Source organism: Phacochoerus africanus, chromosome 5 (genome assembly GCF_016906955.1).
Source record: "Phacochoerus africanus isolate WHEZ1 chromosome 5, ROS_Pafr_v1, whole genome shotgun sequence".
Lineage (NCBI taxonomy): Eukaryota > Metazoa > Chordata > Mammalia > Artiodactyla > Suidae > Phacochoerus > Phacochoerus africanus.
The window spans coordinates 6,210,834-6,277,017 of record NC_062548.1 but is presented as its reverse complement, the minus strand read 5'-3'; the positions used below and the strand labels follow the sequence as shown (position 1 = coordinate 6,277,017).

Sequence of the window (66,184 nt, the reverse complement as noted above, 5' to 3'; positions counted from 1 at the left end):
ATTATGTACTAGCCAACATTGCATCTATTTTATGTTTTTATAAGGCTGGTATAGTCACATGTTACTTATCTAATTAAAAGTCAATTTTTTTTTTAATCTTTTCTGACGCTGCACCCGCGGTATATGGAGGTTCCCAGACTAGGGGTCTAATTAGAGCTGTAGCCGCCGGCCTACACCACAGCCACAGCAACTCGGGATCCAAGCTGCGTCTTCGATCTACACCACAGCTCACGGCAACGCTGGATCCTTAACCCACTGAACGAGGCCAGGGATTGAACCCACAACCTCATGGTTCCTAGTCGGATTTGTTAACCACTGAGCCACAACAGGAACTCCAAAAGTCAATTTTTTTAAGTGGATTTTAGAGCTTCTGTTGCTCGTAGTGATCAGCCAGGCTTTTCAGACCAGCCCTCTGCCTTAATTTAAAATGCTGGACAAAATACAGAAATATGCTGATGAGCCGGCAGGTTGTAAAGAAGGGCCAGGGCAGGTGCTGAGGGAGAGCAGCTCAGGTGCACTGAGGCATTTCTGCCCTGAGCACCTCCGGGATTAAGGGTTCAAAGTTGGGGGGTCTGCTAGGAGACCCTCTTTGCATTGTGCTGGGACCCCCAGGGCTGCACCTTCAGTAAGAACAGAAGATGGCAGGGAAGGTTGCCCTGGCACTGGGCAGAGCCTGGAAAAAAAAAAACAAAAAACAAAGGAAAGTCTGGTTCCTGAGCCATGAGGACCAGGGGGCAGACACACACTCCTGTCCTGCTTAACAGCACTGGGTACCCCTGGTTACTGGTTACCCCCGGGTGTCTCCCGCTGTGACGTCGGCAGGAGCAAACACTCCCAGGCTCAGCCCGCAAATGATTGTCCGAGACACCGCCTGGTAGTGACACAGTGAGCAATGAGCCAGGTGCCAAGAGTGGGAACCTGCAGGTGCAAGTGACAGAAACGGGCTCAGAAAGTCTCGCAGTGTCACGGTTGTCAAGGTCGGACTGAAACCATCATGCTCACTTTGTTTAAAGGAATAAAAGACAAGTGTGAGACTATCTACAGGGAAGAAGGAATTGTAAATTACGTAGCAGATCGCAAAAAGAAAGCTAGTGGACTTCCCGTCATGCCTCAGTGGTTAATGAACCCGACCAGCATTCATGAGAAATTTTCCATTTGCTTTAAAATACAGTATTTGAATGATATACCTATGCTGTCTTCCGCTTATGAAATACTGTTGGACATCACCATGATTTTTTAAAAATGCAGATGAGTTCCTGTCGTGGCTCAGTGGTTAGTGAACCCGACTAGTATCCATGAGGAGTGGGTTCGATCCCTGGCTGGGTTAAGGATCCAGCGTTGCCATGAGCTGTGGTGTAGGTCGCAGACCTGGCTTGGATCCCATGTGGCTGTGGCTGTGGCTGTGGCCGGCAGCTGTAGCTCCAATTCAACCCCTAGCCTGGGACCCTCCATGTGCCACAGGGGCGGCCCTAAAAAGACAAAAGAGAGAGAGAGAGAGAAAAAAAAAAAAAGAAAATTAAAGCAATGAGGTCATTTTGGCCCATCACCTAGCCAGTTGTTAAAAAACAAGTGTAGTATGCACCCGCATGTTCATTGCAGCACTATTCACAAGAGCCAGGACATGGAAACAACCCAAATGTCCATCGACAGAGGATTGGATTCGGAAGAGGTGGTATATACACACAATGGAATACTACTCGGCCATAAAAAAGAATGACATGATGCCATTTGCAGCAACATGGATGGAACTAGAGAATCTCATACTGAGTGAAATGAGCCAGAAAGACAAAGACAAATACCATATGATATCACTTATATAACTGGAATCTAATATCCAGCACAAATGAACATCTCAGAAAAGAAAATCATGGACTTGAAGAGACTTGTGGCTGCCTGATGGGAGGGGGAGGGAGTGGGAGGGATCGGGAGCTTGGGCGTATCAGACACAACTTAGAATAGATTTAAAAGGAGATCCTGCTGAATGAATAGCATTGAGAACTTTGTCTAGATACTCATGTTGCAACAGAAGAAAGGGTGGGGGGAAAAATGTAATTGTAATGTATACATGTAAGGATAACCTGACCCCCTTGCTGTACAGTGGGAAAATTTTTAAAAATTATAAAAAAAGTGTAGTTATTAGCAAGTGTATGTGGCAGAATTATTAGCCATACGAACCAGCCATCCTTCTCCTTGAGAAAGAGCCTCATCTGGAGTTCCCGTCATGGCGCAGTGGTTAACGAATCCGACTAGGAACCATGAGGTTTCGGGTTCGGTCCCTGCCCTTGCTCAGTGGGTTAACGATCCGGCGTTGCCGTGAGCTGTGGTGTAGGTTGCAGACGCGGCTCGGATCCCGCGTTGCTGTGGCTCTGGCGTAGGCTGGTGGCTACAGCTCCGATTCCACCCCTAGCCTGGGAACCTCCATATGCCGTGGGAGCGGCCCAAGAAATAGCAACAACAACAACAACAACAATAACAACAACAACAACAAAAAAAGACAAAAAAAAAAAAGAGCCTCATCTGGGGCAAATACTTGACCGGAACCTGCTCCCAGGATGCTGGGCCCCTCCCTTGGAGTGAATGGTGATCTGTCTAAACCAGCACGTCCTTCCACACTGCTGGGCAGAATTTGGTTATGTCCCCTCCATGGCACAGTGGATTAACGTAACCCGGCTTGTGTCTGTGGAGGTGCCAGTTTGATTCCTGGCCCAGCGCAGTGGTGTAGGTTGCAGCTCCGGCTCGGATTTAATCCCTGGTCCAGGGGTGGCTGAAAAAGAAAAGAAAAAAAAAAAAGAATTTGGGAGGTGGATGTGATTTGGCCAGTTTGGAGGCAGGTCTAAGAGAATGGCTTCCTGGAACGTTCTTGAACCCAAAGGGAGCAGGATCGGGGACACCTCTGCTTTGGTGTTGACTGGACACGGCGATGAAGGAGGTGGAGCCGCTCCTCTGGGTCACTGAGGTGTCCTTGGACCACTGAATGGGTCACCCTAGAACCTCTCACCATGGCCCTCCTCGTTCCATGAGATAAGAGTGTTTTCTTCTCTAAGCCAGTTTCAGTTATTTCTGGAATTTAGACCTAAGGGTATCCTTGATATGTCAGCGTGGTTGGGACACAGGCACTTTTATCTGGCTAGGGATGGTTTAAATTGGTACAGCTTTGTCACAGCAATAGCTATCACAGCTCAAGTATCAGAGTTCTCTTGTGGCTCAGCAAGTGAGTCACGTTGTCGGCCTTGTCACTGCTGCAGCATAGGTTCCATCCCTGGCCTGGGAACTTCTGCATGCCGTGGGAATGGCCAAAAAAAAAATCCCCTTAAATATCTATCCCCCCCCCCTTTTTTTTTCCATTTTTGGCCATCCCTTGGCGCATGGAGTCCCAGGCCAGGGATCTGCTCTGAGCCATAGTCGCGACCTCCACCACAGTGGTGGTAACGCCAGATCCTTACCCCACTGTCCTGGGCCGGGGATTGAACCTGCAACCAGGTGCTCCCAAGACACCACCCACCCTGCTGCACCACAGCAAAGAACTCCAATACTTATTTCCTTTGAGAAGTAATGACACAGCTAGGGATATGTCTCACAGAAGAGCTGTCACAGTTAAACTAAATTTCATGGGGAAGCATATCTGCAGGAGTAAAAGATGAGAGACAGCTTAGATATTCATCAGTGTGGGTCCAGTTAAGTAAATTTAGGTATATCCTCGCAGCAGGAGACTAAGGGGGAAGTTTTTTCCTAAAGATAATCGTCCTGCATGAAAAGGTGTAGGTTTTGTTTGTTTTGGGTTTTGTTTTTTGGGTTTGTTTTGGCCACACTCACAGCACGCAGAAGTGCCCAGGCCAGGGATCTAACACGTGCCACAGTAGTGACAACGCTGGATCCCTAACCCCCCTGCGCCACCAGGGAACTCTGGAAAGATGTAGTTTAATTTTTTTTTTTTCAATGGCTGCACCCATGGCCTATGGAAATTCCCAGGCCGGGGATTGAGTCTAAGCTGCACCTGCAGCAGTGCTGAATCCTTTTACCCACTGCACGGGGCCAGAGATTGAACCAGCACCTCCTCAGAGGCCCCAGCTGCTGTAGTCAGATTCTTAACCCACTGCGCCCCAGCAGGAGCTCCACTGGAAAGATGGGGTTTACAGAGCAGGTTGTTGCAAATCAGTGTACGAATTACAGTCTCATCTGTGTAAACACATTATGGATAAATGACCCCATCTTCTGACTAGAACGGACCTCTCTTGTTTCGGCCCATCCCACACCCAACCCCTCTTTTCCTGCGAGGGGTAGCATCCTGATGTCACCCCTCAGGCCCTGGCTCCAGCCATGACACCAGAGGGCAGGGACTCAGGACCCAGGCCTGGCATAGCTGAGGGTGATTGTCTGAAGAGGGGCCCATGAACCCTAATGAAACCCAGTTGCACACTTGAGCCAGAACCCCTGGAAAGAGAACCTCTCTTTTCCTTCTTTCATCTTCTTGTGTGTGTGTGTGTGTCTTCTTAGGGCCGTACCTGCGGCACATGGAGGTTCCCAGGCTAGGGGTCCAATCAGAGCTGTAGCCACCTGCCTACACCACAGCCACAGCAACACGGGATCCCAGCCTCGTCTGCAACCTACACTGCCGCTCACGGCAATACCAGATCCTTCATCCACTGAACGAGGCCGGGGATCCAACCTGTGTCCTCACGGATGCTAGTCAGATTCATTTCCGCTGTGCCACGATGGAAATGCAGAGAATCTCTCTTTTCACTTGAAGCTGCAGTTGGGGTTGGGGCGCCGCGAGGCCATCGGAGAGCTGAGAAGCGAAGGGTCGCAGGTCCTGACAAGGACGCGTGTGCCCTGGATCTTGACTTGACTGCATATGCTCTCTGTGCCCTGGGCTTTGAAGTTAGGAGTCAATAGATGCTTCCTAACTTTCTTTTTTTCCTCAAGTCATTTCAGGGTGGTTTTCTTTCCCATGCAACTGAGAGATTCCTGATGAATTCACAAACATATACACCGATGGATTTTTACAAGAAACCTCTGGAAGACTGTGTTATTAGCTGTGAAGAGTGATTGTTTCTGGGAGTTCCCTTCATGGCTCAGCAGTTACAAACCCAGCTAGGATCCATGACAATGAGGGTTCAATCCCTGGCCTCGCCTGGTGGGTTAAAGATTTGGTGGTGCCGTGAGCTGTGTGTAGGTTGAAGATGCATCTGGATCCCACATGTCTCTGGCTGTGGCAGAGGCCGGCAGCTGCAGCTCTGATTCAACCCCTCGCCTGGGAACCTCCATATGTCTCAGATTTGGACCTCAAACAACAAACAAACAAAAAAAGTGGTTGTCTCTGGAGGTTGGGATTTTAGGAGAGTGAACCTTTCTAAATCATGGTTTTGCTGTCCAACGTGGTCACCTGTAGCCAGTGTGACGGTTGAGCCCTCGAAATGTGGCTAGATGGAGACTGATGTGCATGCAGAAGGCATTGAAAAAGAAGGTAGGAGTTCCCCTCGTGGCACAGTGGAAACCAGTCCAACTAGGTACCGTGAGGTTGTGGGTTCGATCCCTGGCCTCGCTCCGTGGGTTAAGGATCCTGCGTTGCCGTGAGTTGTGTGTAGGTCGAAGACGTGGCTTGGATCTGGTGTTGCTGTGGCTGTGGTGTAGGCTGACAGCTGTAGCTCCCACTAGACCCCTGGCCTGGGGACCTCCATATGCCTCAGGTGCAGCCCTAAAAAGACAAAAGACAAAAAAAAAAGAATGTAAACATTCTCACTGATCATTTTAAAAATCAATTACGCATTGGAATGAGACAATTACAAATTGAAATTTTGGCTGTATGGGGTTAAATAAAATATGTTACTAAAATTAATCTCACCTATTTCTTTTTAATCCTCTGAATGTGGCGCTGAAACAAAATGTTCAATTCCTTTTAAATGGCTTGCATCTCACATCATACTTCTGTTAGGGCTAGAATAGAGAGCACATGAAAGCCAACCTGCAAATCTTTGTTAAATGAATATAATGTTTAAAATGTCTGCAACCTGCGGTATCAACTTTGTGATCAGATAAAGAAAAAATTGAGAAATGTTTAACGCAGTTGCTGATAGTTTCATGGTGACCTCAGTCGCCCCTCAGCCCCTGGGATTTTACATTAACTGCTGGGCTGGGAATTAGTCAGGTGGAGAGGTCTGACTCCAGCTGGCCCCTTGGTGGCCCCGGAGGAGTTAGTTTAAACCCTCTGAGCCCTGATGTCTTTAGCCACAAAATGGGGCACAAGCTGCAAGATGTAGCTTGACTAAGGGCTTTGAAGGGAGAACTCCCCAGTGTTCCCACTGTGGCACAGCGGGATCGGCAGTGTCTTGGGAGCGCTGGGGCGCCAGTTCGATCCCCAGCCCAGCACAGTGGGTTAAGGATCCAGCGTTGCTGCGGCTTAGGTTGCAACTACGGCTCGGATCTGATCCCTGGCCCAGGAACTGCATATGCTGTGAAGTGGCCAAAACAGAAAAAAAAAACAAAAACAAAAAGAAAGGAGAACTCCTGCCTCTCTGTTCCCCAGGCCTGAGTTACTACTGAGCCCTAAGGTGCAGCTCTCCCTCTAAGCTGATGGAGCTGAGATTGCTAGCTGTCCACCAAACCCATCCTCTCCTTCTACCATGAGGAGGAGATAGCTGAACACACCGCTGCATTCCTTTTCCCAGCCTCCCTGGCAGGAGATCCCAGTACCCCCGGGCAGTGTGGATTGGACAGCGGAACTGAGCTGGGCTGCTCGGAGTCTTTCCTGGGAGTTTATTTATTTTTGCCCTTTTTTGGTTTCTTTGTTTTAGGGCCGCTCCCTCGGCATACGGAGGTTCCCAGGCTAGGGGTCAAATCGGAGCTGTAGCTCCCAGCCTACCCCACAGCCACAGCAACACGGGGATCTGAGCCTCGTCTGCGCCCTACACCACAGCTCACGGCAACACGGGCTCCTTCACCCACTGAGCAAGGCCGGGGATCAAATCCGAAACCTCATGGATCCTAGTTGGGTTCGTTAAGCCACTAAGCCACGAAGGGAACTCCTTTCCAGGGAGTTGAGATGCGGTGGCCAAGAACGTCAGCCACGGGGAGCGCTGACTTCCAGCCCCCAATCAGATTTCAACTCTGAACCACAGGAGTGTGGCAGGTCCTGGGGCTCTGAGAGTGAACCTGGGGCTGGGGCGGGGGTGGACTTGGGGGAGTGACACGACGTTTGCCCACTGGTCACCGACCTGCAGGCTTTACCTGCACCCTGGGCGGCCCCGTGCCGCTCTCCCATTGGTCAGGGTTCCCCAGAGCTTCTGCGGACCTGCTCCGTCATCCCCGGAGGGAGATGCAGCTTCCGGTGTGGGTCTGTGCCGTCCCACCCCCGCTGCAGCCCCGGGTCATGTTCTCCCTCCATCCCTCCCTCTCTGTCTTGGGCTCACCGTCTCTGTTGCTCTCACAGAAAACGAAAAGCACTAACACACCAGATTTTAGAAACTGGAACACAGATGATTCAGTGGAACTGACTTAGCAGAGCAGAGCAATCTGACGGCTGAGCCATCAGAGGGCGAAGCCAAGGAGCCATCTGATCTCTGCAGGACCCTCCCCACCCCAAGAAAGCCTGCAGAATCCAGGGCTCCCAGGACAGCTGAAACCAGGAAGATGGGTACCAAGTGTTGAATCCAGTGGGCCCCCAGACCTGCCTTCCCCCTTCCTATCTGGCTGGGAGACGCCTTCTCCTCCACCTGAGCAGACACCTGAGACCAAGGCAGGGAGAGTTCATCTCGAAAGCAAGGGATTTAATGAAATCTGCTTTCTCGAATCTGACTGGTATCCATGAGGACGCAGGTTTGATCCCTGGCCTCGCTCGGTGTGTTAAGGATCCAACATTGCTGTGAGCTGTGGTGTGTAGGTCACAGACATGGCTCGGATCTGGCCTCGCTGTGGCTCTGGCGTAGGCCGGCAGCTGTAGCTCCCCTTAGACCCCAAGCCTAGGAACCTTCATATGCCACGGGTGTGGCCCTAAAAAAAAAAAAAGAAAGAAAAAAGAAATCTTCTTTCTGTAACATGAGAAACCTCTTCCCCTCTCTTTTCCCTGTTGGGCACCTAGAATGCTCATGATTATGTTACTTCTCCAGGCTGGAGATGAAATAAGTCCTTTCTAGAAAAACAGAGTGGCCCATGTGAAAATACTAACAGGTGTTCGAGACATCCCTCCCCTGCGAAGTTCTCCAGGTGTTTGAGGACCTCCCTTGTATGCAAATGACTCACTCCACAGTCGTAGGCTGAACAGCCCACAGTCACCTGACACGGTAGGAAATCCTCCGACAGGAGAAACGAAATAAACCCATTAAAAAAAATACAGCAGAAATTGGCACAACATTGTAAATAAACTGTAATAAGAAAAATAAGTTAATTTTTAAAAAGGCACTAGGAAGCAAGAAAAAACACCAAAAAAAGTGAACTGGAGGCGTTCCTCTCATGGCGCAGTGGAAACAAATCCGACTAGGAATCATGAGGTTTCAGGTTCGATCCCTGGCCTCGTTCCGTGGGTTAAGGATCCGTGAGCTATGGTGTGGGTCGCAGATGCAAACTGGATCCCGCATTGCTGTGGCTGTGGTGTAAGCCGGCAGCTGTAGCTCCCACTAAACCCCTAGCCTGGGACCCTCCATATGCCACAGGTGTGGCCCTAAAAAGCAGGAAAAAAAAAAAAAAAGTGAACGGGAGAAAAGAAAGGAGATAGAGCGGGAACAAAGTTGACTGTCCTTAGAGAGGTGAGAGCAAGTATTGCAGTCATGAAACAAGAATAGCACATATAAGAAAAGCAACGGTTTGAGGATAAGGAAGCTCTGGGAAACTAAAGACATGAGAGCAGAAATAAAAACATTCAACAGAAAGATTAGAAGATAATGAAGAGAAGGAGTTCCCTTGGTGGCACAGTGGTTAACAAATCCAACTAGGAACCATGACATTGTGGGTTCGATCCCTGGCCTTGCTTGGTGGATCGAGCAGGGATCCAGCGTTGCCGTGAGCTGTGGTGTGGGCTACAGACTCGGCTTGGATCCCGCATTGTTGTGGCTCTGGCGTAGGCCTGTGGCTACAGCTCCGATTGGACCCCTAGCCTGGGAACCTCCATATGCTGCAGGAGCAGCCCTAGAAAAGGCAGAAAGACAAAAAGACAAAAAAAGAAGAAGAAGAAGAAGATAATGAAGAGAAAATGCTCTAGAAAGTGTCCTGAGAGGTGTGGTGATGACAAGTGGAGGAGAAGTTAAAATGCCATGAGAAGGGGTGGAAGAAGAAGGTCCAATATTTGAAGAATCAGAATTCCAGAAAAGGGGGGAGAAATGGAAGGGGGACACTATCAAATAAGTAACTCAAAATCAGAAGGGAAAAACATGAATTTCCAGATTGGCCATCTGAGTATCCATTACGGAATTTAAGAATACAGGTTTTTTAAAAAAAGATTTACCAGGAGTTCCCGTCATGGCTCAGTGGTTAACGAATCCGACTAGGAACCATGAGGTTGCGGGTTCGATCCCTGGCTTTGCTCAGTGGGTTGAGGATCTGGCGTTGCTGTGAGCTGTGGTGTAGGTCGCAGACGTGGCTTGGATCCCATGTTGCTGTGGCTGTGGTGTAGGCTGGTGGCTACAGCTTCGATTAGACCCCTAGTCTGGGTGTGACCCTAGAAAAGACAAAAAAGACAAAAACAAAAAACAAACCAAAAAAAAAAAAAAGATTTACCAGCTTCCAGAGAAAAAAATACCAGTTACATGCAATGAATCAGGTGTCAGAATGGCCCTGGACATCCCCAGCAGCAGTACTGGGGGAGTCAAAACCAACGAAGCCTTGTCTTTTGAAAACTCTGAGGAGAAAAAAACAATTGCCCATCCATAATCCGTACATCCGAACTCCGTCACGTGAGAATGACAGCTTTTGGCCCACGAGCCTTCCCCCCAAGTTTGCTCTCCCTGTACTTCTTTTTCTGCTGGGAGACTGCAAACGGCATTCCCCAGGCTCCCTTGTCTTGGCCTCAGGCGAGATTCCATTAATGAGAAGCACTAATGAGAGATCAGAATTCGGGATGGAAGAGACGAGGTCTCCCGCATCTGGGGTGCCCTCAGTGGTGGCTGGGGGGGCTGGGCTCATGCTTCAGACTCACCGTTCCAGCAGTGGCCACCCCTGTGTCCGTGATAAGCTCCGTGTAAATATTCTTTTTCCCTTTTCGCTCCTCCAGCCCTGAGGGTACGAAGCTCTGAGTCATGCTCAAGCCCTTTTAACATGTTGGTAACCATTTTCCTGCATTAAATGTTATGTTGAATACTTTGAGAAGTCTGCTGTTTCCCTGAGTGGACTTTCTGGGCCTTAGGCTGACCGAGAGTCCACTGTCTTGTAGTTGCAGCATCTGGAACACATCTCCTCCAAGGCCACACGGTGGCCGAAAAGTGAGATGCAGGGGGCACACCAGGTCTCGGGAGCTTGGGCTTAGAAGTTGTGTGTGTCACTTCCTTTCATAATCCCTTGGCCAAAGTAATCATTTGACCCCGATGTAGCTGCATGGAAGACCCGGAAATATAGGGGAGCATTTGGAATATTTGTTCAGCCCAAAGGGTCTCTATTACAATGAGAAGGAGAAAGACACGGTGTGATGCAATGAGAGAGAGAGAGAGTAAGAGAACCAGAGGCGAGGCCCGGGTTGGAGGTCCCCAGGCACCCACACTTCTGAGCAGCTGAGGTCCCCAGGCCACCCAGACGTCTGACCAACCGGCTACAAATGCAGGGGTTCCTGTGACCCACGTGGGTTCCATAAAGCATTAGAGCAACTCACAGAATTCAAGAAAGCGCTATACTTATGACTATCAGTTTTATTATAAAGTCTACGAATCAGGACCAGCGATGGGGCCATGAAGAGACCCGCTGTCTGGGAGAGTCTCTAATCTGGAGCTTTCTGTATCCTCTCTCTGTGGAATCAGAATTGCATCCCTCTCCTCTGTTCAGCACCAGCCAGGAAGCTCAGCTGAGCTCAGTGTCCAGAGTTTTTGTTGGGGTTTCATTAACTGGGCATGACGGACGGAATCATTGGCCATGAAACTGGCCTAATCTCCAACCCCCCCTATTCTTCCCTTGAGGATGGGTTGATACCATTTGCTCAAAGCTTCAATCCTGTCATCACATGGTTGGTCTTTCAGGTAAGGCTAGCCTCCATCCTGAAGCTATCCAGGGGTCCAGCAGGAATAACAAAGACATTCCTATCCCCGGGAAATGCCAGGGGTTTGAGGCTCTATCCCAGAAAATGGGATAAAGGCCAAAGCGTTGCACAACAGGAAGCTGGAAGGGAAGTATGCATGTGTCTGTGTGATTACAAGAGTTATGGAGGAGTTCCCGTAGTGGTTCAGTCGTTAACGAATCCGACTAGTGAACCATGAGGTTGTGGGTTCGGTCCCTGGCCTTGCTCAGTAGGTTAAGGATCTGGCGTTACTGTGAGCTGTGGTGTAGGTCGCAGACGCGGCTTGGATACCAAGTTGCTGTGGCTCTGGTGTAGGCGGTGGCTACAGCTCCAATTCGACCCCTAGCCTGGGAACCTCCATATGCCATGTGAGCAGTCCAAGAAATGGCAAAAAAGACCAAAAAAAAAAAAAAAGAAAGAAAAGAGTTATGGAGTTCCCGTTGTAGCACAGTGGAAATGAATCTGACTGGGAACCATGAGGTTTCTGGTTCAATACCTAGCCTCTCTCAGTGGGTTAAGGATCTGATGTTGCTGTGGCTGTGGTGTAGGCCGGCAGCTATAGCTCTGATTAGACCCCTAGCTTGGGAAACTCCATATGCCGCGAGTGCGGCCCTAAAAAGAAAAGACAAAAAAAAAAGTTAAATCTTCACCTTCCCAAGTGAAGATTTGGGAACTTGACATGCTTCCTTAGTATTTTAAGCATGTTATTTAGAAATATGGCAAGAGATAGCCAAAGAAATGGGGTGGACTCAGAAGTGAGGAGAAATTGCTCTCATTGCTACAGATTTCATAGACCCATTTGACTTACTCGACTTGAATGGTTGTTACCTTGATTAAAAAAAAAAAAATTAAAGGGATGGAGTTCTCATTGTGGTGCAGCAGAAACAAATCCGATTCGTGTCCATGAGGACATGGGTTTGATCCCTGGCCTCGCTCAGTGGGTTAAGGATCCAGTGTTGCTGTGAGCTGTGGTGTAGGTCACAGACGCAGCTCAGATCCCAGATCCAGTGTTGCTGTGGCTGTGGTGTAGGCGGGAAGCTATAGCTCTGATTCGACCCCTAGCCTGGGAACGTCCATGTGCCGCAGGTGTGGCCCTAAAAAGAAAAAGAAAATTAAAGGAAAAAAGAAGAAAAAGAAAGAGTGGTTGCAGTGGAGCCAGGTGCTCAGGTAGGGACAGGAAAGATGCTCATAGGGAGAAAACCGCTGATCTGGGGAGACACCTTCCTTCAGGGTTGCGTTTTGTAAAGTTGAGCGATGAGCCTGATGAAGGAAGCAGAGCTTGTAAAGGCAGCGGACTGGGAAGACAGAGGGGACCGAGGGTGTCCTACCAGCAGCCGCTGGAGAAACGTCCATAGTTGCCTAGAGGTGGAAGAAGCTGAGAGATTTAGTGCCGTGGAGGTCCCGGGTGACCTTAGAAGGAGCTATCTGGGTGGAGTGATGGGGCCACGGCCAGGCTGCAGAGAGGGAGGAGGGACCGGCTGGTGGGGAGAGAGGACCACCATGGGCCTCTTTCCAGGAAGTTCGGCCACCAAGGGCAGGAGAGAGGGGGTTGCAGGTTTTTAAGGTGGGAGGGCAACGAGAATGAGCAAATTCTGTTGGGAAGACACCAGCAGAGGGGGAGTGAGTGGATCCTCTGGGCCGAGGCCTCCCAGGAGGCAGAAGGAGGCAGAGACAGCTCTGCTCTTGGCCCTCCTGGGGGAGGGGAAGGGGTACACCTACTCTGTGCAGGAGGGAGACGATCCCTTATCCTCAGACACCCGGCTGGCAGGGTGCTGTCACCACTCTGCAGGTGGAAGGCAGTAATCTGCCTCATCCCACAGCTGGAAGAGCCCACCCGAGCCCCAGGAACCCAGATTTTTCTGCCTCCAAAGGTAGGCGCTTGCTGCACATGTTCCCCTGGGGAGGTAGATGCGGCCTCTGCCCTCTGGGGCTCCTAATGTGTCCCGGGGGAGGCACTGGGGTTAGGGGGGGTGATGGGTGTGTGTGGGGGGGGGGTGAAGCTGCCAGACAGAGCACAGGCTTTTCAGGCCTGGGCAGAGGGGAAGCCCCAAACTCCATTGCCTGAGGACCAGGAGGAAGCAAAAATGGAACTAGGGGGCCACATGTGTGGCAGCTTTGTGGGTGTGGAGACGGTAGCGGGGGAGGGGTCTGTGACCATGAGGGCCCAATGGGGCATCCAATGGGGCATCCCTCTTCACTTCAGGAGCAGCTCTCTAGGGCCAGCTTTCGGCTTCTTCGAGAGAAGAAGTTTCTGGAGTTCTCGATTTCACTGTGAACTCCTCTCGGTTGGAGAGAACAGTGCAGCAAAGGAAGGGGAGGACATTGACATGGAGGGACCTCTGCCCAGCCAGGAAGCCGCGAGGCAGGTCCGGGGAACCTGCTGCCACGCTCTGCTGGGTAGGGGACTGGAGAGGGCAGAGCCTGGGGGCGGCGCAGGGGGCCTGACCACCCGGCCTTGTGCACAGAGGAAGCAGGCAGGGGGCGCGGAGAGGGGCGAACTTAGCAGCCCTCCAGTTGGCCAGGGTGGCCAGAGGGGTAGCCCCGACAGCCCCTTCTGGTCCTCTGGGGTCCACTCCCACCGTCCTGGCTGCAGCAACTCTGCTGTCCCCTGCCTGTCCCCGCCGCGGCATGTCCAGGAGGAGGGATCCAAGGTGAGGAGGGGGGCTTCTTCGGGGTCTGCTCGGCGGCCGGGGACGGGGCTTCATCAACTGACTGTCATCTAGTCAAGTGCTAGTTAAGTCCGATCCGTGCCCCGGCCCGGGGCGCCCCGAGGCGCGCCTGCCCTTCGGGGGGGGGGGGGTGGGTGGCAGGGCCCGCGCTCTTCGCTTCCCCTGCACTCCTGCCGCGATCGCCGCCAACGCCGGCGCGGGCGCGCGCACCCAGGGATGCGGCGGAGCGCGCTGCGCTCGGCCCCCGCCGGCCCGGCTCGCGCCCCCCGCGCGGGGTGAGTGGCCGGGCCGGGAAGGGTTAAGCCCACCGAGCTCGCGGCTGCCTAGAGCGGCGGCGGCGGCGGCGGCGGCGGCGGCAGCGGCGGGGGCCGGGGCGCGGGGCCGCGCGGGCGGCGGGCGGGGGACAGGATGCGGATGCCGGGGGACTTCCTGTGCCGGCCCCCGCCGCCCCCGCCCCCGGCCCGGCCGCTGCCCGCACGGACGCACGGCCGGCCGGACGCACGCTCGGGCGGGCGGGCGAGCGAACGGGGACCCCGGCCCGGCCCGGCCGCGGCGCCCGCCCCCCGCGCCGCCCGGCGCAGGCCGCCCGCCCGCCCGCGGGCCCCGGGCACCTGTGGCCGCCGGCGGGCCCCGGGCTGAAAGGACAGCGGTGTCCCCCGGCCCCGCCGACCTCGGGCTGGGCCGCCCACCCGCTCCGCCCTCGGGGCCGCCCCGGCGCCGGCGATGGTCCCGCGCCGCCGGCCCTGAACCGGCGCTGGTTCGGGGCTCTGCCTCCTCCCGCCCTCGCCCCAGGGAGCCGGCGCCAACTTCTCTAGAACTCCGCTCTGCCCCTTCTTTTGGCCCAGGGCGACCTCGACAACCCTGACGGCGGCAGACCCTCCTGAGTGACCAGAAGGGTCCCCTGGCGGCCGGCCGCCTCCCCGGGTCCTTCTGGATGGAGGCGCCTCGGGAAGGAGCTGGCTGAACGCTTTGGCCTTCACCTTGCAGCCCCTGCTGACCACACCTCCCGTAGCGCAGAGGCTGCGCGAGGAGCAGGAAATGCTGTACCAGGTGAGGCCCGGCGGGAAGGACAGCTGCCTGAACCTAGAGACGCCTCGCTTAAGAGGTTTTGGACCGGATTCTGAAGGCCAGAGGGACCTGTTAGGAGGCGAGGGAGGCCTGGGTGTGGGGACACCTCTGCAGGGGCCAGAGTGGACGCAGGAGGGAGGTGGCGAACCCTCCAGACCTCAGGATCGCCAGGGCACAGGGCCAGGCCGGCAGTCCGCCAGGTCCATGGCTGGTGCTCTGGAAACCTGCCTTCTTGGGAGCTGAGGTGGCACCTGGACGGACACACATGGCCTGGAACCCCTGGCCTGCTGGTGGCCTGGGAAGTCTGGATGGGACAACCCCCCAGAGCAGTCTGGAGGCAAGAGACCAAGGAACTGAATAGACTGGTCCGTGCTTTGAGGGGTGGGGAGGTGTGGGCGGGTGGGGACGAGGGACTATGCAAGGGACCAGTCGCTCTCTTTACTGCAAACTTCCCCAAATGTCCCTCCTGGGGTGGGAGCTGTCCACTTTGGTGAAGGTCTGACTCCCACCGTCACCTCTCGGTCGAAGCACCTGCCCAGGCTGCCCCCGGGCGTGGGACTGAATGTGGGCCCTGCACAAAGTCAACAGAGGGAGGACCCCTTGTGCAGAGCAGAGGGCCCTGGGAGGCAACGCGTCCCTGTCCTGCCTGCATCAGCCTCCTTTCCAGTAGGAGTGAGGCTGCCGGCTCTGGGGGGAAACCAAGGCGGAGGGGAGGGCTCTCAAGCAGTCAGTGCCCCTGGGGCCGGGGCTCCCAGCACTCCTGCCCATCTGAACATCTTCCTTCCTTCCTCTCAGCACAGCCGGCTCCGGGGGATCTCAGTCTGACAGCCAGGATGGAGGTGGGGCCGGCAACCAAGACCTTCAGGCCGGAGCTTCGGTGTCTTAAAGATGGGGGCCCAGGGCCTGACACCCTCTCAGGTGAGGGGCTGGGGGGGTGGTCTAACCTCCTAAACGGGGGAGATGGTCCTGAGGTCCCCAGCGAGGATCCTTCGAGGGCCCTGAAGGGTGGCGGGGAGCCTGCTGTCTGGAGGGGCGCCCACCTGGCGGTTTCAGGGCAGGGAAGTCAGGCTGCAGTCTTGTTGGTGAGGGGCTGCCTGGCAGTGTGGACATTCTCAGCCCCTGCCCCCAACCGGGATATGCGCTGGCTGGGCCCTGCTGCTGTTTCCCCAGCGCGCAGGCAGCCCTCATTGTCCTCCCACTTGTCCTGGGCTCCCGACCCCAGTTTGTAGATTGAACTCGGGGGCCAGGGCCCCTCTTGTCATTAGCCTCGTGGCTTTCCTTTTCCCTGTGGCCTCTGACCGTGGCCACTTTTCCTTGACCTCTGCTTCCATCCATCTTTCTCCCCTCTTGCCCAGAGGCCAAGACCCCCTCTCTCTCTGGGACCCACTCTGAGTGAATCTATCCTGGTGGCTGGCCCCCCACTCTGTGCTTTGAGGGAACTGAGGGAGGAGCTGGGGCAGAGTTGAACGGAGCATGAAAAGGACCAAGAGAATCGGAGGGGTTGGCCGAGGATGTGTGGACTACACTAGGAGACTTTCGGCTTAAATATTTAACTGACAAAAATCTTGCAAGGGCAGACACATGAGATGACACTTAATTATACATTTACTAAAACATCGTCGCTGACATTTAAAATGCCATAAGAAGTTGAGCTTGGCCATATGGCCAAGCGCTGTCCTGGAGATGTGAGGTCGCACACAGAGGCGTGATGCCTTCCTGCCACTCCCAGAGGTGGTAGGAGAAGGGAGTGTCCCCGAGACCTGGGATTTGCTGAGCGGGCAGGTGTCCACGGCTGTCTTGTCTCATTTCCTGCACACTCCCGCCTGGTGTGTGTGCGCGTAGGAAAAATGCATTCGCCCATCCATCAGGCTAAGCAAAGGTTATTGGGAACAGTGCCTTAAAAGGGAAGGATTTACCTGTGGATATGCTGTACCTTTTATTAAATCAATATGTTCCTGGAAAAGTGGCAAACGTTTTCATACATCGAACCCTTGCTTTTCATTGTAAAATTGAAAATAGGATGCTGTAGGAAGGACAGATGTGGAAAGCAGACTGGGGAATGGAGACTGCCTCTTCGGATTGTCTGGTAACACAGCAGGGATGCTCAAAGTGAGAAATTACAGGAGGATGTTGTGCAGAAAGAGAAACACAGCAATGGAGTGGGTCCTGTGCAGCAGAGCTCACAGCGCCACGTGCGATGCTGGGGCTGCAGGGTCATCCCCGCTCGTCTCACATTTGCCCCCGAAGGGATTTATCTCCATCAGCAGATGGAGAAACTCAGGTTCCCAGAGGTTAAGTCGCTGACCCGTTGCCTTGATGACTTGGGGCTGTTAGTCCTTTCCGGTCCAGAATAACAGTCTCAAACACTTCCAGCCTAAAAGCTCTTTCAGATGGAGCTAGTTGGAACCTCCGTATTTCCCAACTGCTTGCTAATTTTCAAACTAATTCCTAACCCTCAGGGAGAGGGATTTGTCAAGCACCCGCTAGGGGTTACACCAGGGCCCTTCCTGCTTCACTCCTTAAGCTCGTTTATAGACAAAGAGCGTTCTGAGCCTGCAGGTGGTTGGATAGCTGCTAACGGGTAGGATTAGCCTGAACTGAGGACTTCCCACTCGGAAATATCGTGTTCTCTCGGCCACTTTGCTGGCTTTTAGAAGCAGCTGCGGAAACACTTCCAGGCGGCCTTACCGAAACTCTTTGTCATGTGCAGAGAAGGCGAGTTTGATTGGTTTAAGATGTGACCCTGACGGAGGTCAGAGTTCAGCACAGGCTTGAGGCTTAGCTGTCGGAATGGCCGGTTCACTGATTCCTACTGGATGGAGGTTAAGCACAAAGGACTTCTCAAAGAGCGGTGCTGGGGAGCCCCAGGCACCCACGGTGATGTCACCGCTGAGACCTAAGCTTGGAGCCATTGTCAACTTGGTTCAGTGTTTTTGGGGTCCTTGCTGAGAGCTCAAGAGTGTATCCTCGAGTGACTGTCCATGGGGCTGGGTAAGAGGGGAGACCCTGGGGTCTGGTCCAGACAGCTGCTTGAAGATCTTTCTCTCCTGGCTTCCTGCCATTTCCACTACAGGTGGCAGCGGTGGGAGTGAGAGTCAGGAGGAAGAGGAGGCGCAGGAGAGGAGCAGCAGCCCACCGCGGCCAGCGGTCTCAGCCCCGAAGGGGGCCTGTGAAATGGCTAAGGAAGCCCAGCCAGAACAGCAGGACTTGCAACCCCAGCAATCAGAACAGCAGCCAGAGCTGCAGCAACAGCCACAGCAGGAGCGGCTGCAACAGTCACAACCAGGAAACCAAGTGTTGGGACATCAGCCAGCATCACAGCAGCAGCAGCAACAGCGAGATGGGCAAGAGCAGCCGCCTCCATCACAGCAGGAGCTGCAGGGAAAACCCCAGTCTGTGCAACAGGAGCCACTGAAACCACAGCTGCAGCCAAGGCAACAGAGGGAGCGGTTACAAGAGCAGAACAAGCAAGAGCAACAGCTGTCACAGCAGCCGGAGGAACAGTTAGAGCCACAGAAGGATGGGCAACAGCAGCTGCCTCAACAGCAGCAAGAAAGACAGGGAAAGGCCCAATCTGTGCAATATGAGCAGCAGAAACCACTGCCTCAGCAGATGCAAAAGCAGGAACAATCACAGGAGCAGCCAGTGCAAGAGCCCCAGCTGTCCCAGCAACAGCTGGAACAGTCACAATCACAGCAGCTGCCACAGCAACCGCAGCAGATGCCACAGGAGAAACAGCAGTTACAGCAGGAACAGCCGCAGCCGCAGCCGCAGTTACAACCACACGAACAGTTACAGCTGCAGCAGCAACAGTTACAGCTGCAGCAGCAGCTGCAGCAGCATCAGTTACAGCTGCAGCAACAGGAACAATTGCAGCAGCTGCAGCAGCAACAGTTACAGCAGCAGCGGCTGCTGCAGCAGCAGCAGCAAGAACAATTACAGCAACAGCTATTGCTGCAGCAGCAAGAACAATTACAGCTATTGCAGCAGCAGCAAGAACAGTTACAGCAGCAGCTGTTGCAGCAGCAACAGCTACAGCAGCGGCAGCTGTTGCAACAGCAGCAAGAACAGCTGCAGCAGCAGCTGCAGCCACGGCCACTGGAGCCAGAGGAGGAGGAGGAGGTGGAGCTGGAGCTCATGCCAGTGGACCTGAGTTCTGAGCAGGAACTGGAGCAGCAGCGGCAGGAGCTGCAGCGGCAGCAGGAGCTGGAGAGACAACAAGAGCAGCGGCAGCTGCAGCTCAAACTGCAGGAGCAGCTGCAGCAGCTGGAAAAGCAGCTGGAGCAGCAGCAGCGGCAGCTGGAGGAGCAGCAGGAGGTGCAGCTGGAGCTGACCCCGGTGCAGCTGGGAGCCCCGCCGCCAGAGGTGCAGCTGGAGCTGACCCCAATGCAGCCGGAGCTGCAGCTGGAGCTGGTGCCCGCCGCGGGGGGCGGCGGGGCCGCCGTCCCGGGGGCGCCCGCCGCGGTCGTGGTGGCCCCCCCCGGGGTACGTGGTGCTGCAGGAGCTCATGGTGCTGCCGGCCGTGTCGGCGCCCTCGGTGGTGGCCATCCCGGGCCCGGCGGGCAGCGCGGCCCTGATGCCGGCCCGGCAGCGGAGGCGGCGGCGCGCCCGGGACCGGCCGACCATCTGCGGCGAGTGCGGCAAGGGCTTCAGCCGCAGCACGGACCTGGTGCGGCACCAGGCCACGCACACGGGCGAGCGGCCCCACCGCTGCGGCGAGTGCGGCAAGAGCTTCTCGCAGCACTCGAACCTGGTGACGCACCAGCGCATCCACACGGGCGAGAAGCCCTACGCGTGCCCCTACTGCGCCAAGCGCTTCAGCGAGAGCTCGGCGCTCGTGCAGCACCAGCGCACGCACACGGGCGAGCGGCCCTACGCCTGCGGCGACTGCGGCAAGCGCTTCAGCGTCTCGTCCAACCTGCTGCGCCACCGCCGCACGCACTCGGGCGAGCGGCCCTACGTGTGCGAGGACTGCGGCGAGCGCTTCCGCCACAAGGTGCAGATCCGCCGCCACGAGCGCCAGCTGCACGGCGCCGGCCGCTCCCGGGGCCTGGGCCTGCTCCGCGGCGCGCGCGCGGCCGCCGGCGGGGCCCCGCGCTCCGAGCCGGCGGCGGACAAGGCACCGTGAACCGGGGGCGGGGGCGGAAGACCGGGGCTGCGGTCGGGGAGGGCGCCGCCTCCCGCCACCGGGCACGCGCCGCGCCCGCTGGGACGTCTTGAGCCCAGCCCGGCGTCCCGGGCCACCCCGGCCAGGCGCTGGGAAAGGGCTTCCATGCGTCTTTCGGGTCCGCTGAGTGGTCGGCCGGATTCATCCTCAGAGACGCTCCCCAGGGGAAAGTCGACGAGGCTAAAACAGCACAGATGTTGCACATCAGTACAAACAGCACAGCGCTCACATTCGTGATCAGGTACCTACAGGTGAGAAGTCGACCGAAGGCTCCCCCCGGGAAAAACTGGACTTACTGGAAATGAGAGCCACAGGCGAGACCTTCCCACGACAAGACGAGACACTTGGTGGCATCCGATGCAGATGGAACAGTAACCAGGGACGCCACTATCCGTGGTGAAACGCACATGAAAAGGATTTGGCCCTGGTGCAAATGATTTCAAGGGAAAAAAAATAGGAGAATAAAGGAAATTTCTCTGCACTACGTAGAAAACGGATCAAGGCATTAAATTGTCCTCCGTGGCGTTTGCCTTGAAAATACTTTCTAGAATGAAAATTCAGGGTTGATATAATCCTGATTAAAATGTTTGTGTTCGTAAACACAGGGTCAGAGTGTCCGCTGGGTCAGTGTGCAAATGCCAAGAAGTCCACTCTGGGTGATGGTGACACCTTCCCTCCGGGGCCACCCAGACAAGCCTCCAAGGCCGGCTCTAGGCTTCTTTGCCGCAGCGTTCCCAAGCCCACAGCAGCTCCCGGAGGTCGTTTTGAAGAAGACAGGGTGGCTGGGGAGAGGGCCTTCTGGGAGTGCTGTCCGAGGTCCTAAAATGTGGTCCCTCCATCCCCCAAAGAGCTGCAGGGAGCCCCACCCTGGCCTCCTCTCTCAGACGCCTGTCCAGGGGCCGAGCCAGGGTTCTCCTGGGCCAGGCTTTGCAGAGGGCTGGCCTGAGCAGCTGGGGGTCAGAGGGAGAATGTGGGGGACAAGGATTGGTGGCAACAGAAATGCTATTTATGACAGTTTTGAAAAGGCCTGGGGGTCTGGAAGAGCAGCCGCCATTGCTGATGCCTTGTGGGAAGACAGGATGGGGGGGGGCACCTGTCACCTGGGGCCCCAAGTGCTTCCTGCTCCTGATGCCCCATGTGTGGCTCTTTAGATGCTGCCCCCTCCCCTCCCTGCTTCTCCTTTACTAACACAGCCTGCCGCTTTTTACAAATGTGTTGGTAAGTGAGAAACCACCAATGAAAAATCAATAAAAATGAGGAAATACATTGTCCTGTCTTTGTGTTTTCACCTCTGGATTTATTTATTTATCTTTTTCTTTTTAGGGCTGCACCCAAGGCATATGGAGCTTCCCAGGCTGGGGGTCAAATCAAGCTGCCACTGCCAACCTACACCACAGCTCACAGCAATGCCGGATCCTTAACCCCTGGAGCAAGGCCAGGGATGGAACCCACATCCTCACGGCTACTAGCCGGGTTTGTTTCTGCGGAGCCACAGCAGGAACTCCCCGCCTCTGGATTTTATGGGACTGTAACTTTTTCCTGGTTGCTCTAGAGGCAACTTAGTATTCAGGCCTTTCCTTCTAGCCTGAGGATCCTTGGCAGGGGATGGGCGAATCCGATAGAACCCTCCTGGGAGGGAAGGGGCCGGGTTTGGCAGCTCCTCAGGACAAGCTCTGCAGCAATCCAGTCCAAGAGGAGAGTGGAAGGCAGTGACAGTGGTGGGCGTGCTGGTGTGGAGACCCCTTGGAGGAGAGTTGTGAGGCCTGGCAGGCCCCTCCCAGCCCTGAGACCCCTTGGTTCCAAGACTCAACAAGTCACATGCTCTCAGATCCCCTTCTTAACGTTCTTGTGGCCCGCTATTATGCAGCTTTTGCTTCCAAAAGTCCCGCCCTCAACTCCCCTTCGCTGGATGACTCGGCAGCGGGGTGTGGGGGGGCTGCTGGAGCCCCTTGACCCCTGGATTCAGGGAACTGAGCCTGCCTGAGGAGTGCCTCCCCAGTGGTGGCTCTGCCCCATGAGAGGCAGATGTGGGAGGAGGCTGCAAGCCAAGCTCTCCTGCTTCCAGTCAGGACAGCTCAGAGATGTGAAGTACACCTGAGTTGGCCCGTGGGATCCCAGCGAGACATCTCTGCAGGATTTTGCTTGAGGTCTCACCTTTCCTTTGCTTCCCCTCCTGTCCCGTCTCACTTCCCTAACTGCGACACCCTCTGGGAGCACATAAATCCTGGTTTCATGGTTGCTTCTCAGGAGCCCCCTTAAGACTGATGGTGTGTTGACTGATGGTCTTAGGAAGTGGCGTCCGAAGCGGGGACCCTGGGCTTGGACCGCTCACCCGTCGGAGCAACGGGTCGCCCTTGTGGGTGGTGAGCGCTGGCTGCGGTACTGATGGACAGGACAGGATGCCAGGGGAGAGGGGATGCCCCAGCTCGTGGAGCGTCTTGAGCGCCCGAGAGCTGAGAGAGAAATGGTTATTACAAGGCCTGTGGAAGTGGTTGGTTTTGCTGTGCCCCCTTAAAGCCATGACGAGGGAGTTCCCGTCGTGGTTCGGTGGAGACGCATCTGACTAGCATCCATGAAGAGGCAGGTGAAGGATCCAGCGTTGCCGTGAGCTGTGGTGTAGGTGGCAGACGCAGCTTGGAGCTGTGTTGCTGTGGCTGTGGGGTGGGCTGGTGGCTTCAGCTCCACTTCGACCCCTCACCTGGGAACCTCCATACACCTTGGGTGCGGCCCTAAAAAGACAAAAAAAAAAAAAGAAAAAAAAAAGCAAGCAAGCAAAGCAAAGCAAAGCAGTGATGATGGCAATGAGAGGTTCAGGACCACAGCGAATCAACCTAAGGTACAGAGGCACCGTCGAAGGCCTGCGTGCTGTATTTAAAGAGACTTGTTTCCATCTGCCAAGGGCCTGATGCAAGAGCGAAGAAACTTCTGGCTTGGATCGGGGATAAATGCATGATGTCCTGGAGAACCTCTGAGCCCCCACATTCCCTCCACCTCGCTGGGCCTTCGAAGTGGCCCGGTTTCTCTTGCTAACTTCAGCTGTGCCTCTTCCCTTGTCCAGAGGCCATGCAAGGGTCCGGTTGAGGCAGCTGCCTTTCAAGACAATACTTGCCCTCCTGTATGCACATCCTAGGCCCAGCTTGGCCTGGCTGGGGAGGTGCTGGCTCTGCCAAGAGAAGGCAGGGATTATTCACCATAGGAGCTGCCAGTCCTGGCTGATACCTACGAGCAGGAATCAGGGAGGTGTGCCTGGGAGTGGATCTGGAGGGTGAGGGGCTGGCAGTGTGGCGTATTAGGCTGGAGAGGGAGGCCTTACTGATCCAGGAACGCCCCCGCCCCCCAACCCCAAGCAGTGCTCTGCGAGGGCACCTGGAGCCAGTCCTAATGCTCTGCTGAGAGACCCCTGGACGTGACAATGGCCCACATTAAATGCGCTGGGGTTTCCAGGACTGCCTGGGCAGAGTGTTGAGGAAGATTGCAGAGGTCTAGAGGAAAGAGATGTTTTATTCCAAAGAATCTGTTGCTGACTATGCTCTGGGAGAGCCCCTGGGACGTTCCCTCCCCTAAGGGGGTAAGGAGACACTGGCCTCACCCAGGAGCTGAGCAGGGGCTGCTCTCCATAGACCTGGGCTGACACCGGAACTGGACACCTCATGTCAACGGGGTGGCAGCATCCTGGAGTAGCAGTGACCAGCTGTAGCCCTTCACCCCCAGGGCGAGGTGGACAGAGTTACTGAGATAGGCAGTAAGCTTGGGATGGCAACCAAGAGGCCCAGACCTGAAGGGATCCATGGTGATGGGTAACAGACCATGGCGTTCCCAGGGGCAAGATGGGTGGGCAGCCAACTGGGCGATGGCTTGACTTACATATTCAAAGAAGAGTTCTAGGAAGTTCCTGTTTGGCTCAGCAGTAATGAACCAAACTAGTACACCTGAGGACGTGGGTTCGATCCCTGGCCTCTCAGTGCGTTAAGGATCCGGCGTTGCTGTGCCCTTCACGCAGGGCAGCAGCTACAGCTCCAATTTGACCCCTAGCCTGGAACTTCCCTATGCCACAGGTAAGGCCCCCAAAAGACAAAAAGAAATAAAAAAATCAAGTTGTGATCTTGAAGGCCAGTGTCAGCTTCCCCAGCGGAAAGTCACAATCTCCCAGTTCCTAGAGCTGAGCCAGTTCTGATCCGGGGCCCACTGATCTTAGGAGAAGCCAGCACCCTAGGGAAGGACTTCATGATGCCACAGTTCAAGTGTTTGAATACCGTAGTGGTTTCCTCCCCCAAATGGCCCCGGATCCCTTTCCCTGAGTAGCCATGCCCTGAGGGGAGCGGGCATCCAGATCTAAGCAGAGGCTCTGGCCCCTTGGGGTCAAATCTGGGTCATCCCAGTAGACAAGCCCCCTAGACCAGCAGAGGTGCTGAAGGCGAGGGGATTCCAGGAGGATGGGGAGATGAGAAGCATTTGCTGGGGCCTCGGGACTGACTGCAGCATCAGGGGCTGCAGGTGACCCCCCCAGCCCTTCTCTGGTCAGTGTTCTCCACCCCGAATGGGATTCATGTGGGATGCAAGTGGGCCTGTGTGGGGCAAGGAGGGCCTGGGACAAAGGTTGATTCTCCATCTACGGACCCTAGGACTGGTCCTTTTACGGATGCTTGGTCCCCGGCCCCGCCCCATCTAGCTTCCCCTGGCAGGAGCCGCAATTCCTCCACACGCCCAGAGAACCCAGCCCTGATGAGTGGGAGCGCTTGTGCTCCTGCAGAGCCTGGGCTGCGAGGGAAGCTTCCTTCTGTAGGTACCCCGGTGCCCCGTGCCTGAGACCCCTTCCTACTTGCCTGTCCTTCGTCCCCCTCCCTCCCCATCCTTCCCTGGCTGCATTTCCTTCACAAGCCACCAGCGCAACACCATCTTCCAGGGGCCAAGATAGGTGGGTCGTTGAAGACGGTGGGTAGGCGAAGGTGGTTCCAGGGGCAGGACGGGGCAAGCTTCAGGGGCGGACAGGCATTGCTGAGGAGCTCACAGCCCACTGGGAGAGGGAGACCCAATGGGTGGGCCATGGGGACAGAGCAACGTGCAGCCAGGGGACCCAAGGCAGTGTTAGGTGGGACATAGATGCAAGATCAAGTCACATGGGTCATGTGGCGGTATTGCCATTTGGATTTTGGCTTCACTTTTTGTGTTTGTTTCTCCCCTAGTGTGTCTAAGTCACACTCCCATGTGTGTGCTTGGACCTCGCAGCATCACCCCATCCCTGGAAGTCCTCTGCCTGTGCAAGAAGTCCTGGAACTCTCCAGGCATCTTTCTGCCCCAGACGTGTGGCCACCTCGACGGGAGCCGCTTCCCCACGGTCTGCCAGGGCCTGAGCAGGAGCCGCCACGGAAGTTGCTGCATGGCGCTGACAAACTCTTCACGAGCTGAGGCAGGTGTGTTCGGGACCAACCCCCTGTGCACGGCACCTGTGTGCAAATTTTAAAACGTGCCCCTCTTTCCAATGGACACAGGCCACCCGGGGCCAGGGCTTTGTGGGTGTGTGTGTGTGGGGTGCCTCCCTCATCTCCTCCGCCCTGGTGAGGGCCCCAGCCCCACCTCCTCCCCTCGTTTTTAGCCAAATCAAATAGGTTTTTTTTTGTCTTGAATCAGCCTTTGCCTGATTGCCTCCTGAGCCCTCACGGGAGACTCGGGTTTTCTAGATGTAGCTCCCACTTCGGCCGTTCTGTGTTGGCAGCCAGCTAGACCTGACGCGCTCGTGTGCACTGGGAGACCTAAGCGGAACATTCAGGAAAGTTTTCCTTGGGGAGTTTTGTTAGGGAATCCAGACCTCACAAGCCTGTCCCAGCAAGTGAACAAAAATACAATGGGAATTTTTTGGTAAACCCGCAACATTGCTGAGAGTGTAATTCGTCTCAATTTTTCATGTAATGATTGTATCTGCAAGGATTGGCAAAAGGCAGGGAGAAGGTTGTCTTTATGAGTGGGTCAGGAACGGGGCACTAGTGTGAGACACAGGGGCCAGGTCCCCCCTGCCCCTTTGGGATTGTGTGAGTTACACTCATGGCAGCAGGGCAGGGTGTCACTCTGTTTTCTTAGCAATCAGGTAAGTATCTCACTGGGCTGAGCCTTGGGTTGTATTTCTGTTATATGAGGGGCTGGCTGGCTAAGCCCAAAAGTCTCTGGTAAAACAGAGAATCTCTGGAGTTCCCATTGTGGCGCAGTGGTTAACGAATCCGACTAGGAACCATGAGGTTGCAGGTTCAATCCCTGGCCTCGCTCAGTGGGTTAAGGATCCGGCGTTGCTGTGACTGTGGCTGTGGTGTAGGCCGGTGGCTACAGCTCCGATTCCACCCCTAGCCTGGGAACCTCCATATGCCGCGGGAGTGGCTCAAGAAAAGGCCAAAAAAAAAAAAAAGAAAGACAAAATAATAAATAAATAAATAAACCAGAGACTTTCCAGGGAATAAGATAAGGTCAAATCTATAAAACAGCAAAGAACCTGACCTTCATATTGGTCTTTGCTTCCTTTGAGTCAGCTTGGCATCTTTTAGAAAGTAGCGACGGGGAGTTCCCATTGTGGCTCAACGGTAACGAACCCTGCTACTATCCATGAGGGTGTGGGTTCGATCCCTGGCCCCACTCGGTGAGTTAAGGTTCTGGCGTGGCTGTGGCTGTGGCATAGGCCGGCGGCCCTAAAAAGAAAGAAAGAAAGAAAGAAAGAAAGAAAGAAAGAAAGAAAGAAAGAAAGAAAGAAAGAAAGAAAGAAAGAAAGAAAGGGAGAAAGGAAGGAAGGAAAAGAAAAGAAAGTAGTGACGAGGACGTGGGGATTGGCGTTCTGGCCACCAGTTACTACGTGACCACTTTCCTTGCCTGTAAAATGGGAGCACGAATGTCTGTTGCTCTGGGTTATTGTGTGTCAGAGAGGTAACATAATACGAACACATGAACCAGGCACACAACAGGCGCTTGGAATATATATGTTGCCTCCAAAGCAAGAGACCAACATGTGTTCTTTCCTCTGGTTGGATTTTCTCTGAGACAAAGCCGTCTGCTACGGCAAGGTTTAAAAGTTGAGACAGTGTAGACGCGAAGGCTTTGCCAGGCCCCAGGATGGTAGAAAGACACAGTGATGCCCTTTGCATCCTCCCTTGCAGGTGCGGTCTGGCGGGGCTCCATCCAAGCCTGTGACATCCGCCACCACCCAGGCATCTCCCAAAGCCCCAGACTTGGGGACTCCTTGGCCTCCCAGACCCAAATGTTGCAAAGATCTAAACGGTGCTCTCAATCCCTGGCCAAGCCGGTACCTCCCGCTTTCTCCCTTCCGTGGCCGGCAGCCCCGTCCACATGGAAACATCAAGACACAAGCCCAGGGGGTCCTTCTAGGTGTCACCTGCTTCTCCTAAGGCCCTCTGTTTCCGTTGTGTCGCTGTGCAATAATCTACCCCCAAACAGTGGCTTACAACAATAGACACTATTATTTCTCATGGTTTTGCAGTTTCCCTGGGCTCAGCTGGATGGTTCTGCTCCATGACGTCCACTGGGGCTCAGTGAGGCTGAGACATTCAAAAGGTTCTGGCAACCACGTGGGACTCAGCAAGGCTGTGTCCTGGAGGACCTACACATCACCTCTCCACGTGGCCTGGCCATCTCTCAGCAGGGGGCTGGGTCCCAAGAGAACTGGGCTTGGAATCTGCAAGGCGTCTTAGGATATCCAGTCTTAGAAGCTGTGTGGGACCTGCACCCATGGCATATGGAAGTTCCCAGGCCAGGGAATGAATCCGAGCCACAGCTGCAACCTATATACCACAGCTATGGCAAGCTGGACCCTTAATTCACTGCGCTGGGCCAGGGATCAAACCCGTGCCTCTGCAGCGACCCAAGCTGCACTGTGCCACAGCGGGAACTCCAATGTCCCATACTATTTGTCAAAGTCAGTCACAGGTCCAGCCCAGAAAAAATGGGAGGGTAACAGCCTACTACTTCTGCTGCTGCTGTTCCTTCTTCTTCCACTCCTTCCTCTTCTGGCTGCATCTGTAGCACAGGAAGTTCCTCGGCCAGGGATTGAATCCACACTGCAGCAGTGACAATGCCAGATCCTCAACCCACTGCACCACAAGGGAAACCCTCAGCCATTTTTTACCTACCACACACCCCCTTCATGTGCATCAAATTTGACCTTGAAATTAAGCCCAGAAGTTTCATCCCAACTCTTTTCTGGATTGGTTATTTCAGTAAGTCCAATAAATTTCAATAAATCCCTAAGGTTGAAGACGTATAGGTTACATTTTCCAAAATAATGCAGTATTGAGTAGAATTAAATTGTAAAAAAAAATCATTATTCAGAAATAGTTAACACATTTATTTTATTCAAGTTGTCTTTCATTAAAACAACTGGCTTAGCAAGAAATTCTAGATTCCTTTAACTTTGCTATTTGTGGATCTAAATAGAAGCTGTTTTTTTGCTTTTTAGGGCTGCACCCACGGCATATGGACATTCCCAGGCGTTGAATTGGAGCTACAGCTGCCGGCCTACACCACAGCCACGGCAACGTGGGATCTGAGCTGCGTCTGCAACCTGTACCACAGCTCACAACACCACCAGATCCTTAACCCACTGAGTGAGGCCAGGGATCGAATCCGCATTCTCATGGTTCCTAGTTGGATTCTTTTCCACTGCACCACAAATAGAACTCCTAAGCTGTTTTTGTTTTTGTTTTTTAAAATCACTCTGATAGTTGTGCTGAAGGCATAACGCCAAGTCCTCTTATGTCAGGCCACACCCCTTCCCATCTCTGCCTCCCTGTGAAATTTCTTAACCACTGAGGATTCCTTCCTGTTCTCTTTGTCCTTGTGGATTGATACCCTTCTTTCTTCCTTTACTGTACTTTCAGTGATGTCTTGGGAGGGAAATGTTATGATTGCTCGAGGCCAGCTCTCCCTGTTTAATCAGAAGTATTTGCCTTCAGGGGAGGTCCCATCGTGGGTGAGTCAACCCCCGGTGGTTAACGAACCCGACTGGGATCCATGAGGACGCGGGTTTGATCCCTGGCCTCGCTCAGTGGGTTAAGGATCCGGTGTTGCCGTGAGCTGTGGTGTAGGGGTAGACTCGGCTTGGCTCTGGCATTGCTGGCTGTGGCTGTGGTGTAGGCTTGTCATCGTAGCTCCAGTTTGACCCGTAGCCTGGGAATCTCCATATGCTGTGGGTTCAGCACCCCCCCCCCCAAAGGCAGAAATATTTGCCTTCAGTCCCTGGCCTTTTCTAATTCAGCTTCCCCAGGCTTATCATGACAATGAGTCTAAGATGCCCATGCAATGTTCCTTCCTCTGGCTACTGCCTTCCGTGGCCCCCTTTCCTCTGGACCACTGTTTGCAGCTTCACTCATGTTTGCCACATGGACCTACCACTTGTACCAGTTTCCTTAACCACATCTGGCCACTTTTTAGCCAAAGTACATTTATTTTAAAGGGGTTATTGATACAGTTGGACTAGTAGCTACCATATTTGTGATGGTTTTCTATTTTTCGCCCTCGTTCTTTGAGTCTTTTTCTGTCTTCCTCTCCTTCTGCATTCTCTGGTGTCGATCGAGCATTTGCTGTGAGTCTCGTGTGTCTTTTAAGTTTGTTTCTCTTAAGTATATCAATTATACTTAAAATTTTTTTAGTGATTGTCCTGAATTTGCAATATACATTTATAATTTCTTTTCTTTTCTTTTTTAGGGCCGCATCCGTGGCATATGGAAGTTCCCAGGCTAGGGGTCACATCAGAGCTATAGCCGCAGGCCTACGCCACTTGGGATCTGAGCCCTGTATGTGACCTGCACCACAGCTCATGGCAACACTGGATCCTTAACCCCAGGCTTATCATGACAATAAGTCTAAGATGCCCATGCGATGTTCCTTCCTCTGGCTACCGCCTTCCGTGGCCCCCTTTTCTCTGGACCACTGTTTGCAGCTTCACTCATGTTTGCCACTTGGGATCTGAGCCCTGTATGTGACCTGCACCACAGCTCATGGCAACACTGGATCCTTAACCCACTGAGTGGGACCAGGGATTGAACCCACGTTCTCATGGATAGTCTTAGGGTTCCTTACTGCTGAGCCACAGTGGGAACTCCAGCAACTAACACTATACACTATACTATTTCATGGGGATATATATAGTGTGTGTGTGTGTGTGTGTGTGTGTGTGTGTGGTAACAGGCTATTCCTAATTTCTGCGTCTTGTCCCCCCATGACATCAGAGTTGTTCATGTCACTTTTCCATTGGTGCTTATACACCGTATATGCTGTTGCTGTTATTATTTTGTACAAACCGTTATGCCTGTGGGCTGTGAACGTCACACATGGTTCTCAGTGTCACCGTAGGTGGCACAGGACGGTTGGAGGGGGCTGGAGTTGGTATTTCCCTCCTCTCGCTTGGTTAGGCTCTGATAAACCTCCAGTTGGTTAGGTTCTGGTAAAGTAATTTCCCTTGAGACTAGACTTGGTTAAGAACAGAGAGCTCGGGCCTTGTGTTTAAACGGCTGGTCCTGTTTTCCGCCCCCTGCTGGAAGCACAGGAGATTTCCCTTCATCGTTACCTGGCAGGGCTCCTGGAGGTTAAGCCCAGGAGGTAAAACCCACAAAAGCGCAGGGCCTTCCCAAGACCGGGACCCCTGGAATTTTTTAAGTCTCAGGCTTGTCCTCACGGAGTCCCTAACAATTTGTAAATTACACTCTAAGTCTCCCTGCCCTGGCACTGGCTCCAGGGTGGTTTCTTTCCCCAAAAAGGCTTCTGCTGGGCACGAAGCTGTGATTCTCTGTATCTGCTGCCTGTCTCTCTAATTTGGGGAGTGATGGTTTGCCCAGTGATTTCAATTCTCGGATGGATCTAGGATGAATTGTTGATTTTCACTCGTTTCTTGGTGTGAAGATGGGAGTTGTGACTTCTAAACTTCTTACATGTTGGACCAGAAACTGGCAGTCCAGCTAGATTTATCTTAAAAGCTAAGTTACTGGCTGTAAATGGAAAACTAGTGTCACTTGACATAAGTAGAAGGTAGCTGTAAAAATAAGTACAACGGAAACAAAAGGATGTCGTTAAAACAAAATTTTCTTTAAATGGGAGAGGAGCCAGTGTCTGAAAGGTATTAAAATCCAGGGAGCCTTTCTCTTTGATGTTCTCAAAAGAGGGAGAAAAGTTTAAAAAAAAAAAAAAACCAAAAAACAAAACTCCTTCCGAATTTAGTGTTGCTGAGATCCCTTTCCCAGAACCTTCTAAAATGATCTCTGTCCCACATGACTTCCAGGAGAAAATCTAAATTCCTTACCTCAATAAAAGGCTTTTCAGACTCTGGCCCCTTTTTACCTACTAGGTTCTTTCCTACCATATTCTGCCAGGCATGAAAAACTCTGGCCATCCGTGGACTTACTCTGCCAGTTGACTTGCAAGTTATTTATTTGTTTGAGGAACGAGTAAACGATGATGCGAAGAATAAGGAGATAAACACAAACCACACTGGAATCATGCAACTGAAACTGCGCACCAATAATCTGTGTCTCTGGCTCCCAGCAGCACAGCTTAGGAGGCTGCTGTGTGAGTGACTCAGGGGAGGGGAGCGGAGAAATGGAGCAGGCTTCGGGTGCCCATGGCCTTGGGGAGGTGCTGGACCAGCCCTGGACCCCCGGCCTCAGGAAGCCTCTGACCTGAGGACAGCCACATCCGTGGTGTGCATAGACTGTTGCCGGGATCAAGTTTCCTGTTACTCACAGGGACTCTGCCTTGACTGGCTTCCCAACTTCACCTGGAGAAGAAGTAATTTTATTTATTTATTTTAAAGACACAGTGCAAACAGCTTGTTTATTTATTCATGCTTTTTTTAGGGCCAAACCCACAGCATATGGATGTTCCCAGGCTAGGGGGTGGAATCAGAGCTTTACCTGTCAGCCCATATACACCACGGCTCACGGCAATGCCAGATCCTTAACCCTCTGAGCGAGGCTGGGGATTGAACCCGCATCCTCGTGGATACTAGTCGGAGTCGTTTCTGCTGCACCAAAGCTGGAACTCCAAGAAGTAATTTTACACGTATCAAATTAACATGTAAGAAATCAAACCATCTGGAGTTCCCGTCATGGCGCGGTGGTTAACGAATCCGACTGGGAACCATGAGGTTGCGAGTTAGGCCCCTGCCCTTGCTCAGTGGGTTAACGATCCGGCGTTGCCGTGAGCTGTGGTGTAGGTTGCAGACGTGGCTCGGATCCTGCGTTGCTGTGGCTCTGGCGTAGGCCAGTGGCTATGGCTCTGATTAGCCTGGGAACCTCCATATGCTGCAGGAGCTGCCCAAGAAATAGCAAAAAGACAAAAAAAAAAAAAAAAGAAAGAAAAAGAAATCAACCATCTCCCCAAAATAAATCATGTACTTTCACATTAATAAAACTTCTGTTCTTTTATATTTATAAGCAGTTTGATGGATACAGATAAAAATGCATCCGTGAAATAGAATCCATGGCACGCGGTGAGGGGAGTGTCATCTGCCTAGTTCCTGCTGTGCCCCCCACAGGGGACACTGGTGGTGAGGAGGCTGCCAGCCCATTCAGTGACTGGCACGAAGTTCACTTCTCAGTCAAATGCTCTATCCCCTAAATTGTACCTCCTTAAAGTTCGTTCTGTGTCCGCCTTCCCGGGCTCACCAGCAGACAGGGGGTGTGGGAGGGACGAGGCCTCTGGGTGCATTTGGAATTTGTGAGCTCCAGGATGTCTCTGTGGGAGCCAATGCGCTTTGGGCTGGCCCCACCTCTGCACAGACTCATCCGCAGGCCTGCTCTGCCTTCAGGGACTGGCCCCCCCAGCTGGGCAGAGTTCACTCCCACTAGGCTCTTAGGACTTGCTCAGCTATCACTTCCTGCAGGAAGCCCTCCTGGACTCTTCCTGGGTTCTCATGCTGTGGCCTGGCAAAGAGTCTGGCACTGACCAACGCTGCCGTCCAGCCCCCACATGCCCAGCGTAGGGAGAGGGCAGGAGTGCCCTGCGAAGGAGAACCAGAGCTGGCTGTCGGTCAAAGCAGTAAAAATACATTTTATTCAAGACCCAAGGTAATAGGAGAAAAGAGACCTCAGAATAGAAGTGGACTCAATTCTGAATACAGCAGGGACAAATGGTGATTTACAGCCAAGGAGCAGAGTAGGAGGAAGCTTCTGGATGGAAAATTACTAAGAGGAAGGAAACATGTCGGGGGGGGGGGGAAATCCTGGTTAAACAGTCCTGACAGGATTCTTGCTGCAGGCAGGCCAGAATTTCACACATCACCTAGGGGATGGTGGGGTGAGGACTTTGATCAGATTTAGAGGGTGATCAGATACGGTGAGGGTGCGGATTCTGGCTAAACTGACTCGACAGGATTTCTGCTAAAACTGGGCAATGCCAAGACAGACACAGGGGCCCCAAAGATGAGGCTCAGACGAAAGTTCAGTGGCGGAGAGTCTTCGTCAAACCCACTCTCGCCTAACCTGTCAGCAGTCTAGACCCCACCCCTGCCTGTTCCTTTCGGCCTGGACCTGACCCTCTGCCCCTGATTGGTGGACATTTTTGTCCTTTCTGTCTGCACCCAGGCTGGGAGGGAGCCGGCCGTTCTTCCTTTCTGCCCTGGGGCTGTCCCCTACCTGCCCTGTCCCCAGACCCAGCACAGCCACTCTCCCCCAGCCTGCCTGGCACTGCTGGGTGGGAGGCCAGGCTGGGCAGGTGCAGGCATCTGCGCAAGGGACTGGGCCAGGGCGGGGCTCCCTCCGGAAGGACGATGTGCAGAGTCCTTCACTGTAGGGCCAACGCTCACAGAACCAGGACAGGTTCCCAAGGGGATCAGATTCCTCATCCATCAGCGATTCCCATTTTCACAGGTTAGCTGTCACCTTGTGCTCCAGGTTGAATGTTTGTGTCTGCCTCCCCTCCACTCAAATTCCCAGGCTGAAGCCCAACCCTCAGTGCAACGGTCTTAGGAGGTGGGGACTGTGGGATGCGATCAGGTCATGAGTGTGGCGCCCTCATGACGGTCCTTGCAAAAGGGACCCCCAGCGAGACCCCTCACCCTTTCCACTCTGTGAGGACTCAGCAAGAAGGCTCCAGCTACGAACCAGGAAGAGGGTCCTCCCTAGCCACTGAATCTGCGGATGCCTTGATCTTGGACTTCCTAGCCTCCAGAATGGGAGGAATAAGCCACCCAGTCCATCGAACTTCGTTATAGCAGACCCAATGGATTAAGACTTCGGGAGTTCCCGTCGTGGCTCAGTGGTTAACGAATCCGACTAGGAACCAAGAGGTTGCAGGTTCGATCCCTGACTTTGCTCCGTGGGTTAAGGATCCGGCGTTGTCTTGAGCTGTGGCGTAGGTTGCAGACGCAGCTTGGATCCCACGTTGCTGTGGCTGTGGTATAGGCTGGCAGCTACAGCTCCGATTCGACCCCTAGCCTGGGAACCTCCATATGCTGCAGGAGCTGCCCCAGAAGAGGCAAAAAGACAAAAAAAAAAAACCCAACTTCGAAGCCGTGTCACTTTCTACCCGAGTTACCCTGCCACCCACCCACCTGGACCCCTGCTCGTCCCACCCCCCCACGGTCCATCTTGATAGATGATGACCCGCTACTGCCCGATGCCTCGGCTCACTGGCTGCTGCCACTGGGCTCCCACTGAGATGAGAGGCTCCAGCCATAGGATGGTCCTGGCCCCTAGACTTGCCCAAGCTCCCCACCTGCAGGCTCCTGCTCAGGCCAGGTGTCCCCTGCCCCACTGCATCCCAGTCTCTGGCTACCTTTTGAGCTTGGCTGAAATGCTACCTGCCCCTTGAACGCATGAGACCTTCTCACGGCTGCTCCCCTCAGCTTCTCGCCTGAGGTCCTCACACTGGGACTTCAGGACTTGCCCTGTTCTGGGCACGGGGGCCCTGTACCCCTCACTGCCGTGTCCTCCCAGACCAGCCCAGGGGGAGGCCAGCCCCTCCCCCTGCTGCTTGCCCCCTGCCCAGCTCACCTCCATCAGCTCCTTTCTGTGCCCTGGAGGGAAGCAGCTGCTAACAGGTTTGTGCTGGTGGGGCCAAGAGGCGATGTCAAGTTCGGGTCTCATTGCTTTTTGTTCTTGTTGTTCTTGCTGCTTCCTGCTCTCTCAGGCTGCACAGGCTGGGGCAGGTCCTGTCCCTGGGACCCACCACCCACCATGTCTCAGAAACAGCTGGATGGAGGGTGGACCAGCCCTGGTACAGACCCACTCACCTTCCCTTTTTCTCCAGGTGGCCTTGTATTCGCAGAGGTCTTGAGAGGGACTGGGTGCCTTCCTCTGATGGTCCTTGTGTTTCTTCTGGCCCATCAGCAGCCCCTTGCAGAGGCAGGCAATTGGCAGGACTGCGTCTCAGGCAGATCCCAGCCCATCATGTCAAAAGTGGTGGCAAGTTGGCAAGTCCCTTCTCCATTTCCAATCATCCACGACACTGAAGCATGATATCTTGTTTTCATTTACAATGGTTATCAAAGGGTCCCCGATGGTGCCAGGTGGGATTGTAATTTTTTTTTTTTTTTTTAGAGCTGTACTTGTGGCATATGGAAGACCCCAGGCTAGGGGTGGAATTGGAGTACAATTGTGGGCCCACAGCCACAGCCACAGCCACAGCCACAGCCACATGAGGTCTGAGCCACGTCTGTGACCTACACAGCAGCTCAGGGCAATGCCAGATCCTTAATGCACTGAGGGAAGCGAAGGGTCAAACCTGCATCTTCATGGACACAATTCATGTTCATTTCCTCTGAGCCACAACAGGAACTCCAAGAAACCCTTCATTTTTTACTGTTAATTATTACTTTTAAAACATTAAAAAACATCAGGGGCCATTGTGAGGGGTTAGATTGAGCTGGAGGGCATGCGGCAGGTGTTTTGAGTTGGGGAAGGCAAGGCTTGGGGCCAGGGCTGTACCCCTCTCTGGGCAGGTTTGAGTTCTCAGCGGGCCTGGAAGCTCAGCAGCCAGAGGCTGAGGTTCTGAATGAGAGCCACTGTTGTTTCAGACAGGTGAGAACCCTCCCTGAGCCAACTGAGGTTGCTGCCCTGTCTTGAGGCTGGGGGACACTAGCGAAAATATAAAATAATGGTGCCTACGGGATAGTACCTCACCATCAGACCCCAGCTGTGGATGCAGACAGGCTTTGGGGAGAGTATCCACCAAGTCCACTGACCTCACCTCCCAGCTCCTCAGGTGGCCTCCATGCCTTGTACCTCCCTCTGCTGGGACAACCCTCCCCTTCCCAGAGGCTGGCCTTCCCCATGGATCACTTGTCCCTCCAAGAAAAGCCTCCAGATCCGAGGCTCTATGGCATTCATCCAGCTACCCCGGCCCACCGCCTCCTCAGTCCTCATCCGTTCTGGGAATGCCCCCTCCACGTTCACCCCGGGTTGGCCCTGCGGGAGCTGTGGGCGTCCGGCCCACCTGCTCCAGCCTCACTGGCCCTTCATCTGCAGGGTGAGCCCCTGCCCAGCTCTAGGCCATGCGAGCCAGCGGGACACCTCCACGAGGCCCTGCATGGGGGTCACGGCCTCCCTCCACCATCGTGGGACCTGGGAAAGGTCCTGAGGCCTGGGCGGGCCCAGCGGGTCTGAAACCTACTAGTGCTCCCTCAATCATGGGTGAAAGAAGAAGCCGGGCGGGGTTTGGGGGGCCAGCGCGCTCCAGCCTCGGGACCTCGCGGGGCTGGGCGGGGCCGGGGTCCCCAGAGGTGGGTTCGGGTCTTGGGGCGGCGCCAGGGCCCCCAGGGCTGGGGAAGAAGTGCGCACAAACGCAGCAACTCAGGGCCGGGGGCGCGGTCGCACATCAAACGCGGCCATTCCCCGCACGCACACCCCCTCGGGGACCGCGCTGGACCCCGCGTGACCGGAAGTGCCCCCCCGTGGGCACTGGCGGGGCGGAGCCCAGCGGCGGCACTTCCGGTGCCCACGCGCCGCCGCCGCGCAGCTTCGGGGCCGTCACTTTGTGTAGCGCGGGGTGCGCAGGCCCCGGCCGGGCCCGGGTGTCCGGCGGCGGCTCGGCGGCCGGCGCGCGCGCGGCGAGGGGGTGGCGCGGTGAGTGAGCGGCGGGGCCGGCGGGCGGCGGCGCGGGCGGCAGGTGCGGGCGGGCCCGGCGCGGGCGTGGGGCCGGGGGCGCGCCGCCCCTCGACGCCGGCGCGGGAGGCCGCGGCGAGCCGCGGGGCGGGCGGGGCCGGGGCCGGCGGGGCCGGAGCGGCGGGCTGGCCGGGCCTTAGGCGGCCGCGCCCACGCCCGGCGCGGCCCCTGGCCCCCCTCCCCTGCCTGCGTGATGGGGGCGGGCTCCCACCCCGAGGGCCGGGCTGGGCGGGCAGCGCGGAGGAGGCGGGCGGGGGGAGGACACACACCCGCGACTCTGGGGAGGTGCCCGCGCCTCCGTTTAGGCCGGAGGGGCGGGGGTTGGGCTGGCGGCCGCCCCCGTGGACACACCCATCCAGGAGGGGCTGTCAAGGCCCTGGCCTCTGCGGGAGGCCGATGCCGATAACCCCCGCTGGAGGGATGGAGGTGGCTTGGCTTGGCACCCTCACGAGCTTGCTTAGTGACCTTGGGGGCCTTGTCTGGGTCCTCCCTCTGCAAATGGAGGTCCCGGTGGGCTGCTCCGTGGAGTCTCCTGCCGCCGGTAGGCGGGTTGAGGAACTTATTCCTCTGGTTGGATGGGGTCCCGGCTGCCCCATGTGGTTGCAGAGGTGGGAGAGGGGCTGGCCTTTGGGGGAGGCCCCAGTGGGCACGGGGAAGGGGAGGTGTGCCGGATCCGGCCTCTTAGCTGTGCTGTGTGGGGAGACCTTGGAACTTGGTTTGATTCAACAGGTGTTGGCAGGTCTGGGGAGCTGGCCAGCATGGTGAGGGGCTGCCCTGGAGCAGCCAGGATCGCCCTGTGGATACACCTGCACCAGTAGCAAACTCATGAGAGTAGGGGAGCCCCGACCCGTGGGCAAATGGTGAGATCCGGGTAGTCAGGGAAGGAGGGTTCCTTGGAGGACATGAAAGTGTGGAAGGCCTTGGGCACTGGGTGTGGTCAGCGAGGCCCCAGAGAGGAGGAAGGGGCCTAGATACCTGTGCCACCCACACGTTTTTCCTACCTCTCTGTGAAGGTTACCTGGATACCGGACTTTAGCGAAGAGTTTCTGAAAGTATTCAGTGTGCCATTCTGCCCCTGCGGTCCTTCCTTCTCCCCAGGGGAGGCATGTCTTGTCACCCCCCCCCCCCCACACACACACACCCTGTTCTGAGTGTCTGCAGCACCATATCTTAGGGTGCAGCCCCACCCCTTTGGAAATAAGGATCTGGGTTGTTCTGCAGGGTTATGTTGCTGGGGGTTGCTTACCTGACTCTCTGTGGCCTCCTGAGCCGATGCCAGCAAGCGCCTTGCTGGTGGGCTGGCAGGCTAGAAAGAAAAAAAGAGAGTGTGCGGGTTTGGGGGGCCTGCCCACCTCACACCTGGCCTGGGGAGGCAGAAGGAACCCAGCACCCATGTTACCGAAGCCTTTTCTCCAGAACCATTCTGTTCTCGATGCCGGGTCAGGGTGTCTGGCTGTGCCAGCCTCCGTCCCATCTGCAGGATGACGGCGACCTCCATGGCTGCTGGGTCTTTCCCTCCGCCAGTCACCAGCAGGTGCACCTCTTGGGAGAAGGGACCTCAGGTTGCAGCCTTTTTAGAGGCAGAGACTTTCCAGTGAGTTTCAGTCTGAAGGCTTCTCAGCAGCAGTTAAGTTTCTTCCGGGACATGACAGTGGGGCCAAAATACTGAGTTTTGAAAATCTCATGTTTATCACATTGACCACAGACTATAGGTTAATTTCTTCAATAAATATTTAAGTGCTCGCTCTGTGTCGGGCACAGGGGGATTCAGAGATGAGCAAAGGGAACCTGTGACTTCCTGGAGTTGCCTGTGTACTTGGGGAGACACACAACAAGCCTTAGTATGTTAAAATGTGGGCGCTGAGAGGGCAGAGTCCAGGGAACTGTGTGTGTCATAGGAGCCCGGGGGCTGCCCACAAAGGGTCAGTGAAGAAGCAGGGAAGGGTGCTGGGGGGTGGGAATGGCGTGTGCAAAGGTTCTGAGGCAGAAAGAGCACAGAGCGGCAAAGCCGTGGGTCCTCGGGTGCTGTGGCCTGGCCTGCGGAGCCTGCTCTGGGAGGAGGCAGGCAGGAGGCGGCTCTGCTGGGCTTGACCTGGCATCTGGGCTTGGCCTGGCATCTGGGCTCAGCCTGAATTGGCAGCCCGAGGCCTGGGTGAGAAAAGCCTCCCTCTGGGCCTGAGGTGGGCAGCAATTGGGACACCTCTGCTGAGCACTTTCGATGCCCCGACTGCTGGGCAGGGTTACGTCCTCCTGCAGGTGACTAAGGTGACACATGGCACGCATGTTTATACAGCTCAGGCACGTTCGCATGCCCAAGTGGCTCTGGAGACCAGGGAAGTAGGCTCCGGGGGAGGCCGGACACTGGGTGGCCCTGCTAGATGTCGTTCTGTGACCTGTGTCTTTGGTTCAGTGGACTTGAATCTAGAATGGGGACAGAGGTGGCTTCTGGGCGCCAATGCTCCCCTGCCCCTGGACTTAGGCCCGACTCTCTGGGAGGAGCTGCATGAATGCTCCCAGTTCCCTCACTGTTAAAGTGTGGATTTTAAAGCAGCAACTCACAGTAGTTCAGAAAATGTACACTGCCTGCCTAACAGAAAGGGATGAGTTGTGGGGTTCTCGTAGGCGCCTTGCGGTCTGAACTGTTCTCCTTACTTTGGGCATCTTTCTGTGGGGGCCCCGTCCTGTTCTAGGGGGCCTGTGCCGGAGGCTGTCGTGTGTGAGCTGGGGTGGACCTTGTTGTGTGTGGCCTTCCTCTCAGGATCTTCCAGGTTCCTGCTCTCTTCCCAGGATTCCGGAGTCACCGTATTAGCAGTGGGCTTGGAAGTGACCCCATTCAGGTCTGAGAGGCTGCTGGGGCCGTGCTGCTGTTGGATCTGTGCTGGTGTTTGCACCAAAAAGGAGCCACAGAAACCGGCTTGTCCAAACCCATGGCTCTGGTCCTGGGGGCTCCTCTGAGGCTGGTGAAGGATGTACAGCTGGGAGGGAGGAGTGGCCCCCGGGCCGCAGCCTCCTGTCCCTCTTGGATCCATGGCCCTGGGCTCTGCGCTGTGAGGCACTGCGGCTCTGTCTCCCCTGGGTGCCCGGGCTGAGCGGATGTGTCGTCGATGTGAGAGTAGGATGATGGGCGCCCCTGGGCCTTCGGCGGTTGAACAGTCAGGATTCTCTGATGCCCAGACTCGAGGACATGTCACGGGGCTTCTCATCTCACCTTTGCTGGTCCAGCGATGAACCAGGTTGTCACGATCTGTGGAGCTTTTTCCAGATGCCCTGGATGGAGCGGGGGGTGAGCGGGGCGCAGGGGTTAGGCCTGCTCAGGGTCTCTTCTCTGCTGCCTCCCGCAGGAAGGAGCCCGACCTGCTGGCTGGGCAGAGCGGGCCGCCCGGGCAGGGGGCCCTCACTGTCCACTGCCTGCCGCGCTGCGCCGGCGTGCCTGGCCTCTCATGCTCAGACCTCGCCTCCCACGCGCCCTGCCACCAAGTTCATGCACGTTGAGAGCTGGGTGAGCATCTCCTCTGCCCGTTCATCAGGTGGGGCATTCCTCGCAGGCTCCCTGCACCCCTTTCAGCTAAACTCACCCTTGGACGTGTCACCTGGGCTTGATGCGTCTCTGTCCTCGAGGCTAAAACCTGTGATCAGTCCCTAGCCTCTTCCAAGCGCATGCCCGAGGCAGCTGCTCACCGTCACCCGCCTGTGTTTCAGGCCAGGCTGAGGCTTTCTTCCGGAGACCATGGCGGCCCTTCACACGACTCCAGACTCCCCTGCCGCCCAGCTGGAGAGGACGGAGGCTGGGTCAGAATGTGATCCCGAGCAGGATGGAGAAGAGGAGGAAGCGAAGGGGGAGGAGATGGAGGCGGCGATGGAGGAGGAGGACGAGGAGGACGAGGACCTGGCCGAGGAGTGGGAGGCCGAGGGGGCGCGGGCGGGGGCCGGCGGAGCAGGTGGAGGAGGATGACGACGTGGCGGAGGTGGTGGCAGAAGAGCGGAGTCCAGTGTTGGGGACCCAGGAGCGCCTTGGCCTGGGTCAGGGTGGTGGTGACACGGAGTCCCCAGCTCTTCGGGAAAAGGGTAAGAGAAAGGAGCTGGCCCTTGGGGAAGACGTTAGCAGGGCTTGGGGGCGCAGGCCAGGAAGGGCTCTTTGGCCTGACCGGGTGGGCCTAGAGGTTTCGAAGCGGGGCAGTGGCCGGGCCCGCTGACCCTGGCAGCTGGATGGACAGGAGGTGGCCCGGGCGGTGAGGCCCGAGGCAAAGGCTGGCCCCGAAGAGGTCCCCTCCCCTCAGCCCTGCAGGCCTCCCAGGCTCCAGCCTCGCCGAGTCACGAGGATGTGGACGAGGACGAGGAGGGAGAGGAAGCGGAAGAGGATGGTTCTCTGGTGTCCGGGTCTCAGGTGAGCCGCCCTCTCTTCTGGGGCTCTGCAAACCACCGGAGGGGATCAGCACCTGCCGGGGGCCGGGCAGCTCCGCTTCGCTCCTCAGGCCGAGGGGTGGGCCGGGACTGGGCTGCAGGGAGCCGCTGGGCCTCTCCGGCCGCAGGCGCGGAGGACGGGGTGGCGCTGTCCGGGCCCAGCCCTTTCCAGGCCGTTGGAACTTGCCGGTCGTGTTGTTCGCCACCCGCTGAGCCGCAGCGTGCGCGGCTTCACCGGCCCTGGCTCTCCCCCGGGTCGGCTGTGCCCTCAACCTGTCACCTGTCCAGGCTCTGCTTTTCTGCTGAGCCCAGTCAGATGGGCGCTGGTGCCCAGTTAGTTTAGTTGGTGCCACTTGTCGACCCAGGTGTGGGCCCTCACACTGCCTGCTGGCCTGAGGCACAGTGACATAGGCGGGGACAAGGTGGCCACACAGCACGGTCCTGGGGTCTTGGGCCTCGTTGTCTCCTGACTTGGGTATGAAGCCCGGCTCTGCCCGTCGGAGCTGAGCAGACGCCCTCTCGAGCCTGAGTCCCTGGTCTGAGTGAGGATGGGGTCCCTGCCTTCCGGGGCTGGGGCAAGGCACGGAAGCCCCCAGTTCCGTGGGGCATTTGTAGGCTTGCTGTGATGCCGTGTGGGGCTGTGTCCCCGTGAACGCTGCACCGCTGGGTGGGCTCAGTTCCCCCTGTAGTGAGCTCCGTCCTCTTCCTTTGGGGCTCCCCTGCCTCCCACCCCGGGGCGGTGCAGGGAGTGGCTGGGGTTCTTTGTTTCCAGGGGCTGGTGACCTTTGAAGATGTGGCCGTGTACTTCTCCCTGGAGGAGTGGGAGAGGCTGGACTCAGAGCAGCGGGAGCTCTACAAGGAAGTCATGCAGGAAAACTACGGGATCCTGGTGTCCTTGGGTGAGCAGAGTCCATGAGAGACATTGCGGCCCATGGGTGCCAGGGCTTTAGCCGTCTGAGAGGTTTCTGGAGCTACAGGGACTTGGAGAAGGGGCTGCTGGAGCCAGCCCACCTCTAAGGGAAGCCCTAGCGACCATGCTGGCTTCTCCGTGGGGGCGTGCCCTGGGGGGCCGTGCTCTGGGGAACTGCCAGCCTGGCTCTGGTCTGGGCTGCACACTCCTCAGAGGCCTCGGGGGTGAGGAGTCAGGTGACAGAGGAGCGGCCCGGGCACCCTGCCGGTGCATGTCTGGAGGGGGCCGTGGCAGGAGGCGGGGGCTCGGGGCCAGGTTCTGCAGCGAGAGCTGTGGAGTTTCCCCGCCCGGGGCCGGGAGTGGGCAGGACGAGGAGGAGCTGTGGGGACGGTGCTGCGTGGGTGCGGCCCGCGGCCCAGCCCTGCAGCTGCTGCCTCTTCTCCCCTCTGGGCAGGATACCCAATCCCCAAGCCGGATCTGATCTCCCGGCTGGAACAAGGAGAGGAGCCGTGGGTCCCGGACAGCCCCCGTCCCGAGGACGGAGACATTGTCACCGGCGTCTACACAGGTGAGTGGGACACAGAGTTTGCCCCTTCACGCCGCTGGCCCGCGCTGTGGGGTGGACTCTGCGGAGAGGGGGCGGAGCCAGGGGCCCACCTCTGCCTCTGGGGCTGGCTCCTCTCCGTTCCAGTCTAGGGAGGCCCAAGGGCTGGGGAGTCTTTAGAGAAGGTAGAGGTTCCTCTTACGAGTCTTTAAAAATGACGCCCCTGCCTCGGAGCCTCTGACTGTGTGCGAGGGTGGATGGTCACGCAGCCCGCTCGTTGTGGCTGCGGCCGGAGCTGGCCTCCCAGCTCCCAGACTTGAGTCACCTCCCCACCCCTTTGGCCATCTCCTCTCCCTGGGAGGCCCAGGACCCAACCTCGGGCCTGGGCGGGCGGCTCTGGGCCTCCCGGAGTGGAGAGACTCTGGAGAGATGCACGCAGGACGTATCGAGGGTGGCGGATTTCTCTGGAGACCTGGGACCTGGCTCTGGCTCTGTCCCCACCCCGCTCTGGGCCTCACTTGTATTCACCTGGAGACACCGGAGGTGTCAGACCGGTGGCCCTGTGGAGGTCTGAGAGCTCTGCCCTGGGGCTTCAGGAGGGCTGGGCGAGGCCCTCCCGCTCTGCGCACGGTGGTTTAGGGCTGCCAGCCTAGTGGGGGCTGCTGGCTCATGTCTCATGCCACACCCGTGCCCGGATAGGCTGGGAGCAGCTTGTAGATGTGTTAAAATAAAACACAGAGAAACACAGGCAGTGCCTGCACATGTGCTCCGCGGAGCGCTTCCCGTGGGCTTTTCACCCTCCGCAGCCCTGTGAGGGTGCAGGGGGGTGCCTGGTCTCCCTTCCCAGAGGAGCAGGCGCACTCTTAAAGCAGCCATGCGGTCCCTTGCCCCAGTGGCCTCGGGCCGTGCTGCCACTGTGCGGGAGGAGGGCCTCCCGCCCTGGGCTCCCCATGTCCCCTTAGACCCTCTGGCAACGTCTCCTGTTCTTCAGGCTCAGGAGGGCTCTGGTGGCAAGAAATGCTTCTGCCTCCAGGCTGAGGCCGGGACATGGGTGACGTTTCTCAGAGGGTCGTAGTGCAAGGTGTGCCCTGGTTTTTGGCACAGCCCGAAAAAGCTGCCTGGAGATGAAGGAGCTTTTGGCCTTTCATTGGCTGTTCTCGTAACACAGTCCAGCTCTGTCCCCTTTCTCCGTGCTTGGAGGGTCCTAGGATGGATCCTTAGACAGGCTCGAGCCTAGGTGGTCCCCACAGTGGGCCCGTGAACCTGGCCGGGCTTTGGCAGCTCACTGAGGGGCCTGGCCAGCTGGGCCAGTGCCCCTTGCCTTCCGCTGGGACTGTCCCCGTGCCAAGGCTGGTGAACCCAGGATGCGCCCCACCCCCACCCCGACTGTCTGCAGAGCCTGAGGTGGGTGCGGGATCCAGGCATGGTCTTAGATATGTCACCTGCTGCAAAGGCTGGGGTCGGCTGGGGCAGCGGGACTCCATCCCACGTCTTCCTTCTTAGCTGTCATTATAGCCCGTTTGCTACCTGCTTCCCTCCGCCTTTGTCCCCGCTTCCATTTCTGAGCAACTGAGTTCGTTGAGCGTTGCTGGGGCCGCGCAGGACGGCTGCTCTTCCGAGCCCGGCAGAGTGTCTGTGTTTCTAGATCACAGTCTCGCAAAACACAAGCGTGTTCGTCTCTTGTGCTTCTTGACAAGTTGGGTCACGTATAAGGTTTGGACTCTGGGCAGATTCAGCCATTCAGGTGTCCTGCGGCCTCCGAGTGCTGAGCTGAAGCCTCCTCAGCCAGCACGCCCAGCTCCCGGGTCCTCACCCTCCCCTCCTTACCCGGCTTCAGTGGCAAGGGGTCCAGTGTGGTCGCCTGGCAGATTCCTGTCTGTGACCGAACCCTATTTCCTGCAGTGACTCCAGACCCACACAGGACGCTGTGGCCACCTTGGCCTGGTGCCCTGGCCTTGTTTCCCTGTTAGGCCAGCTTTTCTGCCCTCCAGGATGGGACCCCGTGCCCCTAGTTTCTCTGTTGCCTTCCTAGCTGCTCCTCCACCTGCCCTCGCTCGTGACTCTCTCCAGGTGACTCCAGCTGGGACCAGGGCTTTAAGTGTCATTGCCTGTCCCCCGCCTCTTTCCCCAGCCCTAGCCTTGTCTGTCTCCCCATCAGCTGGGCGTCTCCACTCAGGTATCTGAGGCTGTCTCAGAGTGAACTAAACCTGAAGTGGCACCACGTATCCTACCCTGGTCCCCTCCTGCCATGTCCCTGGCACACAGTGGGCCTAGCTGTGGGCTGGAGTAGTCCTCGTCCCTTGGCCTTCCTCCCCCCCACCCCCGGCCCAGGCTGGCACGAGCCTGTCAGGCACGTGGGCAGAGGTATCCCCCAACTGCCTGCTGCCTCTCCCTCCCCACCTTTCTGTGCACTTGGCACCGTATCTGGGATCTTCTGCAGCCTGTGCCCCTCACACACCCATGCCTCAAACTCAGCTCCACCCACAGCCTTTCTCTTCAAGCTCGCACCTGCCTCAGGGCCTTTGCGCCTGCTGTTTTATCTGCCTGGAGTGACCTTCCTGTGGCTGGCTCAGCTCTTAGGCCCCCTTGAATTGTGAGCATCCTCTGCCCACTTTGATGTCAGGAGCCTGCCCTCCCCCGTCACTCCAGGACATTCCCTGAGTTTAGAGCCCTCAGTGGGCTCTCCAGGATCCCGCCTAGGTGCTTGCTTCCTTCCGTCCTGCCAGCCGCCTCCAGCAGACTCTGTCAGAGCAGGCGCCGTGTGTTTTTCACGCCCGCGCCGTCTCTACCGTGCTCAGTGCAGAGCTGGTCCCCAGCAGGCTGGCCGGTGACCCCTCTCTTTGACTGTTGTTCCTGCCCCTCATGTGAAAATAAAAGAAGAGAAATACAACAGGCAGGATTGAGCTGGCTTAAACATTACACAGGAAGGAGGGGGAAAAAGTTTGAGAAGCAGTCAGAGGTGGAAACACAGCACAGTGAGAGAGTTCCTGGGCGGGGGAGCAGTCAGTGCTTCCGGGGAGGAGCTCGGGGCGGTCGCCACCGCCTGGAAGGTGTGTCAGCCTGAGGATGCTGCAGCTGGGAGGATGGATCCAGCGCAGAAACCTGGGCCCACCACCAGCCGCTGCCTCCCCGGTGACCAAATTCCCACTCAGGGACAGAAAGGCTGCTGATGGCAGTCCCTTGTCCACATTGTGCCTCTGTCCCTGGGGCAGGCTCTCCCCCGAGTCTGTGTCTGGCTGCAGGGTCACACATGACCGCCTTCCAGGACCTGGGCTGTGGCCGACCCCGCCGAGGGTGGGTTAGTTAGAGCAGCCGTGGGTCTGACTCCCCGTGGGGCCCAGGCCTCGGGCCAGGTCTCTGGGACCAGGCAGGACGGGCAGAGCGTGCTCCAGGCTGGGAGTTGGAGAAAGCAGCTCCGTTCTCAGGCAGTCGGGCGTGCCAAGCAGCCTTCTGTCCGCCTTCCAGCAGCTCAGGGGGCAGGTGTGTCAGGTGTGCGGCCTCAGGCCTCATCCTCCCCCACGTGTAGCAGTGCCCCAGTAGGTGCTTACTGGGGGTGCCTTGGGGGCTCTTCACACAGCCACCGGTCAGCCCCTGGGAGTGTCATCAGGCTCGGAGCACCGGCCCTGGCTTAGCTAATCATCACCCAGTGGCAGCGTCCTCCGGAGCAGATGTCTCCGTGAGATGAAATGTCAGCTCCCTCTGCCCAGGGTCCACTTCTCCACTCTCCCCTGTGGCTTCTGGAAGAGGCCGCTGCTGAGAAAGTCTCTCCTCCCCACTTGGTCCGAGCATCTTCTCTGCCCAGCTCTGGTCTCGCAAGTACCCCTGATGAGTCCTTGCTTGGATCCAAAACACGCTTGCATCCGGGAGCTAGCGAGCTCCATGGGAACCCTGTGCCCACTGCAGCCTGGATTGACCCCTGCTCAGCACCCCCAGCCCAGGGCCTGGACCTCCAGACCCCAGGCCACTTTGGAGGCGGAAGATGAGGTAACGGAACATGGCTCCGAGGCAGGTTGGTGTCCCTCTGGGTCCCCTGCTGCTTCTGGAGAGCTTGGTGCAGCCAGCTCTGCCCTCCAGGGACCTGAGTGCCCTGTCTGTCCTCTCTCAGTGACAGCAGTGGCCTCTACCACCTTGCCTTATGAAAATACGCAAGGACAAGTGGCCATGCCAGCTGCAGAGCTAGTGATGAGGCCCCCGGATCCCATCTTAGGATCAGCCCCTCTGCAGAGCTCACCAGTGTTCAGAGGCTGGAGGTGGGGGATCACCTCCCTAGTGGGAGGCCTTTCACTGTTCTCATCCCCCAGGGAAGAGGCGGTGTGGGTGAGTCATTGGGACCTGGCCTGTCCCCCAGCTCTGAGTAGCTGAGGTGGCTGGCTGGCAGGCCCTCATTTGGCCTGGGTGTCCTCTTCTATGCAGCAAGTGTTCACTGACCTTGGCTGGGTCCCGGGTGCATTCATCCCACCAAGACATTGACCTTGTGTGTGTCCCCCCCCGAAGCACTCTTGCCTTAGGCAGTCTCTCATTAGAACGGTCCAAGACTCGCACCAGAATCTGAAGGGAAATCCTTTTTGAGACTCACTGAACGAATTTCCAGCTAATCTGACCATGGGCCCAAACTGCCTGTCTCTCTCCCCCAGCCCTCCTGCCCCCCGCCTGCCCCCCGCGGAGTGCTCCAGCCTTCACAGGGAGGGGCTGGGCCTCCTCCGTGCTGTTCAGCCACAGCTCATCACCGACCCACTGGGGTGGCAGGAGGAGGTAAACTCAGTAACAGGAAAGCTCTGTCCTTTATTTAAAGCTTACTTTTACTGTAAGAGCATATTATCACTAACTAGAGAAAACTTAGAAAGTACTAAAAAACAAAAAAAGGGGTTTGTATCCCTTTCCACATACTTCTCTCATGCCTTGCAGCTCTCTCTGCCTTTGAACTCAGCTCTGTGCTGTTTCCCCACATGACCCGTCACCATTTATGCAGACTGTCACAGTAAACAGGACAAGGGCCCACTGGGGGAGTGCAGCCCTCCTGGGCCCTGACCGTTCCTCGGGGGCAGGACTGGCCATTTCCCCAAAGTATAACTGCTCAGAAAAAGCCAAGCTTCAGGGAGGCCTGGCCTGCACAGTTGCTGGAGCCTGTTGGGGTGAGAGCGGAGAGCTGGGGCCTCCTGATCCCTTGAGGTCTCCTTGGCCCAGGGCAGCCTTTCCTTGGGAGTTGGGAGGGTGACCCCTGGCTGCTGGCCAGCCTGAGGCTGGTGGAGAGGGACCCAGAAAGAGAGGGATCTGAGCACAGCCTAGGTTTTGCAAAGGCACGTCCTCGGCGGCCCTGCCCGGGCTGTGCGGGTGCTGGCGTCTGTGCTGCCTTGGGCCACGCAGGTCAGGCAGGAGGCCAGGGAGACAAGGGGAAAACAGACTTGGTGTCTCTTGTCTTTTCTGGCCATTGGATTCGTGTTATGGGTGTTGCCCCTGGTCTCACAAGAATCCACAGGCAAGGTCACCCACTCTGTAGAGTGTCCCTGTTTCTCAGCAGGGTGACAAGCCCTGGAGGTTTGGAGAAGGGATTGGTTGGGGGCCTTTGAGGAAAGTCCTAGAAGTGATGGAACCCCAGCCTTCCTGGGAGGGACACTCACGTGTGCATTTCTCCCTGCGGCAAAGTGCCTCTCTGGGGGAGGAAGTGTGCCTAACCTCTCACTCCCGTGGAACGGAGGTGCCCTGTCCGTGGGGTCCTGGGGTCCCGCGCAAACCAGTCCTTAAAGGAGCCGGAGCCTGTAAGTGGCTCGCGTCCCCGCCTCTCCTCACCTCTCCCCCCTGGCCTTCCCCTGTCGCCCTCAGGGGCCTGGTTCTGGACCGACGACATAGAGGACCATGAGGAGGAGGACGACGAGGACTTCCTGGCGGAGGTGGCGGAGGAGGAGAACGAGCCCCCCGGGCTGTGGTCGGCGGCCTATGGCGTGGGCGACGTGCCTGGGACGTGGGGCCCCCGACGACTCGGATTCGGCGCAGACTCCAGATGGGTGGAGTCTGGACCCTGGCGGCCTCGGAGTCCTGGCCGAGGGGGCCGAGGCGAAGCCCTTTCTGCCAGGCCGGGAGCCCGGTGCGAGCTTGCTGGCCCCTTGGGCGTTCCCTTCCGCGGTGGCTGCTGCAGCCGGGCGGCCGGAGACGACGTGCGAAGTGTGCGGCAAAGTGTTCCCGCACCGGTCCCGGCTGGCTAAGCACCAGCGCTACCACGCAGCCGTCAAGCCCTTCGGCTGCGACGAGTGCGGCAAGGGCTTCGTGTACCGCTCGCACCTGGCCATCCACCAGCGCACGCACACTGGCGAGAAGCCCTTCCCGTGCCCGGACTGCGGCAAGCGCTTCGTGTACAAGTCGCACCTGGTCACGCACCGGCGCATCCACACCGGCGAGCGGCCCTACCGCTGCGCCTTCTGCGGCGCGGGCTTTGGGCGCCGCTCCTACTTGGTCACGCACCAGCGCACGCACACGGGCGAGCGGCCCTACCCTTGCCCGCACTGCGGCCGCAGCTTCAGCCAGAGCTCGGCGCTCGCACGCCACCAGGCCGTGCACACGGCCGACAGGCCTCACTGCTGCCCCGACTGCGGCCAGGCCTTCCGCCTCCGCGCCGACTTCCAGCGCCATCGACGCGGCGGCGGCTGCTCAGAGCCCGGCGCCGACGGTCCCCGGCGGGAGCCCTGCGAGACAGTGCCCACAGCGGGGCCGGAGGAGGCCGAGACTGGGCCTGAGGGGCCCGAGGAGCCTGAGGTCGGTGAGGCAGACGGAGAGGCTGAGGCCGAGGCCGAGGCCGAAGCGAGAGAAGTGGCGGTGGAGTTGCCCGCGCCCGGGAGCAAGGAGGATCCCGAACCGGACAGGCGGTTCCTGGAGCTGGGCAACGGCCTGGGGAGGGCGAAGGCCCTTCCTCGCATCCGCTCGGCTTCCACTTTCCCGTGCACCCCAAATCTTGGCTCCACCCAGACGGTTTTCCGATTCTGGGCCTCCCGGACTTTGGGGAACGGCTGCAGGCCGACAGGCGCCCCCTGCCCGGACCCCTGGGGGGCCGGCTCTCCCTGGTGGAGGGCGCGGGGCTGGCCTGCGACCCGTTCGGCGGCAGTGCGGGGGCTGGGGGCGGCGGCGGCGGCCTGCGCGCGTTCGCGCCGGCGGTCGGGGGGCTGCTGGCCGAGCCGGCGCCCGCCGCGCTGGCGGAGGAGGAGAGCCCGTGGATCTGTTCCGATTGCGGCAAGACGTTCGGGCGCCGGGCGGCGCTGGCCAAGCACCAGCGCTACCACGCGGGCGAGCGGCCGCACCGCTGCGCCGACTGCGGCAAGAGCTTCGTGTACGGCTCGCACCTGGCGCGCCACCGCCGCACGCACACGGGCGAGCGGCCCTTCCCGTGCCCCGAGTGCGGCGCGCGCTTCGCCCGCGGCTCGCACCTGGCGGCGCACGTGCGCGGCCACACGGGCGAGAAGCCCTTCGTGTGCGGCGTGTGCGGCGCGGGCTTCAGCCGGCGCGCGCACTTGACGGCGCACGGGCGCGCGCACACGGGCGAGCGGGCCCTACGCCTGCGGCGAGTGCGGCCGCCGCTTCGGGCAGAGCGCGGCGCTGACGCGGCACCAGTGGGCGCACGCTGAGGAGAAGCCGCACCGCTGCCCCGACTGCGGCAAGGGTTTCGGCCACAGCTCGGACTTCAAACGGCATCGGCGCACGCACACGGGCGAGAAGCCCTTCCGCTGCACCGACTGCGGCCGCGGCTTCGCGCAGCGCTCCAACCTGGCCAAGCACCGGCGCGGCCACACGGGCGAGCGGCCCTTCCCGTGCCCGGAGTGCGGCAAGCGCTTCTCGCAGCGCTCGGTGCTCGTGACGCACCAGCGCACGCACACGGGCGAGCGGCCCTACGCCTGCGCCAACTGCGGCCGCCGCTTCTCCCAGAGCTCGCACCTGCTCACCCACATGAAGACGCACCGCGGCGCGGCGGGCGCCGCCGGCCCGGCGTCGGCAGCGCCCGCGTCCAAGGCCGAGGCGCCGGCGAAGGGGCCGCCGGGTGCGGGCGCAGGGACCGGGCCGGGGGAGCACGGCGGCATCCTGCTGGAGTTCGCAGGCGGAACGAGCTTCGGCTCTGAGCCGACGACTGCGTTCGCGGGGCCCTCGGGCGCCTACGAGGAGAGCGTCATGTGAGGGCCCCCAGGCGGACCGAGGCGCAGCCCGCTAGGCCACCGGCCCCTCCCGGGGGCGGCTCGGCGGCTGTCCGCTGCGCGCCGGCCCCTTGCTCCTCTGGCCTCGCGGGGCTGAGGGTCCCAGCCCTGGTGCGGTGCCTTCCCCTCAGCCCCGGGGCACCGGCCTCCGGCTCCCCTCCTGCCCGGCGCTAGAGGACCGGCCGCAGGGGGAGAGGAGAGCCACGCGCGCAGCAGAGGAGGGCGGGGGCGGCCACCCCGACAGAGACTGCGACGTCCCCGGATCGAGGCGGAGAGGCCAAGCGGTAGGGCTAGCAGGCGATATTATTTATTTTACTCGAATTCGGCTGGCCCCGGGGACAGGTGGCTTGTGAGTTTGTAACTGGGTTTTGCGTCGAGGGAGGGCGGGGAGGTCGAGCGAGGGCCGTGCGCGTGGCTACCCCAGTGGGTTTGGTAGACGACTTCATCCCATTCCTCAGTGGGAGACTTCAGGGACCTTCTGGTCGTTCGCGTATGTCCGGAAAGTTGTAGGGACCGTGCTCATGGCGAGGGGCAGCCTCGTGGGTTTCCGCGGGACGACGTTCGTCCTTAATCTGGGGCCGGGAGGGGAGGCGGAGAGGCAGCAGGGAAAGCCTTTATTCATTCAGTCGACCGACCGTGGCTGCTTATTTCCACCGCTTGAATGGCTTGAAGGGTCTGGGAGGAGAAACAAACAAACAAAAAAAACAGAAACCAAATCGTGGCCCTGGGCAGATGGGTTGCAGGTGTGCGCCGGGTCCGAGCGAGTTTGAAGCCTTATTCTCCAGAGTCACTAGCTCTACCCACTTGAGCGCCCAGGGCAGCCAGGCGCCTTGGGTTTGGTCTCAGCCTCCCCCTGAGTCCTCTGGCAGCAGGAGGCAGCGTGCTCCAGGGTCCTCGGGGAGCCCCGCAGGCCCCCAGCCTTGTGCTTTCTGGAAAGCCGCGTCTCCCTGGGTGGGTGGACATACGAGGCCTTGTCCATCTGAGCCCGTGGCCCATTTAGATTTAATGACCAAGTGTAAAGTGACTGAGGTTGGTAGCAGGACCCTTTCTTACTTCCCGTCCTTAGAGCCCTACGGCTTCTGCGGGTTAATTAACTGTGCTTCTGTCATTATCCTATACTAGAAGCAGGTAGTGTTTCTGTCTAGATGCCCGTTTCACAGAGTGGGCAGTGAGTGGAGGCACTGTGGGCCCGGCAGGCTGCACAGCGGTGGTCCACCTCTGGGGGTTTGGACCTGAGCCTGTGGCTCGGAACTAACCAAGTATCCAACTATGCAAGGCCCGCAGCTGGCCAGCACCCCGCCTTCTGGGCTGGGCCATTTCCAGCCACTGGGTCACCTGCAAGCCCCCCTCCCTTAATGCCTTTCGGGCCACCGTGAGTGGGGCTAGAAAACCGAAACTTAGAAGCAACTGCATTCCATTTTAGACCTAGTTCCTTCTGTTTTAGCGTAGACGTGGTCTTGGGGCTTGAGAGCCAGCAGCCAGGCTGCTGGAGGCACGTAGTTGGCAGGGTGGGAGGAGGGCCTGGAGGTGGTGGTAAGAGTTAGCCTGGCTGAGAGAGGGGTGGGGTGGGGTCGTAAGGAGGATTGGGGCTCCCGGGGAGGCATCGGCAGTGCCACATGGTGCCCTCGGTCCTGCTTTCTCTCTCCCCGCAGTGGGAAGGAGCCTCAGGAAGGGCCAAGGGCGAGGGGGCTAGCCTCGCAGGGCTGAGCCTGGTCCATGCCCATCCCTCCGGGCACAGCCCTGGAGTGTATACCTTCCGTGCCCCTCCTGGGCCCAGCAGCTCCACCCCGCTCCAAGCTGTCAGCAGGAGGACCTAGCTTTAATAAAGAGTGGCGAAATGAGCTTTGTGACTGGATTCCATGTCGTTGCTGTTCCTCAGGACCCTTGGAGATGCTGCAAGGTCTCAGGCCCCCCTTGTTTCTGCAGTCAATCTTTAGGGGTTTCTCCAGAATCTAGAACTGGCCTGTGAGGAGTCAGCCCAAGAGAGCTTTGGCCCGCGCTGCCTGTGTCCACCAGGTCCTTCTGGGAGTCCCCAGTGGGCCCCCACCCTGCCACATACCCCTGGCAACAGGCACACCTATTTCAGGACACTTAGCATTTACAATTGTTTTGGCCAACCTCCCTTCCTGGTGGTACAGAGCCCTCTTCTGAGGCCCCAGGACCCCACGGGTTTATCCAGGCTCACCTGCTCCGTGTCAGGGCCAAGCACACACCGCCATGCCCCGGGGGGTGGGGGAGCCAGACATCTGTCTTTGAAGTGATGTGTTGACTTCTTACCAAGTGGTGTCTCCATGGATTTGAAAACTATGAACTATGACGTAAATTCTCTTCGAATGTGATTTGGAGGCATCAGAACAGCAGCCAGTATTTCAGATGAATGTTAAGACCTAGTTACAAATGGATGGTCTTGGGATCTTCAAGTCTCTTCAGAAAGATGACCTTGTTCCCACAGAGCTTGTAGTTGTCCAGCCAGATTATGTTGGGGGGAAAGAAGGCAGTTCTGATGGTCATAGCAGGTAGGCAGCCTCCCTGGTTTCGAGGGGCTTCCTGAATTTCTGGAGTCCTGAGTAATTCTGGAAATGTCCATCTAGCATCTCCCATCATTGCCAAGGAGGAACGTAAGCCCCCAGTGACCCGTGTGCTGTGACCCATGAAAGGTGGTGCTGCGAGAGTCACGGGGCCCTGAGCGCCCTCTGGTCTCCACTTAACCTTCATTGCTTGAGTTCCCCCCCCCCCACCCTTTCTCTGGCCCTTTCCCATAATGTCTTCAAACCATTTCCTTCTAACTTTTTTTCTTTCCCTAATTGGCGACATATGGAATAAAGTATTTTGGAATTTTTGGTTATATTTATTAAATAAAGCTTTATGATCCTTTGTTCATTATTTAATTTTTTCCTGATTATACAATGCACGCTAGTGGTAAAAATCCCAGCAATAGAAAAACGTGTTAAGTCCCCACTTTGCATTTTCCTAAGGAGTCACACCTCATCCAGCCAGCAGGCGCCGCGCAGTGGCTGCAGGTGCGGGAGCACAGATCTTCTGTGTCCGTGGAAATGTCTGAAATCTAGGGACCTTGTTTATGTCCTCTCTTACGATGTTCTCTTGTCATTTAACCATGTGACATTCTCTCCTAGCTGGCCGAGTTTCCTCACTCATTTTAACTGCTCCTTGTGGGTATGTACCATCACCTACATAACTGCTCCTCCATCACGTATTTGGTTGTTTCCAGCCTCTCACTATGGCAAACACTGCTGCAACATTGATTCCTGGACAGATCTGTGCGGTTTTGTAGATTTGTAATGTACCTGTCTATATGAGCTGAAATCCTGAAAGCGCTCTTGCTGGCTCAAAGGGTCTGCATATTTGAATTTAAGGATATAGGAGTTCCTGTCCTAGCTCAGTGGTTAACAACCCCGTCTAAGATCCATGAAGATGCGAGTTCGATCCCTGGCCTTACTCAGTGGGTTAAGGATCCAGTGTCACTGTGAGCTGTGGTGTCGGTCGCAGATGTGGATGGGATCTGGCATTGCTGTGACTGTGGCATAGGTCGGCCCCTGTAGCTCAGATTTGACCCCTAGCGTGGGAACTTCCGTGTGCTACGGGTGTGGCCCTAAAAAAAAAAAAAAAAAAAGTAAGGATATAGCTGAATTGTCACCAAGAATGACTAACTTCAGCCCAGCCCGGTGTTCTCTCAGCACAGTGAGGAGGCGCTGGTGGTCCGTGGCCCCCTCAGCACAGGGCATCAGCATCCAGCTTCATCTTGGTTCTTCATTTTACGGAGAGGTGAATGGCTTGCATCTCTTTCTTGTAACGTGTAAAACCCGTGGGTGTGGCTGTGGCTGTGGCTGGAAAATATCCCTACCCAGACCAAGCTGGCTCCTCTCAGACTCCAGCCCTCGGTGCTGTCTCTGGGCTCGTGTCCTGTGTGTCCTGCTGCAGCCGCTCCCACGGCTCCCAAAGAGGCCCTCAAGTAGCCAAGGGCCAGCAGGCGGTCCCCTTTCTTTCTGTTCATTCATTCATTCGACAGAAGCCCTGAGCATCTCCCCTGAGCAGAGTATCCTATTTGGGGGCTCCCTGTGGCCACACTGGGGGCTTGTTCAGTGGCCTCAGTGCCAAGCCTGTTCAAACGTTCTAATCCTCTCACTCCATGCTTTGAAAACTGGCTCATGATACACAGTGACAAATCCCTTTTACATAGTTGTGACCTAGGCTGTGTGCTCATGCAAACACACACACACTTTCATGAACCAAAATTTACTCTTACTGCATTTTTTATTCCATTGTATTTCATCTATTTCGTTTTTTAAAACCTCAGACCATGATAAGTCATGACCTGCAGTATGGAAACCACAGTTTGAATTTCCCTAAACTCCAGCCCCATTCTGAGTGAGGACCTCCCCCCCTCCCGCCCCAGTTATAGGAGGGGGGCTTTCCCAGTGTCCAGCACAGCAAAGGCAAGAGGCTGGGCTTGGACCTGCATCAGCAAAGAGCTCTGTTCAGATGCATCTCTGTCTGAGTTGCTGCATCTAAGGCCATGAGGGGACTAGGGTGGACCTTCGTGACCTGGGCAGGGGGTGAGTGTGGGGAGCCAGGATGGTGTAGCTTTCGGGAGGCCCGGAGCCCTTCTTTTCTCCGGAGACTGGGTACGGGGAGAGGGCAGCTGCCTCTTCTCCCTTTTGTCCTCTTCCCCTTCCTGTCCCCTCTCAGAGAGAGATGCCAGCGCTGGTGGTCATGGCAGCGAACACCTGTCCAGCATCTGTGTCCTAGGTGCTGGCCTGAGAGCCTTATGTGAGTTAATTCAATGTAATACAACAAATCTATTCCATTAGCCCCATGTCGTGAGAGGAATCTGAGACAGAAGCCTGCCCAAGGCTTGTTTTGGTTCAAGCCACGCAGTGGGGCTCTCCCGTGTGGGCCTGACCCTTGTGGAAATTGGAGCTGATGACAGAATAGCAGACTCCTTTAATGGATACGTCTTTCTTAGAGGCAACCCATTCCCCCCACTTTGTGTGGACTGGCACCCCACCCCCCACCCCTCCAGGATCTGCCCAGAGGAGAGCACAGGACCTAAGCAAGCAATCCGATTGGTTCCTTCACTGTGAAAAGGGAAGAAATCCTCTTTCGGGGAGGGGGGAGTGTCACTAGGTTGGTGGGATGTGCTTTGTGTGGCCAGCAGGTGCTGCGTTTGTCACGTGGAGTGACCCTGTCGTCTATATGCAGAGAAGGCTGCTGTTACTCAGGCCCTTGGATAGAGCTGTCGCCCAAGCCCGACAGGGATAACATTTTGCTCTAAAGACAGTTGGAGATGCTTTTTCATCATCTGCAGCAGGGAGAGGCCTGACCAGCACTGGGGAGTCTGGAAGCTTTCAAAGTGGCAGCGAAGCTTACACAGATCGGATGCCCGCCTTCCCATCTTTCCACATTTGGAAAGTGCCAGCTCTCAGGGAGGCATGGAGCCCTGAGCAGGATGTCTAGCCTGGCGGGCATGGTGTGTGATCCCAGGGGGCCTGGGAGCTCTTCTGCAGGTGCCCTCCTGGGGGGTGGGGGGCTGTGCAAAGACCAGGTTACTGCGTGGTCACAGGGTGTTGTGCAATGAGACTGTATTTGCTGCGGATGTGTGGAGGGGAGTCAGAAGCTCTCTCTTGTCTGTTGTTTGATTACTACTTCTGTGTCCAAAACAACCCCCAGCAGTTCCCATTGTGGCTCAGTGGGTTAAGAAACCAGCTAGTATCCATGAGGATGTGGGTTCAATCCCTGGCCTCACTCAGTTAAGGATCTGGTGTTGCCACAAGCTGTGGCGTAGGTCACAGATGCGGCTTGGATCTGGTGTTGCTGTAGCTGCAGGGTAGGCTGGCAGCTGCAGCTCCGATTCGACCCCTAGCCCGGGAACTTCCATATGCTGTGGGTGTGGCTGTAAAAAGAAAAAAAAAAAAATCAACCCCCAAACTTAGTGGTTTAACACAACTACCATTTGATTATATGTAGGATTCTGCGGGTCAGATATTCAGACAGAGTCGGGCTGGTTTTCTCTGCTCCATGATATCTGGGATATCAGCTGGGAGAGACTGGGCAACTGGGATCACACACCTGGACTGGGGCTAGCATGGCCACAGGTGGGCCTCCCCATGTGCATGGTGGTCTTGGAATGTTTGCAGGGGTCTGAGCATGTGCCACACAAAAGGCAGAAGCTGCACGGCCTTTTATGACCTCACCTGAGACATTGTGTCACTTCCACCGTATTCAGTTGGTCAAAGCTGATTCAAGGGGAGGGCCCTAGAACCCCAACTCTCAATAGTAGGAATGTTAAAGAATTTCACGGCCATTTTTTTTTACTGCCACATCTATCATTCCTCATATGAGTATTAGCCCATAGAATAAGGTCACATGCATTTGGATTTTCAGGAGACCCTCGGCAGAATGGCTGCCCACCACCCTCCGCTCATCCTAAAGGGAAATTTGCCATATTGTTGTCAAACATATGTGTTTCTCCAGGAATCCTAAGATATTTCAGACAAATATTCCTGCATATCTGTTACCGACCCAAGAAGAGTCAACCAAGGACTACCAGACGTGGGAAGGAAACCTGCTAGTTAAAAGCAAATACCACCAAAATAAATTGGAAAAAAAAAGGAATGAGAGGAAACAGAGATAATGCATGAAACAAGAGAACTTTAGAGGTTTGTTAATGCATATCTTCAGGAAGAGCGAAAGTGGGATGGAATTCCACGGGCACAAGCCAGTGCTCTCATCCACGGTGGAATTTATTCTGTGAGACTCTGGTTTGCAGGATGACCCTCAGTGACCTTCAGGCTTGTGTAATCACCTCCCTTTTGAGTTGCAGCGGGTAGGGGGTCCTGTGGGTGGGAAGAGATATCATTCCAGCGATGATATCACATGGCAAAGGCCAGATAGCCTGGGTGGGCTGGATCTAAACGTGCGAGGCCTTTCCAAGCAATGCGTTTTCTCTGTAACAGAAGAGGAAGCAAGAGATTTGAAGCCCAGTAGTGCTTGCTGGCTTGGAATACAGAGGGGGCCGCATACCCTGGAATTTTTCTCCATGAACAGAGGAAAGCTTTTGTGCCGAAGCCAGAAAGAAAGTGACGCTTCAGTCCTACACCCACAGGGATCTGAATTCAGCCATCAGCCTTCAGGAGCTCAGAAACGTATTCTCCCCAAGAGCCTCCAGGTGACAGCCCAGTCTGGACAATATGTTGCCTTTGGCTTCGTGAAGCCCTGGGAAGAGAATCCAGCAGAGCCTGCCTGTACTTCTTACCTGAAGATCTTTGCAATAAAAACGAGTATGTTTTAAGCGGCAAAATTGTGGTAACTTGTCATCCAACTTGGGTTGAGTCCTTCCCAAATCCATATGTTGAAGTTCTGATCCCCCAGTGGATCTGTAGTAAGAAAACAAAGTTAAATGAGGCCATAAGGGGAGGGCCCTTGTCTGATGGGATTATTGTCCTTATAAGAAGAGACACCACAGAGTCTTTCTCTCTCCTCTCTTCTCTCTGTCTCTGTCTCTACTTCGGTCTTTCTCTCTCTCTCTCTCTATCATGTGAGGACACAGCAAGAAGATGGCCCCTTCGAGCCAGAAACACAACCCTTATAATTAATTTTATTTGTCAGTTTGGCTGAGCTGCGGGGTGCCCAGATACATGCTCAAACGTTATTCTGGGTGTGCTGGTGAGAGTCTCTCTGGGTGAGATTAGCATTTGAATCAATAGTTCCAATGTTGGAGATGCAACAAATTGGACCCAATTTGTTGACAGCCTGAATGGAATAAAAAGGTTGAGTAAGGCGACGTCCCCCTTTGATCTGGGATAGTGGTGTTTCTCCTGCCTTGGAGCCCAGACAGGAGCTATACCTTCAGCTCTCCCGGCTTTCCCACTTGCTGACTGCAGGTCTTGGGGCCTCTCAGCCTCCACAATTGTGTGAGCCACTTCCTTACAATAATCGCTTCCCATAGAGAGATCCCGTTGATTCTGTTTCTCTGGAGAACATGGACTAATACAGCTCGCATGAGGAACCAACCCTGCTGGACCTGGATCTGGGAATTCCAGGATCCAGAACAGGGAGAAAGTTAATTTCTGCTGTTTAAGCCCCCCACCTCCAACATAGAGATTCACGAAGACAGTGCCTGTGCTGAGGTGAAGAACTGGATGTTAAGAGAAAGGGAAGTCAGACAACAAGAAAAACCTGGAAATGAAAAACAAAAGAGAAAATAGAAGGTGAAGTTCATCTTACGGAGCGGAAGGAAGAGGCAGGAACAACGACAGAAAGGACCCATTCGAGAGGCTCCGCCCTGAGCCAGCAGGACTTCCAGAAGGAAAGAAGAAAGAAAATGGACATTGAGGAAATGAGCAGAAATAACAGGTGATCATTTCCAAGAGGTGCTGGACACAGTCTTCTGGAGGAAAGGGTCCACCAGGTGCTGAGCAGCACGGATAGAGACCCATTACTGGATGCATTCTTGTGGAAATCCAGGACAACAGGAGTGGCTCAGCCTAGCAAACCCAACTAGGACCCACCAGGACTTGAGCTCCACCCTTGGCCTCTCTCAGTGGGTGAAGGACCTGGTGTTTCTGTGCGCTGTGGTGTAGATCACAGACGTGGCTTGGATCCCTCGTTGCTGTAGCTGGGGCATGGGCCAGCAGCTGCAGCTCTGAGTCGACCTCTAGTCCGGGAACTTCTATATGCCACAGGTGTGGCCCTAAACAAACAAACAAACAAACAAATCAGGGCAACATACATAGGGAGGATTTAGGAATTTTTAGAGAGGAAAAAATAAATCAGTCACCTGTAGAAGAACAGAGATAAAACTGACATTAGATTTCTCATTAGCATCACCGGAGCAAATCCTGAAAACTCCTTAGGGAAGTTACTTTTTCTTTTGAGATTTATTATGGAAAATTCCAAATATCAACAAAACTTGAAAGCATCATATACCGGATGCATTGTGTCCATCACCAAGAGTCGTCAATTGATGGCCAAATTTGGTTCATCTACACTCCTACTGACCACCCTCTCTCCCGGTGCCTTGGTTCTTTTGAGGCAAATTCCAGGCATCTTAGCATTTCATCTGTAACTATTTAAGTGTGTATCTCTAAAAGGTAAGGATTCTCAGGGAGACACAAACTGCAGTACCATTTTCATGCCTAAAACTGCTGACAATAATTGTTCAGTACCAGCAAGTATTCAGATGTTGCTCATTGTTTCATAAATGTGTGTGTGTGTGTGTGTATTTTAATAGATTGTTTAAATCAGGATCCAAGTAAGGTCCATATATTGCAATTTGTTGATCTCGTCTTTTTTACATCTTTATGGCCCCCAAATCTTATTTTTTCCCGTGGGAAAAATTTGTTGGCGTGTCTGGGTCCTTTGTCCGGCCGAGGTTCCCACAGTCTGGACTTTGCTGAGTGTGGACGTGTTGTGTTATTCCCGTGTTTACCCCACGTGTTTGAAAATTGATAGATCAAGAGCCTTGATCAAGTCCAGGTTTCTTTCCCCTACCCCACCCCACCCCACAGACTATTTCCTTATTAGTAGTGTGTACTTCTGTCAGGAGCAACATATGTGTCTGGATGTCTCTTCTATTGTGATGTTAGCACTATTGATTATTGCACAGATCCGATCATTCACCAGGTGGTACAAAATGGGAATCTATCATTTCTTTCTCCTGTATTAGCAACACTCTTCCCCAAATAGAAGCTTTCTCTCATCAACTGTTTCACACCTGGAGGTACAGTTGGTGTTGGCAAGGCAGAAAAAAAAATGCTTTAACTTTTTCTTTTTAAAATAAGTTAATGAGGAGTTCCTGCTGTGGCACAGTGGCATCAGTGGCATCTCTGGAGCACTGGGATGCAGGCTTGATCCCAGCCTGGCACAGTGGTTTAAGGATCTGGCACTGCCACCGCTGCTGCATAGGTGGCAACTGCAGCTCGGATCTAATCCTGGCCTGGGAACTCCATATGCCTCAGGGTGGCCAAAAAAAAAAAAAAGTTATTTTTTCCAACTTTATGAAGATATAATTGACATATAATACCATGTGAGTGTAAGGTGTACAATGTGATGATTTGATACAGATATGTATTTCAAAATAATTACCACAATAAGGGTAGTGAACACATCCGGCAACTCATGTAATTGCCATTATTAATTTTTGTGGTGAAAACGTTTAAAATCTACTCTCTTAGCAACTTTCACACATACACTACAGTGTTGTTAACGATAGTCACCATGCTGTATGTTACATCCCCAGAATTTATTCATCTTATAACTAGAAGTTTTTACCCTTTGATCCGCGTCTCTGTATTTCCCCAGCCCCCAGCTCTGGCAACCAAGAGTCTGCTCTGTTTCTGAGTTAGTCGTTTTTCTTTAGTTTTCTCTAGCATCCTCTACAGATTTCAAAGAGTTGATTTTTTGAGGCTCATTTTAACTCCCTGCAGTTACTAGTCTTATTAATACTCATATTGTCCCATCCTTAGCTAATGGGAGCCTCTTGAAGTTGGTTCCATTGTCCCTTTACTCAACAGTAACACTCATTAATAGCTTCCTTAACTTCCTGATATGACAAGATGTCCCAGGCTTACCTTGAAAATTTCCTACCCCAAACTGGTAACCAGCCAAATTCTCCAAAAGCCCTGATTCCTTTGGTGGAAATGATATTTAGGAACCACCGTTTGGTTGCTGGGGTGCTCAGTGCCACTAGGTTGATTTCCCACCCCACCCCTCCACCAAGGAAGAAATAATTTCCTATCTGGAATTCTAGATCCAGCTAAGCTATTCTAGTTAGGAGGACAAAAAATATCTTTAGACATGCAAGGAGTCAGAAAATCGACCATCCATTCTCCGTGGTAGGAAGCATGTCAGAAATAGAAAGAATCAATCAAGAAAGAGAAAGATTTGGGATGTAGGACAGAGTGGAGCCAGTCCCAGCCAAAGAGCTGCCCAGACCAACAGCGATACATCAGTCTGATAGGAGCTAGAGGATGGGTAGTTTCAGAAAGTAGGTCTCTCTGGAAAAGGGGAAAACGTGGTTGGGCGTGGAAGAGCCGAGCCGTGGTGAAAAGCAGGTCAGCAGGTAAAAACTGACCTTGGCTGGGAACAAAGTGGGGCACCTCAGGGACCTTAGGTGAATTCCCTTCAGGCACAGATTGGATCAGGGAGGAAGCTGGGTCTTAGCTCCCCCCTTGAGACACAAAGTGAAGGTTGGTGTCCCTTCCCATGTCTGATGGCCAAAGTGGTTACACTGAGGCTCTGTGCAGTTTTTATTTTGTCATTTCTTTCTTTCTTTTTAAACTTTGAAGTTACGTCTTCATTTGTATCTTGGAACATCCTGAACATACCTATTTAGGTTCTTGACATATTTTGCCTTAAATGTAATTTCTATATGGACTGAATTCATGCTTTGACTACTAATGAACTAATTGTTTTTCTCGACATTAGATTTCTTCATATTTTGAAAACGTACTTTGCAGCCAGGCTCATTTTGAGTAGGAAACGTTTTTTTCCCCCCCATTTATTGGTTTTGATTTGATTTTGGCCCCCACTGGGTTCCACTCTCTCTTCCCTGGCCCCGCAGTCCAGCAGATGTCAGTTACTTCTGTGGTAACCAAGAGGTGGGACGACAGTGCTCTCGTGTGCTCTGTGGTGATACCACGTGTGCTGCAGACCCAGGGACGGAGGTTGCATGTAGCTTGGCTGGACTCCTGGTCAGGAAGCTGGCTTTCTGTCCCCATCACTTACCTCCCTAGGTCCTCAGCTCCCTGTAATCCACCCTCCAGCACCAGATGTGCAGCCCTGTTCCCAGCTCTGTTTCACCCAGTGAGTCTGCCTTGGGTCCTTTTCTCACAGGAGCCCTTGGGGTGTCCTCTCCCCACCCAGAACTGAGCTCCCAGGATCCCCCACTAATTTCCAGCTCTAGAGCCCATGAGGCTTTTGCTTCTAATTACATTATTTCTGCTTATTTTTGGTCTATAGAGATGTTAACCTTGCTTTTTGAGGCTAGCTCTGTCTTTTTAGAATGCTCTATTTACAATTTTATCTTTCATTACTTTGTGATCCAAGCAAAGAGTTTGAATGAAAATTTGCTGTGATAGCTTGCCCAAATCAATGCGATTTTTATTATTTCCCCTTAACTCTATTCCCTTTATCCTATTTGTCCATTCCATGTCCATTCTCTTCTTTTTCTCCAATAGAATCTCTGTGTTGTGGGGGGATACTAATGTGCCCCAACTACATTTCCCAGCCTCCCCTGTAGACACAAATAGCCAATTAGATGTAAGGAAAAAATTGTGTGGCTTCCAGGAAAGCTCTTTAAAAGGAGCTGATTCAGCTGCAAGTTACATCATTTCGCTCATTGACTCTTCTTTTTCTTATGCCTGGAATGCAGGTGTGATGGCTAGGGGTCAGCTGCCATTTTGGGACAATGAAGTCACTTCAAAGATGGAAGCCACATGCTGTGATGAATGGCCCTGCAGAACAAGAGCAAGAGTCTGGGGTTCAAATAGCAAGAATCAAGGTGGCCTGGGTGGTGGGGACACAGCCATAGCCTTTCCCTGTTTCCTAACTGGAACTTCCCAGTTAGGATGACCAATTGGACACGTCAGCTGCTGGGATTCCAGCTGCTACTTCTAGGAGTCATTTTTCAACTTGTCCTCTGTGCCTACCTCATTCTCTCAAGACTGGCTGAGCCTTGATCCTGGGTGCATTTCTTGGCTGCTGGCTTCTTTACCTGGCCCCTTTGGCATCTATGGTGGGACATGGGCACTGTATCCCATTAAGACTCACAACAAAGGACTCCTCCCTATAGAGTCAAAAACTATAGGTAACATCTGCTGTGGCCTTGTAGTAACTGATACATCTGGGAAGCCTTGGTGGGGATTCCTTCCCCTGACCAGGTGAACTGTGACTCTTTCCTATTCCTACCAAGGTAGATGAGGAAGAGAAGACAGGGACAGGCTCAGGTGTCCCTGCCTTTCCAGAATTTTCTTATTCTCCATAATCCAGGCTCTCATGCAAATCCTTGGAGGCCCCTTTTCTTCGATCCTGGTTCTCGGACACTGGCCTTAACCTCCATCTCCTCCGTCACCTCTCCCCAGTTCTCCCACCCCAAACCCAGTCCTTTACAACATCCAGTGCACACAGGTGTGACTGCACCATTCCTTCAAGGACTTCCTTTCCAGGTGGTCAGCCCATTCTTAGAGGGCCTGGGCCAAGTGCCACCTACTTACTTCTGTCCCTCAGTGCAGGTCAGCTGAGAACTATTCCTGGGACTGGTCAGGCTTTCCTGGACCACCTGGCCAAGAGGCTGATGCTCCTGCTTTGTCCCCTTCAGGATTTCTTTCTAGGCAGAAACGGCAACATGCAGGCCAGGCAACCAAAATGTGGAGGTCATTTATTTCCACTTGTTGTGCTCATTCGTGAATCTGGTGGCTGTACATTGCGTGGCTTGCAGAAAACCCAGTGTCTCCATGACTGTGTTTGCCAGCACAATGCCCGAAGCAATAGGAAGATACACTTTCCTTTCCTCCACCTGCTAAATATCACAGTGCATCTAACTGGCAGAGCCTAATTTGAATCCAGAATCCTAGCAGCAAGGGAGTCTGGGAAATGCAGCATTTAGCTTTCCAGCCTCAGGAGTACAAGACACACTAGACGGAGTGAGAATGGGTATGCGTGTCCCCTCACCATATCCTTACCCCCTGTTGTCAATAGGGGACCCTCACAGGAGGCTGCTTGTGGACACTGTGGTTTGTGGGATGTGGCTTCCTAGTCCCCAGGGTTGAAATGTGTCAGCCCTGCCCAGAACATGGATGAAGCTACAGGCCAAAGACCAGCAAGCACTGCAGTTTCCATACACAGAAGGTTCTGGGTCTATTTGTGAGAATTATCCCAGTTTTTGTGAGACTTGGTATCTCTTCTGAGAGTGTCATCAGAGAACTAAGGAAACTTAGGCGTGGCTGTGGTGTAGGCCATCGGCTACAGCTCTGATTCGACCCCTAGTCTGGAAACCTCCATATGCTGTGGGTATGGTCCTAAAAAGGACAAAAGACCAAAAAAAAAAAAAAAAAAAAAAAAAGAAAAAAATCAAGGTGAAATTTCTATGACGTAACACTAACCATTTTGAAGTGTACGGTTCGGTGGCACTCAGGATATTCACCATGTTCTGCAGCCACAACCTCCATCTACTTCCCAAACATCTTTGTCACCTGCAAAGGAAACCCTGTACATATTAAACTGTCATTCTCGACCCCACCTCGCAACCCCTAGCAACCATGCATCTACTCCCTCTCTGTAGATTTGCCTCTTCTGGGTATTTCTTACAAATGAAATCATACAATATGTGACCACTGACACTGAGTCATATCACTTATCATAATATTCTTGAAGCTCATCCACACTATAGCTCGTATCAGTGCCTTCTTCCTTTTTGAGGCTGAAGAATATTCCTTTGTGTGTATATACCACATTTTACTTGTCCATTTATCAGCTGATGTGACGGTTTCCACCTTTTGACAATCTGTGTGTGTGTGTGTGTGAGTGTGTGTGTGTTTTAACCTTTTGACTATTGTGAATACTGCTGCTATGGACATTCATGTACAAGTATTTGTTGGGGTTCCTGTTTCAGATAAGTTTAGGAACAGAATTGCTGAGTCATATGGTAATTCTGGTAACCATCAAACTGTATTTCAACACAGCCATACCATTTTACATTCCCACCAGCAATGTATATGAATTTTAATTTCTCTATATCATCACCAACACTCATTACTTTCTTTTTCTTTTCTTTTTCTTTCTTTTTTTTTTTTTTTTTGCTTTTTAGGGCCACACCTATGGCACATGGAGGTTCCCAGGCTAGGGGACTAATTGGAGCTACAGCTGCTGGTCTACGCCACAGCCACAGCAACCCGGGATCCGAGCCACATCTTTGGCCTCCACCACAGCTCACTGCAATGCCAGATCCTTAACCCAGTGGGT

The 66,184-nt window shown here is 55.3% G+C and overlaps 2 protein-coding genes and 1 long non-coding RNA gene across 3 annotated transcripts; all 3 read left to right on the top strand.

Annotated features, from left to right (window-relative positions):
- Nucleotides 1-14,467: 14,467 nt before the first annotated feature.
- ZNF853 (zinc finger protein 853) lies at nucleotides 14,468-21,368 on the top strand. The gene is given in 4 exon segments (XM_047779490.1): nucleotides 14,468-14,907; nucleotides 15,726-15,843; nucleotides 17,999-19,401; nucleotides 19,403-21,368. Coding segments are annotated over 4 exon segments (2,184 nt in total). The 5' UTR covers nucleotides 14,468-14,895; the 3' UTR covers nucleotides 20,054-21,368.
- A 3,911-nt stretch (nucleotides 21,369-25,279) lies between these two features.
- LOC125126710 (uncharacterized) lies at nucleotides 25,280-31,903 on the top strand. The gene is made up of 2 exons (XR_007134761.1): nucleotides 25,280-25,503; nucleotides 31,450-31,903. It is a non-coding gene; the product is annotated as an uncharacterized LOC125126710 (long non-coding RNA).
- Nucleotides 31,904-40,879: 8,976 nt separating this feature from the next.
- On the top strand, nucleotides 40,880-54,079 carry ZNF316 (zinc finger protein 316). The gene is given in 9 exon segments (XM_047779489.1): nucleotides 40,880-41,092; nucleotides 41,124-41,244; nucleotides 41,457-41,563; nucleotides 42,353-42,479; nucleotides 42,945-43,058; nucleotides 48,855-49,000; nucleotides 49,002-49,911; nucleotides 49,914-50,566; nucleotides 50,568-54,079. Coding segments are annotated over 9 exon segments (2,985 nt in total). The 5' UTR covers nucleotides 40,880-40,906; the 3' UTR covers nucleotides 51,189-54,079.
- The last annotated feature ends 12,105 nt before the right edge of the window (nucleotides 54,080-66,184 follow it).